Consider the following 72,089-nt stretch of genomic DNA (forward strand, 5'->3'; position numbering starts at 1 on the left):
CGAAAGCTCCTGAGGTCAGGAACATGCAGCTACAAGAAATATTGATGTACAATACAGAAACTGGTGTTACTTGCGATGCAGAAGTTGCTGGAGAATTTTAAGTGGGAAGAAGTGGAATAATATTTGGAAACTCGACTTTTTAAAGCATCATTTTGCAAGCAAATCACACATGGATGGTGTGCAAAAGCCCCGGCAAGAAAATCCTTCATTACCCGCTACAGGCCTGGTCCATATGTTTTGTGAGAGTGCGGGTGAGCAAGAGCAAAAATGATCAAACCCAGAGGAGATCAAAGTTCTCATTGACATCATTTTGCTAGCCATTAAAATTAATATTTCTATGTACAAAATTCAGTATGCACATGTTGTTGTGATTTTTACACCCACTGGTCATTACATGTTAGAGGAAACAACGCCTCTGGCCTTATTACCAGCACTATACGCGTTCAGCAGCGCACCTATTAATTCCTGGATTTCTTAATCCATTGGTGGAAAAACCTTAAAAGATGCTGGTCCCCTCATACCTAAACCTCTCCTCTTCGACATCATCCTTCTCCCTACCCTATCCTAGACTCTGGCTCATAAACTGTAGATGGTGTTGCAATCTTCATTACAATCCAACTCTAGTAACTTTCTCTCTCCAGGAAGGAAAATGCCTCTTGACCAGGTTAGAGGAAAGTAATGAGAGAGACAAGGTGTCACACCTCTTTAACTCGCTTAACTTCAAAGTAGGCTGTGTGGTAGTATAGTGGTTAACATAATGCAGTACAGTACCTGTGATTAGGATTAAATTCCTGTTGCTGTCTGTAAGGTGTTTGAATGTTCTCCCCGTTACCATGTGAGTTTCCTCTCAATGCTCTGGTTTCCTCCCATATTCCAAAGACATATGGGTTAATAAGTTGTCACCGTGCTATGTTAGTGCTGACAGCGTGGTATTTACAGGCTGCTCCAGCACATCTTTGGACTGTGTCGACTGTTGACAAAAGCACCGCATTTTATTGTATGTTTCAATATTTCAATATGCATGTGACAAATAAAACTAATATTAAAAATTAATTCTCAGTGTAGCTCTAAGCTAAATATTAATGGAGCCTTTGCTTCTAGGCAGCAGGATCTGTAGACAGCGAGTCAATTAGAACTCAAGAACTTCAGTCAAAATGAGGAAGGCACAGAGACTGCAAACCTTGGAAACTAGAGTGAAAGCCAAAGTGCTGGAAGAATTCAGTGGGTCAAACATCAAATCATAATCACACGAGATTCCACAACCTCTCTGAAAGGAGTTGGTGCTCTTACGATTCAAGACCTCGACCTGAGACATCAAGAGTTCTTTCCTGTCCAATCTGCTTCTGTCTCTTCTCTTCAATCTGCTGAGTTTCTCCAGCAATTGCTTTTGCTTTACTCCAGAGAGAAAAAAGTGTTGGTAATGGTATTGTTATTGATATTGGTTTATTGGTGTCACATATACCAAAATACCATGTAAAGCCCGTCTTGCTTACTGTTCATACAGTGCATTGAGCTAAATTAAAGTAAAACTGTAATAATGCAGAATAAAGAGAGAATGACTGGGTTGGGTGGTGTCTCTGATCATGCTGGTTCCCTAACAAGAGCAGCAAGAAATGAGTCCATAGAGAGGAGGTTGGATTCCATGATGTGCTGAGCTATGTCCACTACCCTCCACAGTTCCTTGTGGTCACATGCAGAGCAGTTCCCAGACCAAGCTGTTTGCTAGGAGGCCTGTAAGCTGGAGGAAGAAGGTCACAGATGCGTTGTTTTGCAGAGGAAACCAAGGAGGATTTTAATGGGTCTATGACTTACACAGGGAGGCCGAAGAGTGTGGTGATTGATCATTTACTTGTTTACATCTTGTTTGCGATGCAAAGGTGTATAGAATCCAGCGCCAACAGGGAACAAGCTTTGCGTAGAGACTACAGGCCATCCTTGCCAGTTCAAGATGTGGGGATCCATTCCACTACAACATGAGCAGATCCAAATGCCAGATAGCATTTGATGGTTTACTTATTTTGCAATCATCATCTGGGAGCTCAGACTTCAGCCACATTTTCCTGGGCTTGCACCACCTGAATGTGGATACCATTGCCCAAAAGGACCTGCAAGGGTGTCACAACTGTGCAGCAACAAGCTCTCCAGCAGATCTCTTCTAACCTGTGCAGGTAACATCTGGGGTTTTGGTGAATAGGAGAATGGGGTTGTCTTTGTACCTACAAAGGGTAGTGGATAAGGCCCATATCTACATGAAACTTTTGTCACACTAAAGCAGTTTCCATTATCAGGGACACCCACCACCCAGGACATGCTCTCTTCACGCTGCTGCTATCAGGAAGAAGGTACAGGAGCCTCAGGATTCAGACCACCAGGCTCAGAAACAGTTATTACCCCTCAATCATCAGGCTCCTGAACCAAAGGGTATAACTTCATTCAAATTCCCTTGCCTCATTATTATAATGTTCCCACAACCAATGGACTACTTTCAAGGACTCTTCATCTCATGTTCTTGATACTTATTTCTTATTTATTCATTGCTGCTTTTTATTTCTTTTTGTATTTGCACAGCTTGTTGTCTTTGCACACTGGTCGAACGCTTTAGTTGGTAGGGTCTTTCATTGATTCTGTTATGGTTATTATTCCATTATTGATTATTGAGTATGCCCCCAAGTAAATGAATCTCAGGATTGTATATGAGGACATTTATGTACTTTGATAATAAATTTATTTTTAATTTTACTGGCAGCACAGCCAAGTGGCTTGCTCATGGACTGGTTTCTCCCTTTTCCTCTTCAACTTCTATGCCTGCCTCTTCTCCATTTCAAGAGCTGCTTTCATTAATCTGCTGGTAAAGGACAAAACCTACAATAGGGATGTATTGTATGCAGAGAACCGCTGTGAACCTTGAGACCTAATCTGCTGAATACTATGAGGTTCCCCTACAGTCATCGAGATAGCAGGACAGTGGTTTCAGTTTGCCTTCCGACTGTTTTTAGATCCTTTGTGCGGCAACATTGCATTTCTTTTAAGTGTGTTATTTATCAGAAGCAAGGGAACTGTTGTTGGTAAACAGACTTTGTCACACATTCATGCTTCAGCTCATTGTAGTGGATTAAGCGGTGGGTGGCCAGTGGAAAGCTACAAAATGAAAGCACCTTGACTTTGCTAGAAAATGAAGCATTAACCTGCATGATGTGTTGTGGACCCACTAATATCCTCATTATTATGGTAGCGGGCATGACATACATTACAGATGCATGCTGGCCTTACTGGTATCAATTTGTAACTCGAGGCACCTGAACAGCATGAGGTACACAATCAACATTCACAGCCACAGATTTTGTTCTCGACTGTCTTGTATGCTCTGTTAAAATCGATACATTCTCAAATGAATGTTAAAACAGGTTACTTATTGCCAAAACATCTTATGCTTGATCATATGTTACCCTTGGCTTATAAACTTTTCATTTCCATGTCTAATGATCCAATAAGCCAGGAATCCAATAACAGGTAATTTAATGGCATCATTTTCTGGTGAGTGGATATACTGTAAGTCTAAGCTCAATTTTTTAGGTATAGATGTATATGCATTTCTAATTGGGAAGCTTTAAAGTACTCACCATAATGTTGACTCTCTATATAATACAACTATCAAGTAATTGATACATTGAACTGCAAATTCTTTTCACTTTACCAGAAGGAAGCTAATTCAAAATCCTTCCTGATGCTATTTTAATTGTTTTCAATCATCTGTGACTTAGTTTGAGATTAACATTTGGTATATAAAGCAATTTTGAAGAGAGTTCATCTGCACTTGCAGCAATGGTGAAGCCACTCCAAAAGCATCACATTGTAAAGTACAGTTTAAGTAAGATCATAAAAGCAATGGGTCAGGAATACAGTCACAATATGAGAAGGAAACTTGATAAGAATGTGAGTTTAATGTTACTAAGAGACACCCTCTTTGCACCTCACATTGTTTGGGGACCCCATTTCCCCTCACTAACCTTGTTAGAATTTTATTCAGGCCTTCAAAGTAATGTGGGACCAGTCAGTGGCACCTCGTGAAAGCCACAAACACCAGGAAACTATATGTTCTCTCTTCCTGTCTCTGATGTGAGAGGATGAAATGCTAGTTAGCTGTCTTTGAATGGACCACATTAGTAACCTAGATGCAACAGTGGATGGTAAAATCCATGAGTTAACAAATAATATCACACACACCCATGTAAACATTGCCTTGTCATCCAACTGTCACTGTGCTGAGTGAACGCACTTCAATGTCTTCCCTGGTATATTCTCATAATGGGTCCTAAACCAAGCCGATATGCTCAGGCAACACACACAAAATGCTGGTGGAACACAGCAGGCCAGGCAGGATCAATAGGAAGAAGCACAGTCGGCGTTTCGGGCCGAGATCCTTCATCAGGACTGACTGAAAGAAAAGATGCTCAGGTTGTCTTTATGGTGCCTTCCCACTATACACTTTAGAATATTCCATTTATTTAGAAATGGGGACATGTAAATGTGTATATATTTTTGTACACTGTATTTGAGGTAGATTTTTTCTGTTTATTTTGTAATATGATTGTACTTACTTTGTGGGGTGTATTCATCTTAATTTACCATTGTGGGGAATTAAAAATCATATATCCTGGTGCCAAAAAAGAGCGAGCGGAGCTCTTCGTTCGCAGGGAGAGAGAGATCAGGGTGCCAGCAGTTCTCACAGGACAAAATAGTGTGATGAAGGGTCTCGGCCCGAAACGTCGACAGTGCTTCTCCCTATAGATGCTGCCTGGCCTGCTGTGTTCCACCAGCATTTTGTGTGTGTTGATGGAACTAATTATTCTGTTTTCTAGTAGATATCTTCTGTAAATACTGGCTGTTTTCTTTTCACTATTTTCGCTAATTATTGTAAGTTTGATTTTTGACACACTTAACAAATTCCCTTGCACAATGGTGCTAAGTGATTCTTGTCATCATTTCTCCAGCCAAAACCCACGAATTGTAACATATGGTGGCAGTGGTGAGATGGCCAATTACAGAAAGGGTCATTTAACGTGAAGAGTGGAGAAGAGTGGAGTTGCGGTTCAAAATCAGAAAACTAACTCCCTGAGGTGAAAAATGAAGCAAACGCCTGGTGAAGAGCTCAAAGGTGGAAGAACTTCAGCCCAGAGCCAAAGAGCACCCTGATGTATGAATCTTTGCTGTTCATTGCTTCAGGATTTAGTAAAGAGCCAATGAAGTGACATCTGCTGTGAACCTGTGGTACCAGCAGGGAAATCCAGTGGATCCAAGTTCTTTCTCAGGCAGGAGTTGATGTACTTTGTCTCCAAACACTTCATCACTGTGGATGTAAGTGCTGCTGGACAATAACCATTGAGGCAGGTTACCACGTTCTTCTTAGGCACGTGTATAATTGAAGCCTGCTTGAAACAGGTGAGTCCCTCAGATTGCCAAAGTGAGAGCTTAAAGATCTCAATGAACACTCCAGCTGGTTGATCAGCTTTAGTACTCAGTACTTTAGTACTCTTTAGTACTCAGCCAGATACTCTAAGTGGGCTGGATGCATTCCACCCTCCGGAAGGATGCTCACATGTCGACCTCAGAGACTGAAATCTTAGGGTCATCAAGGAATGTAGGAGTTTATAATGGTTCCCCCAAGCTTTAATGGTCAAATTAAGCACAGAAGGCATTGAGCTAATCTGGAAGCGAAGCCCTGTTGTCACCTATGTCATTTGATTTCACTATGTAAGAAGTGATAGCATTCAAACCCTGCCACAACTATTAAGTATCCTTCGGTGATTCAAGTTTAGTTCAGAATTGTCACTTCACCTATGAGATGGCTTTCTGGAGATCATACCTGGACCTCTTGAAAATTTTGGTTGCCAGACTTGAATACGTCTGGTCTGGCCCTCAGCAGATTGTGCATCTGATGGTTTATCCAGGGCTCCTGGTTGGGGAACAGTCTAAATGATTTTGTAGAGACACTCTCATCTACGACTGACAAGCATGGTGTACTCATTATGATCCACAGAATGAGTCCTTGAACACAGCCCTGGTCTACAGACTCAACGCAATCTCATTAATCGTTCCTCTGGCTCCCGTGACCAACTCTTTGTTGGTCACCAACTCCCAATCTCTGGAGCCTTGCTTTTTAGCTTTTCCTTGTAGGCAGGTAAGAGAAGGACAGTGAAGTGATCAGATTGCTGGGCATGGAACGGTAGGCATCCTTTATCTAAATATAGCAGTGGTCTAGTGTGTTGGGACCTCTGGTGCTACAGGTTATACACTGATGGTAACTGGGCAGGGATATTTTCAAATAAGCCTGATCAAAATCCTCTGATTGAAATTATGATGGAAGGAAAATCATTGATGAAGTGACTGAAATTAGCTTCCACCCTGCAAATACCTGCAACAACATCCGGAGGAGAAGTGCTTCGGAGTGGACGTGATGGCATCGTGCACATCTCTGAGACTGGAGGTGTCGTTCTCAGAATTGAGTGGCTTTTCACAAGAAGAAGCTGCAGTTGGGATTTGTGCCCGCATAGTTCTTGGAGTCAGCTTCTTAGTTTTAAAAATGGGATGTCAGCCCATTGTGAGCAATGGCCACTTAACTAATAGTAATACTCTGCATCTTCCTGCCAGAAATCTTCTAATGAATTTTACTTTATTCAGTTTGCCAGCTTTTACCTTTTAAGGGTTACATACGTTGACATACCGTACTCTGAAAAAAGTCATAGGCACATAGAGCGCATACAGCTAAGAAATTTGCACAGTTCTGTAGTAATTTTATATATTGAACTGTACCGCTACCACACAAAAAAAAGTCATGACTTAAGTGAGGGATGATAAACCTGACTCTCAGATGAATATCCATTGTGGACTGAGAGTGGGAAGGGGACAGGGAGAGAGGAATCATGGTTGGGAAAGGGGGAAGGGGAAGGGGAGGGAGCAGGAAACACCAGAGAGACACTCTGTATTGATCAATATACCAAATGTTTGAAATCAAATTACCTTGCCTGGTGTCTCAGGTCTGGGTGTATCTGCACCTGTGTCACATCATGCCCCTGGCACTCCTATTCTACCACCTGTCCCACACCCCTCCCATGGCACTCCACCATTCCCAACATCCTTTGCTCCTGCCAGATTTACAAACTTGCTTTCTACTCTATGTTGACAAATACAGTACTGTGTAAAAACCTTAAGGAACCTAGCTATATATATCTACCTAAGACTTTTACAGAGTGCTGTATATGTACTTCGATAATAAATTTACTTTGAACTTTGAGCTTTCCCTTCTTTTCAGAGTTCCATTAGAGCTACACCAGATGATAAATATAAATGACAATATTGTTGGTGAAGTACATGCATGGTTTCCCCTTGAGATTCAAGTAAAAAATTACTCCTCCAAGACCTCAGATCAAGACATCCTCATCTCTCCTTTATCATCTGCAGTCTTGTAGCTGCTTCATCTGCCCAATGTGCCCGCTAAGGAATCCCCCCGTTATGCTGTATTTCAAGAGGGAAGCCTGCTAAAGCATCCTTGTCGGAGGCCAGCCGTGTGCAGAAGCCTCTAAGTAACAAAAGGCCTCCTTCATCAGCTGCCAGTCTCTCTGTGGGCATGATGATCAGTACGATGACAGCCCAAGTGAGAAGAAATCGAGCAGCAGATCAACCCCGAATGAACCATTCAAGTTGTACTGATATGGAGAGGAGTGATGTCACTATAGCTGATCACATATTTCAGCAGGAATAGATAAGAGAAGGCATTAGATATTTTTAAATACACTAGACGAGTGGACGTCATGGATAAGGCCACCATTTAGTGTCCATATGAAGGAGAGACAATAGACAATAGACAATAGGTACAGAAGTAGACCATTCGGCCCCTCGAGTCTGCACCGCCATTCTGAGATCATGGCTGATCATTCACTATCAATACCCAGTCCCTGCCTTGTCCCCATATCCCTTGATTCCCCTATCCATCGGATATCTATCTAGCTCCTTCTTGAAAGCATCCACCTGGAACACCTGAGAGGGGTTAGGGTTCCAGGACAGGTGCAGCAATGAAGAAATGGCAATGCATTTTGATCAAGCAATTGTGTCTCTTGGAGAGGTGATAGTGTTCCCAAGGCCTTGGGCCCTTAACCTGCTTGTTTCTAGAGACAGTAAGTTTGAGGATACAGTAGCCTGGGAAGTTTGTAGCCACTGTGAACTTGTGGCAGAAGGCGGAAATGTTTGGGTGTCAGATGAGGTGCCAGCTGCTTGGTCTGAGACTCGCTTCTTGGACCTGCTGTTATCCAACCAAATGGAGAATTCATCACTAACCTGGTCCTGTAGAAGGTGAAAAGGCTTTGGACAACAGGAGATGCTTCACCCACTACAGAATGCATGAACTCCAACCTCCTCTTGAAGCAACAGTATTTATGTAAGCAATTCTGTTTAGTTTGTGACCCTCTCCTTCCCAAGAAGTTGGTGGTGGTTGTAATGCAATGGTAGTTAAGAGTATTGGGAGCTGATGGACATTTTCTGTCCCTGAATCAAGGAACTGTTACTTGATCTGCATCAGCTCCTGCCTGGAAATACTCTATTTCTGGGCCACTTCATCTTTTGAAGAGCTGGGATTGGAACTGAGTATATGTAATCAGCAAACACCCCAGCTTCTAATCTGATGATGGAACAAAATTCATTGATGAAACAACTGAACTTAGGTGTCATCTTGTGAATTCCTGCAGCAACATCCCATCGCTGGAATGAATAATGTCCAACATTCACAGCCGAGAGCAGTCAATTTCACTTTGTCTTTGGGATTCAGCTCTTTAGTCCATAGCAGAGGTATGTTTAAACACACGGTATGATGGATATTCACTATCCAGGGCCAAGAGCCTGTTTTTGCCAAGCACAGCTTTCTAAACACAGCAGCTGGTGCTTCTGAAGATGAAAGGATTGTTTTGAGCAAGTTAAACTTCCAACCAATATTCTTTGTTCAGTTTCTTGTCATAAATGTTCTTCAGTTCTTAATGTAAATGACCAGCAATAATCATTTTGAAATTTAAAGGACAGCTTTGCAAACAAGTACAAACTATACAACACAGTAAGAAGAAGAGGCTAACTGCTGAAGAGATACAGTGTAAGACAAAAGGATATATTAATTGGGTCTGTATTAAACCAGACAACACTGGCTAAGTTATTTAGTTCAAGGAAGCTTGCAGACCAGATTGATACTATTATTTAACACATCAAATAGCTGATCTATTATTAGTTGGAAGATGTATATGCTCAAAGGCTCAGCTCCATAACATTAATTGTGGGTGTTTGGGAACTTTGTCTCCAGAAGCTTTTAGACCAACTGTATAAAAAGGTATCTACAAAAATATCATATAGAGCATGTGTGGCAACCCATGTGGCAGAAAAACGTTATAAATGTAGAGAGTAGTCAGGCTTGTAGCAATGGTCCAAGATCAACAAGAAGAATGGCAGAAAGATGGGGAGGAACAAGAATCCACTCCTCTGCCTTCGATTTCTGTGACGGATGATCTGTTTGTCTGCAATTTGTTGATAAGTCCTTTAGTTTATAGGAATTATACCTTTGTAAATCCTTTGTATTTTAAAAATGGTTTTGTAATTTGGAAATCTTTTATAAGATAGAAAACCTCTGTGAGTTTTAAAAGTATGTTAAGAATTTTGTCTGGTTTTAAATATGTACTACTATAAATAAGTGAACTGTGTTTAAACTACTCTGCTAACTGGATATATCTTCCCCTTGGTAGGAAGCTGGGGAACTGCCACTCAAATAATGGGTACTCACAACTAAATTCACTGTGGAGAATAAATCAGGAAGTGGACTAGTCTTTGAAGAGTAGGTAGCAAAAGTAAAATCTCCCTTTAATGAGAGTGCCCCTGGCTGTCTATATCAGATAGGGCTTAAGGTCTTTGTTTGAGTTTGGACTTCATGGTCAGCAAACCCAAAACCATCACAATGGCAGAGACTTAAGGTGAGGAATAGCAGGGGTATGATGAAGATTTGAACATACCACCTGAGAAGAAGGTGGAAGCAGAAACGTGCACCACATTTAAAGAGTATCTAGAGCAGCACATGGATCACCAAGGGGTAAAGGGCTATGAAAAGAGGAGGTGAAAGGCAGTTGTTTTTCTGTTTGATTCTATGACTCTATCCACCTTGTTATTCCCCTAAGGATCTTATGTGTTTCAGTATAATCTCTCCTCAGTCTTCTAATTCCAAAGAACATAGACCAACTTTTTAAGCCACTTGTGATAAGACAAGCTTCTTATCCCAGGAATTAGATGAGTGAAGCTCATTTTAACTGTGTTTTATTCTAGCATATCCTTTATTAAATAAGAGGACCACAACTGTGCACAGCCCTCCAGGTCTGGCCTCACTAGAACCTTTGTACAATCACAGCAATACTTCACTATTAGTAAACAACAGCCTTCCTGCAATAAAGACAAAATGGTGTTTACCTCCTAAACAAATGGTATGTTCATGGGTTTGTACTTACATTTCTAGGTGCTGATGAACTCAAAATCTGTGGAATATACATAATGTAGCTAATAGTACTCATTGCATTTACAGAAATTTTACTGAGGAACAACCTTAGTGACTTCACCAGGCTTTTTCAGGAAGTGCCATTGGGTGTAATAACTAAAACAGAGGTATGCTTAAGAACTAATCGAGTAATCTAGGTCTGGGCCAAAATAATTGATTGGAAATTGCGAGCACAAAGCTGAAAGGAAGATGAAATAATGAAGAAATTGTAATGGAATGAAAATAAATGATGAGAAAATAAAAAAGATGTCAGAAAAACGTGACTAAGAAAAATTGGGAACATGAATTAGACATCCATTCAATTGGCAAAAAAGGAGAAATAACGTTTTCTTTTATGGTTATGATTTTTATTATCATGACAGCAAATGGAGGTCAATGAAAATCCATATTACAAGCTGTCAAGTTATTTTATCCCCTGTGAAAAGGATTCCAATTCCCAAAGGGCATGTGGTATATATTGCAATGCATTAAGTGTGAGAGGTAAATGTTAGGCAAGTAGGAGTAATTTAATCTGGATTAACAGGACTTGTTTACCATTCATAATATTTTTATATTTAACAGATCTGTACCTAAACCTCCCCCCCCCCCTCAATTTTAAAGAATACTAATAACTGAGCAGCAACAACTATTGTTGAGTTGAACCAACAAATGTTCCAAAAGACTTTTGGAGCTCTGAACTGAACCTTTTTGTTTACTAAGAGTTATTCCAAGTCCATCTTTCTTTTCAATGTATGGTGGAATTTTAAAAATATAGGCACTCACAGAAGTTAGTATATTAAAAAATATGTCTACTCTGCCAATCTTGCAAGGAACTCTTCAAAGACATTCCTTCTGGATTTAATGAAGATTATAATAAAACAAAGCAACTGAGGAATTCTTTGTATCACTAAATAAAATTATTACCTTTAGGATTTTATTTCTTTATTCCCAGCTGCAACAATTTAAAGTGACAGTCTTTATAACTTTTTGTTTTGCCAGCTCTCAGCTAATGTATTGAATCTTTGCTTACTTGACAGATTCAGATGATATAACTCTGAAGTTAGTAGACATTAAAGCAAACATTCTAAAATATATGCTTTACTTTCTTTTTATTCTTTTCAGTTTATGACTTTGTGCATGTTATACGTGCAGTGTATTGGTGTACTGTAAAGGGCTATCACTATTAATTATGATCATTGGCTTATACAAAACTATACAAAACTTTGTTTAGTTTTGTAAAACACTGGCCCTCGTGCCTCCTGGCAGCAAAGGCCTCCTCAGATTGGTGAGTCCCAGGGTGGTAGGCCCTGCAGGGCAGGAGGCACGAGCAGTGCAAGGCCCAGAGTTGAAATCACTTGATGAGAGAGTCCTGGGTTAATACCCATAAACAGTACTTCACTACCTCTTTTGCACTACTTATTTAATTTAACTTTTAAAGATTTATATACTTTGAACTGTAATTCACAGTTTTTATTATCATGTATTGCAATGAACTGCTGCTGTATAACAACAAATTTCACGACACACGGCAGAGATATTAAACCTAATTCTGGTTCTGATTCTGAAACAGGAGGTCAAAGCTTGAAGTTCAAAATTCCAAAGTCAGCAGGTCCCTTGGATTGGCATGAACAGGACTCAGAGGTCTAATGTCTGCAAATCTGCAGGACTAGGCCAGCTGGTGGAATTCGTGGGCCTGATGTCTGTGAGTCTAAGAGTCTGGGACCAAGAGCTTAAATTAGATTCAGATTCAGATTTATTTATCACATGGATATTGAAACTTGAAGTGCATCGTTTGTATTTACTACCAACACACCCAAGCAGACATCCCACCCTGCAAAAACTCATTTCAGGGAAGTGGTGCCACCACCCTCGCCCACTGCAACCGCATATCCCCCCCCCCCAGTCAATCTCCAAGGGTGTATGTATACAGAATATTTGATTATGAAAGAACACAACAATTTATTTGATCACATATTGAAACTATTTACACACACACATACATATATATTCCTTTTTGTGTATTTTGTTGACAGTCTCAATGCTAATAGCTAAATGCTAATGCAAATAGCTTTTCTATTTCTTTTTCAAACTTTCCTTGTACTGTGACGTGGCTTGCTTGGCAGATTTGAGCATTTTGCTGGAAGTCTCAACCTCATAGCAGTCTGTGTCAATGAATTTGTTAATTTTGCAAGACATCAGATTCACAAGATTCACAATTATATTATATTATATTATTTTATATTACATTATATTATCATGGAGTCATTTTTTAAATCTATTACAACTTCAAGCAAGTCTACAGGGAGTTTGGCCTCATCACATAGGACATCAATAGAGTAGCTCCTTAGCAGCTAGCCAGCTAGTTTAAATAACGTTAGCTATGCTAATAAGTGAATGACACCTGTTAAACTCACCTCAACATGTTGATTTCTGGGATATTTTATATAATTTGCGGGCATCAGGGAGCCACTAACAATATTTGGGAGACTCCCGGAACTTCCAGGAGAGGTGGGATGTCTGCCCAAGGATGTAGTGAACGCCAGAAGCCTGGAGGTGGTCTATCTGTGTGTGTGTAATTAGGTAGATAGATGAGTGGATGAGAAGGTAGGAAAGGGATTCATTTTGCTGTTGTGGATTTGTTTTGTTCCTATTGTAGTTGTTGTTTGAGTCGCTCAGTTGAACTTTGAGGGTACACTATGTTGGCATTGCAATGTATGTCAACACGTGTGGCCGCTCTCAGCATCTCAGCACATGTTGTGTTGGTTGTTAATGCAAATGTTGCATGTCACTGTATGTACATGTAATAAACAGCTGAATCTGCATTGTAAGTCACATTTTTACAGGAAAAGGGATATTGTGCTATTCTCTTTGGAAAATAAAATGATGAATATCAGCGATAGATTGGCTACTCTTTAAAAACCCGATCAATTAAAGTTTGAGTACATTTCTGAGTTCTTTATATAACATGATTAAATAGCAAGGAATAACTTTATTAAAGTTTACAAGCATTGTTAATTCATCTGCTGGCAAGATTCCTAAAGTGCCTGGGTGCAATATTCATCAAACAGTTGCCTGAGTGGTAGAGTCAGGGAGAAATTATTAATTGAATTTTATCTGGATTTGATGGGAAACCATGACATCATATATGCCAGTGCTGTGTCTTGAGTATGGCCATTGTCTACTCTGCACACTAGTCCAAGGGCAAACCTTGCAGGAAAATCAGTAATGCAAACCGAAGCAATGAATGTGCTGTGAGTGAATGGTTTGGAGCAGAGATTCAGTTCAGAATCAGTCCAACAAAGGTCGGATGCATCTGAAGGCAGCTAGGCTGGTGTCTGCAGATAAATCCTGCTGCTGTCAGTAAAACAGAGTGAAAAAAAACCACCACCCTCTGAGATTAAAACTTTCCTAACTGCCCTGTATATTTTTAAAATGCATTTTTGCTGCTAAATATTGTGAGCTTTGGAAAGTATTCAATTCATCAGCGATCCTTGACTTATCAGAAGAGCAATTACAAATCATTGATACCCTTATTGCTTTAGATACATCATCTCATTTGGTATATCAACGATTAATTTTGCAACCAGAATAGAAATAACCAGCCCAGCAATATCACTGCTGGCCATCGTTGAACAAAGTAATTCATTAATTTTAAAGAGAAATTTAAGATTAATTACATGACTTGATTACGTTTTGACGATCTTGCTGTTAAACTAAACACAGTGTTATTGTGGTATAGTCTGATGCTACAAATCAGATTGACATAAGCCTCTCCACCATTGAGGAGCAGCCTCCAGCATAGGTGGTTCCACAGGCAGGCAGCGTCCATCATAAAGAACCTTTGTCATCACCAATAATAAGATAAAATAAAATAACTAAAATAACTGGAACAAGAGCACACGCACTCTTATGACTCAAGCTTTCTTTTTATTTTACTTGTGCACAAGGAGATCAGCCTGGTCCCTGTCACCCACACTGTTCTGAAGTCTGAACCAAAAACTGCTATTTTTTATACAGAATTGTACTATTGGTTGCCGATATAGATTTTTCTAAATTGTGTATGTTTGAACTCCTTACCTGCAAGATCAATCGCTATTCACAATGCCGGTGTTGAGGTCAATCAAAACTTCAAGCGGACAGGCAATGATATTTTGAAGTGAGTAAAGCCAATTGTGCCTTAGTTGTTGGGAATGTTTCACATCCTTCCATTATTCTCAGCTCATCATTATTCTTCGGAGCCTAGTCAGGATGGCTCTAAACAGCAACTTCTTTGTTTGCATCTTCAGAAACGGCTCTGTTTCCATCTTTAATATCTCTACCTTTCCACTTCAGGGATCTTTTGAAGTCAGAGTTACACACTGACTTCGGTTCTTTGCGGGAATGGGGCCTGCTATCGGGGATTCATGACTGGCCATTATCCAACATGCCGGGGGGGGCAGCCTAAGAGTTGCCTCTAGAGGCCTAGGATCTCGGGCCTCTGGAGACAGGCAGATCGAAGGTCAGTGTCCCAACAGACTGGTGTGTCATGGGAGTCAAAAGATCTTTGGCTGTGTGCCCAGAGACCTGAGATCTTTGGACACCGAGCTCGGAGAAAGCAACACAATGGACTTTTAACATTGTAAACCAGCGAGTTGCTTGTTATGTCTCCTCTCTCACTGTGAAATGGAGACACCTCTTTCTCCCTTATTAGGAAAGAGAGAGAACCTGTGGTATGTCAGATACCGGGTGAACGTGTAGTCTTTGGAGCATTGCAAATCTGTGTCTTTGCTGTTGCTTTTGCTGCACGCTTGAGTGCTCGGTGACAGGTGCCGATGTTTATTTTCACCAGTGGGGGTAGGGAGGATCGTTGCTTGCTGCTGCTTACATGCAGGAAGGAATGGAGCTGGGGGGCACTTAGGGGTTCTAACATTTAACTGTCATCCATTCTTTGGGGCATTCCTCTGTTTTCGTAGATGGTTGCAAAGAAAAAGCATTTCAGGGTGTATACTTTATACATTTCTCTGACATTAAATGTACCTTTGAAACCTTTGATTAGTGCAGTGTTGCAAGTTTAATGCAGGAAGGTGGTGCTGAAGTTAAACTACTTTGTACTAGCCATAAATTCTGAAGATCAGAATACCCACTAAGGGCTGAAAGGCCTACTTCTAATTATATTTTTTTCTTTATTCTAATGTTCCAAGCTTAGTCTATCTAGTCTGACATCCCTTATAGTGGCCTGTGTCCAATTTTGTCTAGTTTAGCTTTTCCTAAATAATGCTCTCATTATATTCTTGGATGCCATTTTACATTCGATGACCTGCATTTGCATGTGTTCTTGCTAAAGACCATATTTTGTTTTTATTTCTGGCTTAATACTAAGCTATCTTTCCAGTGGAACTGATATAATGGAGTAAATAAATAAATACCAGGTTTAACTGAAGCTCAGTGTTTTAGTGCAGAGATAAATCTTGCTTATTGTAGGATTTTCTTTGCATGCATCATATTAAATTCTTTCCAACCAGGACATGAAACGTTACACATCCTGGCAATTTCTGCACTCAATACAACAGCAAAATTAATGATACAGTTACTGACAAGGAAATGGTATAACAATATTTGAAGAAGTACAAATGCATGGCTTTGGTGTGAATACGTATTCATTAATTGTACAGCTCTGCTGCGAGTGATGCAACTACATTATTTCTCCTTAGCTAACCCTTCATTAGGGAACATTTGGGGGGGGGGAATTAATCTAGTTTTCTCGTTGAGCTCATCACCTAAACTCTTGATACTACAGCCTTTTAATGACATGATTAAGTATTAATTACTTCAGCCAGGCTCTTGGGCACAGAAAATCAAGTGTGGAGTCTTATACATTTAAACTTTGCAGAAAGACTCTAAGTCAAGTATCAGACGTATAGGAAGAGATCTAAAGAACAGAAAGACTGAATTAGGAAACTGAACCATGAACAGAAAAGGTAAGATTTAAAAGTAATTGCCGACACAAGAGATTCTGCAGATGCTGTAAACCCAGAGTAACTCATACAAAATGCTGGAGGAACTCAGCAGGTCAGGCAGCATCTATGGAAAGTCAATGTTTCAGGTCGAGACTCTATTTTGGATTAGAAAGGAGGAGGAAAGAAGCCAGAATAAGAAGGTGGGGAAAGGGAAGGAGTACAAACAAGAAGGTGAAACCAGGTGAGAAGGAAGGAAGGTAGGTGGGTGGGGGAGGAAGGTGGAGCTGGGAGATGATAGGTGGAAAAGGTAAAGAGCAGAAAAAGAAGGAATCTTATATGAGAGGAGAGTGCTCCCTTTGAAACTCCCATTTTCTCATTGTGTTTGATTTACATTCTTCACTCTGTGTTAGGAGATGCATTACTGTCTGCACAGCTCGTTCAGGTACTGTTTTCCTATTAGGCCCATAACCACTTGAGACTTCCAACACCATAGTGGGGTACAAAAGGTTATAAGGTGGAGCGTACAGGGCCAAGTTTAACTAATTTAACATTATATTAGCTAACCTTCTCTACGAATTCTGATATAGGTTAACATGAAAAAATGTATCATTTGTTTTAAATGTTAAATTTGGACAGTGAATATTAGTTCCTTTTTAAGGAGAAGCTTAATTAAGACATCAAATGTTCCATGAATCAACCATGTTGGGTGTTTAATATTTCAATAACAGTTGAGTAATACTTAAAATATATCATTTAATCGAGCATGCATGTTTAAATAATTCAATTCATTTTGGGTTATATGTAAAACTGCATGAACGACATACATCATCGTGCCACCATATCTTATGCGTCACCTGGACTCCTGTCTTTTCCTTGTAATTAGTTTTATGTTTTTGGAGTCACACAACATAACAGTGGCAACAAGAAAGTTTTATATTAACCCAAGATGTCTACCTATCTGTTAAAGCACAACGAGTTTAAAAAAAACACAGCAAGATGTTCAACTTACTTCAAATCGCAGCATGCATTCTTCAGAAGGGAAGGGACACTTGAGTTTTAAAAAAACAAAAAAAGGTTCATAAACAGTGAGTACTGTGATATTAAAAAAGTGATAATTAAAAAATGCAGGAACAGCTGGCTACATTGGAAAGATAAATGCATTTGATTACAGGAGGGCTAACTGGGATATGTCTACCGAGTGAATTGAGCAGTATTTTAAAACAAGTGGAACAGCCAAAGAGAAATAAGTATTAGTTCTTCTTGAGTGCATGGGGGAGGGGGGAGGGGGGGGGGAAGCACAACGTTTGCTTAGAAGTTTGACTACTCTCACCAAACCAGCAGAAATTAGCTTTGCTGATAACGTGAAAGTAATGCAGAAACATTAAGAACTAAATCCATTGTTGATTGCAGAATGCTTTAGGTTTCATAAGCAGAATGAAAAGGAAGTGGAGTCTATTTTAACCTATGTGGCTGAAATGAAGAAATTGGAGCATTGTCAGTTCTGTGATGGGCTTCATGGTGCACTGAGAGATCACTTAGTTTGTGGAATCTTACAAGCAAGCATTCAAAAATCGAGACTAACTGAAGCACAACTCACATTTAAAAGAACAATTACAGTTGTTGTATCAATGGAAACAGCAGCCAGAGGTGCAATTGTGTTGCATTTAGGAATGAAAGTGAGCATGAACAAAATTGCAACTTCTAAACTGAAACAAGCATGGCTGAACAGATTGTGCTATTGTTGTGGCAGGGGTTCATATACAACAGAATACTGCAGATTTAAGGGCAGAATGTGTAGCAAATTAGGGCACATACAAAGAACATTTTGTGCAGACAAAAATAAATGGACTGCATAGAGAAGAGAAAAAGATAGAAAGTCAAGTTGCAGTTTCAAAAAGAGCACTAATTTGCATACTGTTAATGAAAAATCTAGTAATGATCAGAATCAATTATAATCGCTATATGACATGAAATTTGTTAACTTAGCAGCAGCAGTTCAATGCAATACATAATATAGAAGAGAGAAAAATAAATAAGTAAATAAATAGATAGTAAATAATTAAGTAAATCAATTACAGTATACGTATATTGAATAGATGAGAGTGATATGGGACTGTGTTGCCTTGAGATGTACAATTAGAAAACTAACATGAAACAAGCAATATAGCAAGCACCAGAAATGAACAGCAAGTTAATAATATTGGAATGAGATTCGGGCTTGGCCACAAAATGAGTTTGAACAGCATTTCAAAGATACTGTGCTGAAGCCTGCAGATATCCAATAACTTATACTGGAGGAAAAGTACCTCCTGTGGGAACGATATTCATAACAGCGAAATTCAGAAACCCACAAGACATATTGGATTTGTATGTGGTAAAAACATGAGAGCCAACAAAGTTCAAAGTAAAATTTATTATCAGAGTACATACATGTCACCATATACAACCCAGAGATTCTTTATCTGCAGGCATACTTAGCAAGTCTAACTGTAAACTGCAATCATCAGGACCTGAAGACTGTAAATAAACTGTGCAAATGCAGATATAAATAAACAGCAATAAATAACAAGCATGAAATAGTAACATATGCTGAGATCCATTAGTCTTGCGAGACCATGGAGCTGAACCTGGAAAATCTTGCTTCAATCTCCAGGGCACAAGCCTGGGCAAGGTTGGATGGAAGACCGGCAGTTGCCCAAGCAGCAAGTCTCCCCTCTCTATGCCACCAATGTTGTCCAGGGGAAGGGCAAGGGCTGATACAGCTTGGCACCAGTGACATAGCAGGAGTTGCCAGAGCGAGGTTGAAGGCAACGTCAGACTGCAAGGCAGCGGAGGTTTGGAATCAGAGCTTTCCCTCCCTTAGATGGACTGCCTTCCCAGGCTGACGAGCTCCATCTACCCGGAGCACTGATTTAAGGCACCAGGACCCACCTTTGCCCCTTCTCCTGTCAGTAGGAACAGTTCTGCCTGGCTTAGAGGCTAAGCCACATGGAAGGCCAGGAGTTGGACTTGTTTGTCAGAGGCTATTTGAGGCACATGCCATGAGAAGCACTTTTAGGTAGAGGGAGCTTGTCCCCACTACCATTCCTCGGCTTGACAACCTTGGAACCATATAATAGAGTCCTCAAATGAGTGCAATTATTCTCTTCTGTTCAAGAGCCTGATGGTTGAGGGTAGTAACAGTTCTGAACCTGTTGCTGTGAGTCCTGAGGTACATGTCCCTTCTACCAGATAGCAGCAGCAAGAAAAGAGCACAGTCTGGGTGCTGAGGATCTTTGATGATGGATGCTGCTTTCTACAGCAACATTTCATGTAGATGTGCTCAATGGTTGGGAGGGTTTAAGCTGTGATGTACTGGGCCAAATCCAGTACCTTTTGTAGGATTTTCCTGGGGAAATAAGACCACAAGACAAAGGAGCAGAATTAGGCCATTCAGCCCACCAAGTCTGCTCCACTATTTCATCATGGCTGATCTTGGATCCCATTCAACCTCATGCACCTACCCTGTCACTGTATCCCTTGGTGCCCCAACCAATCAGGAATCTATCAACTTCCACTCTAAATATACCCACGGACTTGGCCTCAACTGCAGTCTGTGGCAGAGCATTCCACAGATTCAACACACTTTGACTAAAAAAAAAATCCTCCTTGCTTCTGTTTTGGAAGATCATCTGGAGGCTGTGTACTTTTGTTCTGGGTACCCCCACCAGAGGAAACATCCTCTCCATATCCACCTTATCTAGACCTTTCAACATTCAATAGGTTTCCATGAGATCCCCAAGCACTCTTCTAAATTCCAGTGAGTACAGGCCCAAAGCTGCCCAAAACTCCTCATATGTTAACCCCTTCATTTCCAGAATTGCCTCCAATGGCAATATATTCTTTCTGAGATAAAGGGCCAAAAACTGTTGAGAAAGCTCCAAGTGAGGCCTGACCACTGTCTTATGATGCTTCAGTATTATCTCCTTGTTTTTATATTCTATTTCCCTTGAAATAAATGCCATTTGCCTTCTTTACCACAGACTCAACCTGTGAATGAACTTCCTGGGAGCCTTGCATGAGTAGGATGCACCTCTGATGTTTGAGTTTTCTCCCCATTTAGAGGATAGTCTGCACTATTCTTCCTTTTACCAAACGCTCTATTCCATCTGCCGCTTCTTTGCTCATTTTTTCAATTTGTCGAAGTCCTGCTGCAAACACATTGCTTCCTCAGCACTACCTACCCCTCCACCTGTATTTGTATCATCCACAATCTTTGCCACAAAGCCATCAATTCCACTATCTAAATCATTGACAAACAATATGAAAAGTAGCGGTCCAATACTGTCCCCTGAGGAACAACAATAATCACTGTCAGCCAACCAGAAAAAATACCCTCTTAGTCCCACTCACTGCCTCCTGCTTGTCAGCCATTTTTCTATCTATACCAGTACTTTTCCTGCAACACCATAGGATTTTATCTTGTTAAGCAGCCTCATGTGAGGCATTGTCATGTTTTCTTCGCAACAATATTTATATGATGGGTCCAGGACAAGTCCTCTGAGATAGTGACAGCCAGAAATTTGAAGTTACATACCTTCTCCACCTCTGATCCTCTGATTATTACTGGCTTATGGACCTCTGGTATCCCTCCCCTGAGGTCTACAATCAGTTCCTTGGTCTTATTGAAACTTAATCAGAGATTGTTGCTATTACACCACTCAGCCAAGTAGTCAGTCTCCCTCCTGTATGCTGATTTGTCACCCCCTTTAATATAGCCCACAAGAATGGTGACATCAGCAACCTTGTATATGGTGTTGGAGCTGTTCATAATCATAGGCATAAAGGGAGTAGAGCATGGGGCTAAGTACACATCCCTGTAGTGTTCCTGCGCTGATGGAGATTGTGGAGATGTTTTTGCCAATCCAAACTGACTGGGGTCTACAAGTGATGAAATCCAGGATCCAATTGCACAAGGGGGTTTTGAGGCCCAGGTCTTGGAGTTTACTGATTAGTTTTGAGGGAATAATGGTGTTAAATGCTGAACTGTAATCGATAAAGAGCATCCTGATGTATGCATCTTTGCTTTCCAGATGCTGCAGATTTGTGTGAAGAGACAACAAGATAGCATCTGCTGTAGACCTGCTGCTAAGGTAGGCGAATCGCAGCAGATCCAAGTCACCATTCAGAAGCTGATATGCTTCGACACCAGTCTCTCAAAACACTTCATCACTGTGGATGTAATTACCACTGGGTAGTAATCATTTAGACAGGTTACCTCACTCTTCTTGGGCATCGGGGACATGAGTGGCTGAGACAATTACAACATGATTAGATGGCCATCATCCATTTACAAGCCTCATCTCAAACAATAGAGTCATTTGAAAGAAAATTAAGAAATGATGCCACAGCAGTGTTCAAGGATGATATTGGAAAGCTCAAACATATCAAATGTTAAATGAAAATGTCATGCCCAGGTTTTACAAAGCCCATCAGGTTCCTTATACTATCTGTGATAAAGTAGCCAGTAAGCTAGATCACATGGAGGCTGAGGGAATTCTTACCAAGGTAGAGTGGAGCCCATGGGCAATGCCAGTGGTCCTAGTAGCCAAGAAGAATGGGTTTGTCAGGATCTGTAGAGATTTGAAGGTCACCGTCAACCCATTACTATAAGTAGATCAATATCCTCTGCACAAGATGGAGGATATCTTTGCAAACCTTTCTGGAGGGAAACATCTCGGCAAAGTGGACGACAGATGGAGATGGAAGAAGAGTCCAAATAGTTTCTCACATGAACACTCACAAAGGGCTTTATCTCTACAGTAGGCTTATTTTTGGAGTAGCATCTGTGCCTGGCAAAAAGCTGTGGACCAGGTGCTGAAAGGCTGCTCAGGCACTCAGTGTTACCTGGATAACAGCATTGTTACAGGTCAGGATGAGCAGGAATATCTCCAAAATTTCAAGACAGTGTTAAAAAAAATTGGAATATTATGGTCTCAGAGCACAACACAGCAAGTGTGAATTCTTTAAACAAAGCATCACTTACTGCGTTCACACCATTGACTCACAAGAATTTCATAAGAGCGCAGCAAAAATTCAAGCAGTGGTGGATGCTCCAAGCCAAAGGATATTTCATAGATGTGGTACATTTTAGGATTTGTTAATTACTATAATAGGTTCCTGCCAAACTTGGCTACTGTGCTCCATCCTTTGAACTCATTACTACAGATCGGAAAAACATGGCAATAGACAAAGCAATGTGAGGGGGCTTTCAAAAAGGTAAAGGAAAAGATTACATTAGACACTGTACTCAGGCATTATGATCCACATAGGCCAGTGAAGCTTGCTTGTGGTATAGGTGCAGTTATGTCACATGTTATGAGTGACAGAAGTGAATGCCCCATTACCTTTGCATCACGTTCCCTTTCCACTATGGAGAAAAAACCCAACACAGGTCCACAGAGAGGTTTTAAGTCTGGTATGGTATGTAAAATGTTTCAACTGGTACCCGTATGGGAGTGAATTTACCTCCATTACTTCATTATTGATCAACAACCACTGGTGTTCACTTTCGATCCACAGAAGGAGGGTCCACTAACAATAGCAGCACAAATGCAGAAATGGACTCGGTTTCTTGGAGGGCACAATTACAAGACCAAGAGGAAAACTAATTATGAAAATGCCGTTGGAGCTTCTTGGAGAGAGGTGAAGGAAGGTGTCCGGTGCTGTCAGGGCCACTTCCTGCTGTCACAAAGTCAACTCCTACAACCACCACAGATGAGGCCCCAGAACCTGAGATTGTTTCACAGCCACAAGTCTCACCTGCCAAGCAGAGTGATCCAACCCCCCCCCAACCTCCAGTCAGGGAAGATATTATCCCACAAGACTAAGAAATCCTCCACAGCAACGAAACGAGGGCACCATGGTAATGTAGCAGCTAGTGCAAAGCTATTGCAGGTCGGGGCGTTCCAGAGTTCAGTTCCAGCACTGTTCTGTATGGAGTCTCCCTGTGGAATCATTGGGTTCTCGCCAGGTGCTCTGGCTTCCTCCTACAGCTCAAAGATGTACAGGGTTTGTTAGTTGGTCATTGTAAAAGTCTTGTGATTAAATTAGGGTTAATCGGGATTGTGGGGTTGCTAAGGTGGCATGCTCAAAGGGCTGGAAGGGCCTATTCCATGCTGTATTGGTAAATAAACTAAAATAAGTAAATAAATCGGCATGGGACAACCTAAAATTTACAGTGCTGTGGACGTTTCTGTGGTAGTTGTATTATATAGTATACCGGGTATATCAGTTGAGCTGCATTCTATATTGAGTTGGAGTTTATAGCAAATCAGGGACAAGTGTTGTGTGTTTAATATTTCAGTAATATTTGAATAATATTGTAAATATGTTGTTTGATTAAGCATTCTTGTTCATTTAAAAATTTAATTACAGGTTGTATGTAAAAGTATGTGAATGGCATACATTATCGCTCTTAAAGTAAAAACAAAACTAAGACCCGTTCTCCTGGGCTCCCGTCCTTTCCTTGCAATTAATTTTGTGTTTTTGGAGTTACGAAGCATAATAAACCTGACAAACGTATGGTACACAGCAGCTGTCACTTCCTTATGTGGGGAAGCATTGTTCACAATACTCTGATGGTTGTACCCATTGGGTGCTTGACTGGGCCCTATCAGGTTACATTTAAACACCTTGATTCTTGTGTTCAATCCTTCAGCAATGCACACCAGCAAAGCATTAGCCATTTTAATTGCTGGTTGCTAGTCACAATTTTTTGCTGTCTATTGTTCTGAGAGGATCCTGATCAGTCAACTCCACAGTTACATGCACCTAAACCCTAAAATGCTGAAATCACACAAGCTACTTTAGAAAAAATAATGTTGGTGTATAAACTGTATTTTGGATTGTAAAAGAAGTTAGCATCTATTGAGAATACCTACTATATCGCTAATATTATCAGGGTATGTGAAGTAATGCACCACTGCACAAAGCCGTGGTGACTGAAGAAATTACCTCAGACATTACTGACTAACTTACTTCCATGTTTGCTGAGAGCTCAGAGAGGAATAAAAGCTGCTGGAAACACAAATGGTGAACACATTTGTCAGTTTCTTTAGTGCTATCAAACCATAATTCACATGAACTTGACACAACAAATTGTCTCTTATCTCTTCACACAAGCATGATAGCTTATTAAATTTGGATCCAAAAAATAATCCTGAGTATAAGGCCACTCAGTAAAATTAATATGACATACTTAATTCCTGCAGGAGGCCTTTTTTCACAGCTAGGTAAGCATGTTTGTATCACCCATAGCCACTTATCACTGCAGATTCAGCAAAAGATAAAAATGCTTGAAATATATATTGTACCCTATTGCATGCTCGACTGCAAGATTAAGAAGCCTACTTCCTAAGCTAAATAATATTATATCACTTACAACCTACAAAAGAAAGAAAAATGTGAACAAAAGCAGATGCAACATTATAAATTGCTAAACAGGAATAAATTAAATATTGGAATAGCTTGCTGGCAAAATTTAATATATCATCAACCACAAGTGATCCAGCCATTTCTCGCTCTCTTTCAACAGAGAAAAAGCAAAACAACATAAAAAAACACTATTTTCTTTTAAGAATGCCTTATAATGGTTTCATAGTAAAACAAATAGCAAAGTGATATCATTCACAATAAGCTCTGTAGTAGTGATAGTCTAGCAGTGGTAATCACTAAACTAGGCAGGTGAAATGCTTTGCAGACTGAAAATGTACTCGGGAAACCAGTGCACTGTTCAAAACTGTGAAGACATAATTTTAAGCTAAAATCTCTTGAGACTGAACAACTCTAATTCTTCTTGAAATACGTTTGTAAATCAAATTAACATCCGTGTGGTTTCTTTCACAACGTACCCTTCAGAATCTAAATGTGCATTTAAAGTACCTAGTGCTTATTTGATTGAGCTTTTGAGGAGTATGCAGAAATGTTTACTCTGAGTCTGGATGGGACTCTTATTTGAACAACAATGGAATCAATTACCTCCAATATTGAGAAACTGCCCGCATTGTTGAGCAAAGCAGAAGGAATATGTATACAGGCAGTCCAGGATACAACAGGATTCTGTTCCTGAGAACTGCTTGTAACCCAGATTGTTCATAAGTAGGAACAAAGGGACAGCATCTCAGGAACAGCTGTGATGGGCGAGAGAGGTGGTTCAGGAAGAGCAGACACCAACCAGCCAGCCTCACTGATACAATGAGTGAGCAAGTGAGTCTTCTCAGTGCTCCTAGTTCTGCATTGGCTCAAGCCAGCTGCCAATTGTTCCAAATATTCATTCTTATGCATGGATTGGTCATAAATCGGGCATTAGTAATCCAGGGAGAACCTCCGCAGTTAATCCATAATGGGAGAGAAATTCTTCCTTGGTCACGATGCTGAACACACACCGTTGAATTCCACTTCTAAAATTTAACTTCTATAGCATATTTGAGTCTGCTTTGTTATATTTTGAAATCAGGACCTTCTCAGCTTTGAGTGAAGAGTGTTAATAAAATACTTCAATCTCATCAACTTAAAAATACTGCAGCAAAATATTATAACTGCTGCAACAATGGAGCAAAGTAGCAGAGACATCTCCTACTCTTCAGCAGCACATCAAATCCTGAGGAACTGAACAGGCTTCCTTATTTCCTTACAGGTGTCTGAACTTCATGATGACCAACAGAATTGAGTGCAGGATGGTAGCTGGTCGACATCACAAAGGCAGCTGACAAGGTCCCACACAGTAGGTTGCTCTGGAAGGCTAGATCATATGAGATCCAGTCTGACCTACGTAACTAGATACAAAATAAGCTTGGTGATAGGATTCAAAGCATGGTAGTGATCAGTTATTTCTAGGTTTGGAGATCTGAGGCACGCATTGTGCTATAGGGATCAGAGCTGGGCCCCTTGTTGTTTGTCATATGTATTAACAACTTGGATGAAAATATAGATGACATGATTAATGTTTACAGATAATACTTGAATTGGTAATAATAGTGCATAGTGAAGAGTCTGATTAGGGTGACAACAGGATCTAGATCAACTAGGAAAGTAGAAAAGGAATGGTGAATGGAATTTAACTCGTATGTGCTAAGGGATGCATCTTGGCCTTTAGAAGATTGAGAAGAGATTTCTTTGAAACCTAAAAAATTCTCACTGAATGCAAGGAGGATGTTTCCTCTGTCCAGGGTGTCTAGCACAAGGACGCAAACGATGACAAACAGAGATGAGCAGAAATTTCTTCACTCAGTGGATGGTGAACCCGTGCAACTGACGACCACAGAGGCTGTAGAGGCCAATCAGTGAATATGTTTATTAAGGAGACAGATAAACTTCGAGATGGTATAGGGAGAAAGCAGGAATATGGTATTGAGATATATAGTGAGCCATGATTGCATTAAAAGTGGAGCAGACCCAGATGTGAGTCTCCTACTTTTATATGTTTCTTTGTTTCTAAATTTGGTTTGTCCTGTCCACGTTGCTCTGAGTGAAAGAAACTACTAGAAATATGGAAGCTGCTAGAAATCCTGTAACGAGTATTTTCCTTTCAATTTCTCCAGAGTGATTTGCATCACTTGAATGGGTTGTCCCATCCTGCCTGATCAGTGGAAGTCAAAACTGCGAGACAGATAAGGTACCTAAGGTTTCACGCCACCTGGCTGATGGCTCGTTTCAGCAGCTGACAGGAATGCAACAATGTTTGATTTAAGAGCTGTTCCCAGGCTGCCCATGTCAAAGGGGAGCTTCGTAATTAGAGTGATAATGACCAGATGTTATGCCACTCTTAGTGCTGTTGACTGAGGGATTAATTATTGGCCAATTTGTAGAGAATAACTTCTCTTCTCTATCCCAAATGATGGAATCCTTTGGTTCAGCTCAGTGATCAGTTTAGCATCCCATCCCTGAACAAGAAAATGCTCTGACCATTCCTCACTCACTTATTCCACTGATTGGGTATATGTAAAGGAGAGGATGATAGTGTCTTGATCAGTAAGGACATGAAAGTTACAGGGAGAAGTCAGGAGAATGTGGTTGAGAGGGAAAATAAATCAACCATGGAGCAGACTAAGTGGGCTGAAAGGCCTAATTCTGTGCCTATGTCTTATGCTCTTATGGTCATTGTTAAAAAGTTTTAGACCAGCAGTTTCCTTGATATTATTTTCTCTCTTGCTTTATCTCAGTCTCTTGCTTTCACATTTAAACTACAGTTTCCCTGAAGTTACTGTTTTCTGTTCTACCTTAATTGTACAGAAGTGTTGTGATGGTTGTTTTTTTTTTCCAATCCAAAAGACAGCACCTTCAGCAATATAACACTTCAGCTGCATTGCACTGAAGAGCTAGGCCAGATTATTGTAGCAGGATTGTAAAATGGGGCCTCATGCCACAAGGGATGGGAAAGATATACACTGAGCACCACATCTAACTCTCAAGCAAGAGTCTTTACTGGGGATCACCCTCCATGCTGAAGAGAAGAGAACAGGTGCATTAAAATGAAATGGAGATATGAGGAAGTAAGGCAAAACCTAAAGATTTGGAGACTCATGGTTTGTAAGAGAAAAGGAACACAGAAGGTACAACTGTTTCACTGGGCTGTGCAAAAATCTTCGGCACTCTAGTTTTTTTATATGCTTCAGATGGTATGGGCTCCATAGAGCCCTGATTTCAACATCATCAGAGGATTACCTGGAGAGACAGAAGCAAGTAAGACAGCCAAAGTATGCAAAAGAACTGTGGCAGATCTCCAGGATGCTTTGAAAAACCTACTAGCCCATTTTCTTATAAAATTGAATGACAGTGTACCAAAGAGAATTGATGCAGTTTTAAAGGCAAAGGGTGGTCATATCAAATATTGATTTGATCTTATTTTTTACCATTTACTGATCTTTATAGTAGTCTTTTTAAAATTTTATATTTATTCTTTATTAAGCATCTTTGCTTTACAGAAATTATTTTACATGTACCAAAGAATTTTGCAGTCCTATATTGTGGCAATGTCCAAACACCTTAAAACTGAGGCTGATACTCCAATGCTACACCACTGAAGACCATTTCAGGATAAGCTGTAAAGTGAAGCCCTGTCTGGTCTTTCTGTAGCATGCAAAATATCCCATACCTTGGAGCTTGATTGTGAGTTTAAGGGCATTATCTAAAACTCCACAACTCATCTTGTTGCAGATTTTATACATTGGAAGTAGGAGCCTTTGCTTGGTTTTCCAAACTAAGTAAACATTACATGAAATTCCTTCAGACTACTGTGGGTAGCTGCTGAAATCACTCTAGTTAGCTGAATGAAATAACTAAAATAATCATGGTCAACAAGCACACAATTGTCATTTCACTTTGAGCAGTGCTCAATCAGAGAGATAGGAAACCTGAGGAGTTGTCCACACAGGTTTGCTGACTGAATAGAAAGAGCAGTGACTCGTGGCAGTTTGGGAGCTTTGAGCAGCAGCTAATAATCATTCAAGTTTCATTAACAAAAACAGATTAAAGTAAGGCAGGGGCAAACAGAGTGGCCATCTTTGGAGTGGACAGAGTTAGAGCGGAGACTTTAAGGCTTTAGCTCTTCGAGGCTTCGGTGAGGAGAGGCCTCAGGTAGAGAGGGCAAAAAAAAGCTGCAAGTAGAGTTGCCCCCACCGGGTTTGTACATTTGCTCAGTTAGAACAGTAGAGTGGAATGCTCCTCTTGCAGGTTGTGGGAAGGCAGTTAGACTCCCAGTGTCCTTATTGGCTACACCTGCAAATAGTGCATCCAGCTGCAGTTTTAAGGAGTTGGAGCTGGAAATGGATGAAATCTGAATCATTCACGAGGCTGAGGTTATGATAGGTTAGGACATATAGAGAGGCAGTTACATCCAAGGTGTGGGACACAGGAAACTGTGCAAAAGCTGGGAAGGGGAATTGGTTAAACCGCCAGTGCAGAGTATCCCTGCGTCCATCCCCCTCAACAAAAAGGTAAAACACTTTGGATACTGTTTGGGGTGATGACCTAGCAAAGGAAAGTCACAGCAGTGGGGTCCCTGACACTGAGTCTAACTTTGCCATTCAGAAGTGAAGGGGGAAGAAGAGGCGAGCTGTGAGATAGGGGTTTGTTAGTTAGGGGAACAGAAAGGAGATTCTGTGATTGAGAACGAGATTCCCAGAAGGTATGTTATCTCCCCTGTGCCAGGGCCCTGGGATGTCTCAAATTGAGTCCTCAACATTCTTAAGTGGGAGAGTGAACAGCCAGAGGTTGTGATCCTTGTAGGTACCAATGACATGGGTAGGTAGAGTGATGGGGAAATGCAAAGTGAGCTCAGGGACTTAGGTGTCAAGTTAAAGGGCAGGATTTCTGGGATTGTGATCTCAGGGTTGTTACCTATGCCTTGTGCTTGTGAGGCCAGAAATAGGAAGGTCATACAGTTTAACACATGGCTAAGGAGTTGGTGTAGGAGGGAGGGCATAAGATATTTCAATCATTGGGTTCTCTCTCAGAGAAGGTGAGAACTGCATAGAGGAGATAGTTTGCACCTGAACTAGAAGGGAACTAATATCCTAGTGGGAAGGTTTGCTTGTGCCACACAGTGGAGATTAAACCAGAGTTGCAGGGTATAGAAACCAGAGTGCCAGAACAGTCAGTGGAGAGGATGTAGAGATAGAGGTTGGTAAGACCTCAGACAAAGTCAGGAATCAAATAGTTGAGCATGGTGCAATTAGTATCCTAAATGCATATACTTCAGTGCAAGAAGTATTGTCAGAAAGGTGGATGTGCTCAGTGCATGGATCAACACCTGGAATTCTGATATTGTAGCCATTAGTGAGATGTTGATGCAGGAGGGGCAGGACTGTGAGCTCGATATTCCAGGCTTCTGTTGTTTTAGATGTGAAAGAGTAGGCAGGATTAAAGGAGGAGGGGTAGCAATACTAATTGGGAAAGGGAAGGTGACAGGTCATGTAGAGAAGTACTTTGCATCAAGTGATCACAATGCCATTAGTTTCAAAATAGGTACATGTGTAGTATGGAAGGATATGGAAGGATAACGTGGGCTATGGTCCTGGTGGAGGTTGATGGGAGTAGGCAGGTTAAATGGTTTCAGCATGGATTAGATGGGCAGAAGGACCTATTTCTGTGCTGTAGTTTTCTGTGACTGATTTGCAATGATCAGTGCCAGCATTCACCCACAAGACCACTTCAAAGTAAATGCTCCTTACTGGATGATCATCAAAGTGCCAAACAAGCATCCCAGTTTGAATTGCTTTGTTTAAGCTCAGATTCCAGTTCTCTGCTGGTGTATACTGCACAGAGGGTCTGATTTCCTGTGAGCCTCCTTCTCGAGGTGACATGGGTGTCTGAATGGATGGAGACCCAAAATAATGTAGCCATGGAAGCTGTAATGTCCAATGATTACAGAACCTATAAAAATTCTACCAATGTTTTCTCAGAAATTTCTTGACAAACCTCCTGATACGACCTACAATTTAGTGATTGAGAGATACAGTACAGTAAAAAGGCCCTTCCTGCCCAAAGAGTCCACTTGGTCCAATTGCATGCTTGTGAAACAACTAACATACTAACTGAAACATCTTTGATAGATGTGGAAGATAACCAGAGCACCTGGAGGATCAAAATTGCAAACCAGCCTCTCTTAGGATGCTTCCCATATTCAACCCACACTTTGTTAAGTGCAAAGAACTCTTTCTGACTTGTTTTCACTTTCATCAGCTTTAACCTTCCCACCACTTTCACCAATGTCAAACCTACACATTCTGGTATTAAACTTCATGGAAAGATTCTGTGTCGAGGACACGGAAAAGCAGAGCTGATGAAGATAAAAATTGATCTCATTTGTAGTCATGATCCTGATAAGATATATCTTCAAATTCATTTTTATCTTAAGGCAAGTAACCAACTGTAAAGTTAAACTTTGCTACTTTCACCTTCAATACCAGCAGAAGAACAGATCATAATCTATTGTAAGCACATTTGTATCAATAGTTTGGTGTATTTCATAAATGGCAATTAATTAAAATGCTGTCTTCTTTAATTCAATTAGCTTGGTAACTATTATCCAAAAAGATTTAAAAGGACAATAATCTTGAGAAACAAGGTTCCAATTCAACTCATGAAACATATACTGAAGTAAAAGGAAGAATTATACAGAAGAAATAATAGATTTGCTGTTCATTTTACCATTTTGTTGTGTCGAAAATAAAGAGGAAAATTGGATTGCAAATAATGAGATGACACCAATTTAGCAATTGAGGTTAGATCAGGCCAGCTATCCAGCTATTGAGAAGAGCATGCCTGATTTTTTTTGTTGCTGTGAATGGGTGAGCTAGTTATGATTTGTTGTGAATTGGGAGATGAAAAAGTACCAAGAGGTTCAATTATGGGAGACAAGGTGTTACAGGATAAAGTTTAGTTGTTATATAAGGAACAAGGTCAAAAGCAACAATATGGTTGTGAATAACTTTCATGGAGGATTAGTTTTGTAGCTTGGACCTTTAGGGTTGAGTAAGTGGAGTACCGAAGTGGAACTTGAACAATGAGGATATTTAAAAAGAAAATGCATCCCTATGGGAAATATAGATAATATCAGGATGCAGTCCACAATGCCTAGATTTTAAAATACCCCAAAATTTGAAGACAATAAATGTCATGAAAACTAAAACAGAAGTTTTCTGAAGTTTACATTGCAAGCTTAATAAAAAAGATGAACTGCAAGAATAAAGCATAAGGAATTCATACATTTGTATTTCAACAGTGGTCAAAATGGCAATCTGTTTAAATACAAGACAAAAACCCTCAGAAGGGTAAGTTGTATAGACAGTTTAAAAGTCATGGTGATTGATATTTTAAGCAGAATTATCACAAAAGGTGCTTAATTACACTTTTTCAGTAATCTATAACACCAGTTTATATAAACAAGTCATGCAATATGCAGGAAGTGATAGGGGTACCATTGTGACAATTAATTCAAAAATTGATGTCCATGTTTATAGAAGCAATCTGAATTACACACATTTTATGCATTTCTATGAAAGTTAATATTATGAAGTCAAACTCTTTGTCAGGCTAAAGGGCTTAAGGTAAGAGAGCAAAAATTTAAAAGGGACCTAAAGAGCAACATTTTCATGCAAAGGATGGTGAGTACATGGAGCGAACTGCCAAAAGTGGTTAAGACAAATACAATGATAGCAATTAAGAAGCACTTTGATAGGTCCATGGAGGGACAAGGCTTAGAGGGATATGAACCAAATGTTGGAAGTTGGGACGCACAGTGATCAGCATGAACTTGTTGGGCTGAAAGGCCCGTATTGGTGCTCTGTGACTCTATGACTCTAAAGCTCCAGTGCACAACTAAAGATGTACATTAGTGCCTGGTGATGTTAACGATATCCTCACATTGGTTCTGACAAAGGGTCTTCAAACTGAATTATTTACCATGCTTTTCTTTCTGGATGCTGACTGACTTGTTGAGTGTTTCTAGTTATTTCTGGCTTTATTTCAGATTTCTAGAATCTGCTGTTCTTTTTCCCACTTGGCTCAGATTTGCTTCTCTCTACCTCCATAAACTGTTCCCTACTGAACGAGTTCTGTAAGTTTCCTTTTTTTTGATATTTTAAGCACATGTACAAAGACCTGCAGTTCCTTGAAGTGCTGCTTTAGGAAGTAGCATCTCCTAAAGTTCCAAGATAGTACAAAACTTGCCTGTTACTCAAAACAAATTCTCTCTCTCCTCTCATCTCTTCTCCCTCTTCTTCAGGCAGAAAGTATAAAAACCCAAATGCATGCACCACCAAAATCAAGGACAGCTGCTACCCCTCTGTTATAAGACTAGCGAATAGTTCCCTTTTAGAATAAGATGGACTCTAGATCTCAGAATCTATCTCATTTGATCTTGCCCCTTATTGTTTAGCTGCACTGCACTTTCTCTAAGTTGTTACACTTTAATCTGCATTCCGTTATTACTTTACGTTGTTCTGCCTCAATGCACTATGTAATGATTTCATCTTTATAAACAATATGCAAGTCAAACTTTTCACTGTATCTCAGTACATGTGACAATAATGAACCAATTCTAATTCCAGTTCCAAATACTTCCTACCTATACTTTTGAGCATCCATGAGATCCCACTTTAATGACATATCATATTTCTGAAATTATAGGTGTTTATTTAGCTGACAGCAGAACTTTACAGACCAGGGTTCAGCTCTCACCCGAAGAACATTTAATTTCATTAGGAAAGACCAATATTCCCAGTTCCTGTCAGGATGGGAGTATGCAAATGAAAGTGACAGGAGGACAAGAAGAATGTTCCTGCCGGTCAAATATCAGATAGATTGCTTGACACACATAGTCCAGCCTCATGTGCTTAGTCGTTTTGTGTGATATTGGAGATGGGGTGGCAGCTACCCAGGTGGCTGGTGGATGGGTTAATTCACTGGTGTTGTGAATAAGTCTAATGCCCCTTGTACGAGAAACATAGAAAATAGATCTTCTACAGCTGAAAAAGAGATAGTCTATCGATGAGAAAAGGATTATGCATCATTATAACAATGTTATAACTGGTACAGAGAGTCAAATAGCTTTTGTGTGATGAAGCTGTACCCCACAACAAGATAAAGAAGACAGAGATAAAGATTAGCTTTATTTGTCACATGTACATCAAAATATCGAAACGTATAGCAAATTGCGTTGTTTGCGTCAAATCTAATTGGTGGAGATGGTGCTGGCAAGGATGGTGATGGTGTGGTATCGCCACACTTCCAACATGCCCACAGTTAATCAGTCCTAACCTTTGGAATGTGAAGAAACCAGAATGCCCAGGGGAAACCTACAGAGTCACAATTCTAGGCACTGATTGGAATTGAGTCCTGATCAGTGACCACTGGTGCAATAATAATGTTACTCTAAGGTGCCAACCTTCTACTAAAGCTGGCAGAATCAGGTTTATTATCACTGAGACATGCCATGAAATTTGTTGTTTTGTTGCAGCAAGAATTACTGCAAATTACAAAATAAATAAATAGTGCAAAAGACAAATAATGAGGTAGTGTACAAAAATACAGGAACATTCAAAAATCTGATGGTGGAGGGGAAGAAGCTGTTCTTAAGATATTGAGTGTGGGTCCTCCAGCTCCTGTACATCCTGTGCATCTGGGCAATGCGGCTGTGAAAAATGTCAGTCGTCGTCTCCCTGAAGGTGAAGTAATCACTTGACCACAGGGAAATTCATATGATCCACAACCAGCTGCAACTTTGTGGAAGGGGATACATTTCATTCCAGCCTGCACTCATGTGAGAAACTGAATAAATTCTTCTGGCTGAAAAAACACCAGCTCCACACTGAAGTCAAAGTGGATGAAATCATTTGTTTGTGAGTACACTGTCTGGATGACCTCATTGATACAGTATTGAGCAGAAAATCAAAAGACACAGCAGAGTTCTGTTGTAGCCAGTTGGAAATATCATGGGGTGAAAATGGTGATAAATGTAGTTGTTACTTCTACAGAGAGTACAGACCAGGCAAGGCAGCAAATAATGACATCATGTCACATGTAAACACAAGGAAATCTTCAGATGCTGGAATTTCAAGCAACACACACAAAATACTGGTGGAACGCAGAAGTCCAGGCAGCATCTATGGGAAGAAGTACTGTTGACGTCTCGGCCCGAAATGCTGACTGTTCTTCTCCCTATAGATGCTGCCTGGACTGCTGTGTTCCACCAGCATTTTGCGTGTGCTGCTTCATGTCATGCATGTCTGATACTGCGAAAAGTCAGATGCACTAGCATTTTTTGTGTATGGAAATGCTATAAGCAATTCTTCACGACTTCACCCTGAAACAATCAATGGCAATCTGCTCGAGGTTAAACAATTTTTGTGTGATTTTCACCTAACAGTGAACACTAAAGTTCCTCAGCTTGTGTTTTTAATTGTGAACTGTTAAATAAAAGCAGCACCTTCATTATTCATTAATAAGAATATGTAAATGAGGCAACATAATGACCAGAGTTTCTAAATGAGCATTTTTAATATTTAGGTGTTTTCACAGTCATTATAATTATATGGTGTACCATGGGATATGACCACTCCATCAGCTGTTGATTGGTCCTGACTCAGCTTCAGTTTGAAATTGGGATTAGCAACAAATTCTTACGAGACCAGTTAGAATCACACTCCATCTGAATGACCCAGTAAATTACCAAACTATTTATCACTTGTGATATCAATACACGATAGAAAAACTGGTGAAGCAGCCTTCCTGCAAATATTCCTCAAGCACCATCTCATATTCTTTTTAATCATTGCTCCAAAATAATTCTGAGGGCAGATGTTCTTTTGCTGTGAAGCCTTAGTGAATATTCATTTTCATATTGGGAAAAGTGCTGTATTCTGCCTTAGTTCTGGGGAGATGTTCATGTGATGAGTATTGCAAATGAAATGGAGAAGCACTGGGTTTATAAACTACAAAAGATGCATGAAATTTTGATGTGCTGGAGACAGCAGGCGCATCTGGTGGAGGGCAGAGGGGGCATACATTTTCACTCTAAGATTATAAAGCTAACCACATTTTACTGTTTGCCATATTATTTGCAGCTTGTGACAATGAAATATTTCTGCTCACTATTCATTTCCCAGAAAGCACTCTTCAAATACATTGTCAAAAATGTACAGTTTCAGACTACCACAAGCATTTTACATATTAATAAATTACCTTGCTGTCTTGACTCAAAATAACACTTAAAAACATTTGCTAGTGAATATATAACTGGAGGATTCATGAATGACTTCAATCTATATCAAATCAAACTCACAATAATACTGAGGACAATAAACAGCTGAATACACTTTTATATATATTTAGATCCAGCAATTAAAAAAGCCAAAGGAACTGCCCATGATTGGTTTCCATTTGACTAAGTTAGTAAATAATCTTGTTTCATGGGACCTTTAGGAAAAAGTAAGCAGAATACAAGGTATCTTGAAGTCCAAGTCCATAGTTCCATGTAACTAGCTCTATAAAATTGATAGGGTGGAAAAAGGATGTATGGCAAGCTTTATTTGAGGCACTTAGTTGGAAAAACAGGAGGTTATGTTCCAGCATTATAAAACTCTGGTTAGGTTCATCTAAAGAGCTATATTCAGTTTTAGGAAGGATGTAGTGGCTTTGGAGGGGGTGCAGAAAAAGTTTTCCAGCATGCTGTTGAGATTAGAGGGTAGGTGCTGTAATGAGAGGTTGGACAAACTATGGTTGTTTTCTTTGGAGTGGCAAAGGTTGAGGAGAGCCCTGATAGAAGTTATGAGAGGCAGTGGTAGAGTAGACAGCTGGTATCTTTTTCCCAGGGTCCAAATGTCTAATACTAGGGGGCATTCATTTAAAGTGAGGGGGGGGGGAGTTCAACAGAGACATACAGATATTTTTTTCACACAGACTAGTGCAGGGGTCAGCAACCTTTACCACTGAAAGAGCCACTTGGACCCGTTTCCCACAGAAAAGAAAACACTGGGAGCCGCAAAACCCGTTTGACATTTAAAATGAAATAACACTGCATACAACGTTTTGTTTTGCCTTTATGCTATGTATAAACAAACTATAATGTGTTGCATTTATGAAATTGATGAACTCCTGCAGAGAAAACGAAATTACATTTCTGCATGCAACAAAAACATGTTGACCTCCGAAAAAAAGACGTTGGGTTGAAGGTTACTTTTAAGTAAAATACTCAACGTCTATTTGAGTCCTTCTTGTATTTATGAAAAACGCCAAACTTAAATTTGCCGCCAGCAGCAAACCAAAAATAACGTCAGCCAGCTGTCAACCTGAAAAATAAAAGGACTATTTCACTGAACAATGAAAGCATATGAATATACGTAAAATAATAGGCAATTAAAATATTTATCATCCTTGTTCAGGTTGACTCACACCTGACAATGCAGTCGTATTCAGTAGGGATGGATCGATGCTTAGGGGAGTGACCAGGAAGGATAATGTGTTTTTTTCCTCTCTGAACTCACAGAAGCGTTTCCCAAACGATGTTTGCATTGCGATGATTGCCCAATGTAAATACTCCGAATTTATCATGTCGTGACCTTTTTTGAACTCTCTCAAATTGGGGAAGTGAGACAATGTGCCTTTCTGTAAATCTCTGGCAAGCAACGTCAACTTGCGCTCGAATGCCAAAACATCCTCCAACATGTGCAGGGCTGTACGTCCTTACCCCGTTGAAGAGCTGTGTTCAGCGTGTTCAGGTGCGCTGTTATGTCTACCATGAAGTGTAGCTTTTCCAGCCACTCTGGCTGTTCCAGCTCAGGAAAGGTGAGCCCTTTGCTGCCCAGGAAAGTTTTCACTTCTTCCAGACACGCGACAAAGCGTTTCAGCACCTCCCCTCTGGACAGCCAGCGATAAAAACACGTTGTAGCGGTTGCTACACGCAGTCAGTAAACTGCAGTCAAAGATAGCTTTATTCGAACTAAACAGCCTTGCTTTTAAGCCTCCCTCAACCCGCCCCCCATGGGCGCGGATGCTGCAAAAGACACGTACTCACAAACCCCCGTAGGCTATCTCCCTTAGCCTGAACGCTGGCTAATTGTGAGCCGGTTCGGATGTGTCAGGAAATGGGTCGCCACAAAGTCTTATTTAGATTGTACAAGATCACCATAATCTTCAAATTTAGATTTACATTTCAAAAACTAACAAACTAACATAAAATACATTTTAATTAAATACTGACCATGTAGCGGTGTGCTACACGCAGCGCTAAAATTACGACACGGAGTCGGTAACTGCAGTCGAAGGAAAAAACTTTATTCGAAATCTTCAGCCTCACTTTTAAGCCTCCCTCAACCTGCCCCCCATGGCGCAGAGGCTCCAAAGCTCTGTGCTCGCAAACCCCCGTAGGCTATCTAATTGTGAGTCGGTTCGGATGTGCCAGGAAAAGGGTCGCCACAACCAATTATTTCCCAAAGCAACAGGGAGCCGCAGCACAGACGTAAAAGAGCCACATGCGGCTCCGGAGCCGCGGGTTGCCGACCCCCGGACTAGTGGGTGCCTGGAATGCACTGCTGGGGGTGGAGATGGATTGATGGATGCAGATAGTACAGAAGTATTTAAAAGACTCTTAGATAGGTACAGGACATGAATATGTAAAAAAATAGAGGGATAAGGACCATGGGCGGCGAAAGGGATTAATTAGGCTTCCTTACCTCACATAGTTTGGCTGAAGGACCTGTTCCTTTGCTGTATTGTTCAGTGTTCTGTGATAGAATTCTTCACTAGGTTTCAAATAGAGGCTGGGCTGAGAGATTTCCTTTACTGTTGGATGTAATTCCTGTCAATCCCCAACACACTTTCAATTCACTTTTTTTTTAGATATAGCAAATATTTCCATGAACCTGATTATTTTAAAGGGAGTGTGGGAAAATGAAAGTGTTGATCTTAAAGTAAGCAGGGAAATGATGAACCAGTGAGCCAGATCATAATCACTGAAATGGCAAACAGTCAGAGAGCTGATTATCAGGGTTCGTCTACAGTTCAGTCTGCAAACTAGGTCCTAGAGCTAAACAAAACATAAGCTAAATGAAAAATCAGGTTCGTGGCAATGAATTGGCTATGATGGATTGCCATTGAAACACATGCCAGATGGGCAGTGTTAACAGTAGTTAAGGAATGAATGCAATAGGCTCCTTTCTGGTGCAAAAAAAAACATACAAGGGAGATGTCCCAACCATAACTAGCAAAGGATTTAAATTGAATTGACTTTATTTCCTACATCTTTCACATACATGAGTAAAAATCTTTACATTACATCTGTCTAAATGTGCAATATACAATTTATAGTAATTTATAATAAATAGTATGTACAACACGATAGTCAATATAACATAGAAATACAATTGTATCAACCTGAATTAACCAATCTGATGGACTGGTGGAAGAAGCTGACCCGGAGCCTGTTGGCCCTGGCTTTTATGCTGTGGGAAAGTTTCTGGATGGTAGCAGCTGGAACAGTTTGTGGTTAGGGGTCCTGTCTTTGTAAATGTCCTGAATATTGGGAAGTTCACATCTACAGAAGCGCTGGGCTGTCCACACCATTCTCTGCAGAGTCCTGCGATTGAGGGAAGTACAGTTCCCAAACCAGGCAGTGATGCAGCTAGTCAGGATGCTCTCAATTGTGCTCCTGTAGAAAGTTCTTAGGATTTGTGGGCCCATACCCAACTTCCTCAACTGTCTGAGGTTAAAGATGCACTGTTGTGCCTTTTTCTCCACTCAGCCAGTATGTATAGACCACATGAGATCCTTAGTGATGTGTATGCCAAGGAACTTATAGCTGTTTGCCCTCTCAACCCCAGATCCATTGATCTCCTCCCCCTTTCTTTCTCCCTAGGTCTCCTGTCCCATGATCCTTTCCCTTCTCCAGCTCTGTATTCATTCTCCGGTCTTCTCCTATCATTTTGCATTTCCCCCTCCCCCTTCTACTTTCAAATCTCTTACTATCTTTTCTTTCAATTAGTCCTGACGAAGGGTCTCAGCCCAAAATGTCGACTGTACTTCTCCCTATAGATGCTGCCTGGCCTGCTGCATTCCACCAGCATTTTGTGTGTGTTGCTTGAATTTCCAGCATCTGCAGATTTCCTCGTGTCTGCTTTCTATGCATTTGTATATTTGTGCACTTTTTACTCCATATCTGTACTTTAACCTCTAACATTTTTAATATAGTTCATTATAATTGTTGAATGTTGTTATTTTTTGTAGATGCAGCACCCTGACGAACACATCACAGAAAATCATAATATATGTAAATATATATATATGGCGAATAAAGTTGATCTTTAATCTCTGATCCCTGATACTGATCTCATGGAATGGATCACAAATAACTTTCAGAAATTTTAGGATGCCAAGAATGTAGGGAAAACCAGGAATTATAGAAAACTAATATTAATTTTAAAAATCATTCAGGAATTTATGGAGCCAAAAGCCAATAATTCCCCAGGACCCGATAATTTACATAATTTGGGCGATCTTGCGCCCAAGCTTCCCACTTGGCCACCCCAGCACCATGACAACCCTGAATCAACATCCTGACCAAACCAGAGCTCTCCTTATCTGTTTATACCTCTATCAGCTGTTACGAATTCCTGTAACTGGATCACTTACCAGCAAAGATAGAGAGGTCCGTTGAAGTCTGATGGTACTATTTTTTAAAGTATTTATTGATAAAGGGCACAAAAATAAGATTAATGCAAACATACAGATAATATACATCGTCAATACTAAATCTAGCGCGCAGGTATAATAATAATCAATAAGAAACTGTTCTATCGTTGTCTAGGGGATAATGTATTGTTGATGGAAAGATAACAGTCACTTTCAGTTCGCTCAAGCTGCAGTGTTGGGTTTAAAAATGATGTGGTTTAACTTGCCCCATGTCTTGTATGATGCCAATCCGTTGAGTCAGGGGAGCGGGCTTCCCCGTTGTTAGCTAAAAGCTGTTTTCCATTGGTTCCAGCCACCAGTTCCAGCAACGGAATCGAACGCACGTGGCTTCCTTCAGATGACTTCCTGCTGTTACGTGGTCACTTGTTTCTTCTGGTGCATCTGAAGGGGTTGTTCCCCAGACCCTCTTTTATACTTCCTCACGGGGTCTCAGATGTCAATCAGGTTGGGATGATGCAATCCCTCAACCAGCCCACTCCGGACATCCCCTGAGGGGCTTCAATGAATAGTACAGTACTCAATACACAACTTGGTCTTCCGGAGACAATGGCCATGTCCCGTAGCTTTACATCGCCAGGGAAACGAGGCATTTTGCACATCCCATTCTCCTTTCCTGGGCCCCTTGACCCAACCCAACGATGACCTTGCAATTATCACAAAGAAGGGGGCTACGTACGTAACACAGCTCTTTGCCATGGCGTATGTCAGTTACTGTATATTGCTAGTTGGGAAAAGACAATTACAGTGAAGTTAATTACATCCAAGTAACACTTCAAGTGCGAGACAGTTACACTGGAACGGCATTACTGATTGGAAAATACTCCAAGATTTCTTCTCCCCACTTTCACTCTCAGAATGTAGAGTTATTATTCAATTCCATGTTTCACGTGGGCTATGTTGCAATATTCTGCACCCCCTGCAGTTGCCTCCACCACACCCAAAAAGACCTCTGCAGCCTGGTCATACTCAGACCATGCGCCTGGACAAGCCTCCTCAGGAGCACAGCTGCTGGATCTGTCTTCAAACAACATTCCTCTTCTAACAGTTGAACAAGAATGCTTAGGGTGGCTGCAGGGACATTTGTCCTCAGTGTGCTTTGCCACCAAGCCCTTCTCAGAAGTGACAACGAACCTGGGTGGACAGGAGAACAAATTATGCGCTGCTACAGCTTCTTCAGCACTCAGCTCAAGTTTAATTGTCATTCAACCATACATGAATACAGCCAAATGAAAGGGCTTTACTCCAGGGCCAAGGTGCAAAACACAATACCTACAGTCATACACAGCACAAGGTGCGTATGAAACAGCAGTAACATACAGTCACACAGAAAATGTAGTCCAAGTCCCTGAATCCATGGATGTCTCAGCAATCTGCAGTTGAACACAATCCAGCTTCTCCTCTGCCACGCGAAACGGGGGTTGCAGCAGGACCAACTCCACAACAACGTCACGATACCTCCAGCACTTTGGTGGAGCACCGCCTCATGCAACTGCAAACAGGCAACACCACAGCTTGAGGCCTAGTCCTTGCTATGGCCGAGGCCATGCAGTCCCCCATCATCCCCAGCCCCATTCACCAATAAACCAATAAATCAGACTTACAGCATTCCACACCATCAATATCCAAGAGGGTCTTGCTATCACAAGAAAAGTGACTAAGATGATTTCTTGCTGTTAGACTGCACACCTCCTTCACACACTGATGCCTCTCTCGCAGGCAGCATCACGGTCCACAGTAAGTCCAGCTCCTCCAGTTTGTCCACCAATGAGTAACTTGTTAATGGGGTAGAGCTGCAGTACTTAACGTTCTTAATGCCCAGCAGAATCTTGTGATCGTAAAGAATATGCTTAAAAAAAAATGGTAGCACCTTTGGTTGATCCTGTAGAAGCCACCATGTGCAAGCACGTTGCCATCTTACCAGAAGGTACAGCAGTAGTTCCTTCCCTTTGCTCTGCCTGATCAAATGTGTGTCCTCTTGCATCTCACATGTCCAGAAGGCAGTAAGATGAACTTCAAGAGTGAGAGTGGGCCACAGAGCCATGTGTAGATAGTTCACCCTGTGGTTCCTGGCAGTGACAAAAACCTGAACATCCTCCCATTGCCCCTTCTTTCCATCATTAGGGATGCTCACCATTCAGGATGTGCAAACTTCTCTTTACCACCATCAGGAAGGAGGTCAAGGAGGAGCCTGAAGTCACACACTCAATGTTTTAGGAATAGCTTCTTCCCTAATGCCATTAGATTTCTGAATGATCCATGAACTCAAGAGCAATTATCTCACTATTCTGCTCTCTTTTGCATTACTGATTTATTTTTATGTGTACTTCTTATCGTAACCTGTAGTAGTTTCATGTATTGCACTTTAATGCTGCTGCAAAGCACCAAATCTCAAAGACATAAGTCAATGATAATAAACCTGATTCTGATTCTGGTTTTCCACATGAGGAAGTGGTAAGCCAATTCCCACTGACCCTGGTGTGTGGGTTCCAGAGGTGTGGGCTTTATGTCTCCTTGCACTGTTAACAGACAAGTGGATTAATCAGCTACTGGATAGTCATGAAGTGGCAGGGACGTGTCCTCAAGATGCAATGCAGACTCACAGAATCATAGAATTTGTATCCAGGGAGTTCCAGACTCAGGTGAATGAAATGAGCAACCCATACTATTGCTTTTCTCATGCACATCCTTTCATGTTGTAACATGGCTTTTGAAGGCAGCTCTCATGTATTGTGAGATTGAGGATATTTTCCCTTAATGACTCACCAATCAGAAATTGAATTTATACATCAAGCTATGTCATTGCTTCAAATAGTCTATCTTTGATACCTGAAGCTAATTGAAGCCACCATTACATCTGTCCAAGTATCTTATGAATTAATTCTAACTTATAGTTCAGTTAACCAGGAAAATAAAAACAGCTCGATGTCAACAAATGCTGTGGGTTAGAGCTCAAATTATATGTAAGTCATCTTTGGTCATACCCTGACAAAGATAACATTAGTAAACATAACAAGATTTTAACAAGGTGATTAACAATTATTCTGGTGAAAAAATAGACATTGATTTTGGGAGATGCATTTTGAAATGAGGATGCAACTTATTTCAAAAATCAATCTCTGCTAATAATAGATGAAAGTACAAGTAATTATCTAAATACATTAAATTAATTAGCTCATCCATCTATTCTTCCGCTGAGCAATAACTGGAAAACATGCTGGTAAAATGCTTGAAATGCAACAACAGAGGAGGGTAATTAAGGTAGCAGGAGTTTCAACAAAGCGGTTTTGTAAAATGTTTAATAATATCAATTAAAACCTGCAGTAAAATAGCTTTCCAAACAAGGTAGAAGCAACCAATATGATTGAAGTGATAAAAGAACTTCACATTCAAGGTTGGCGCTAACCACTAGAGAGTAAATATTTCAGTGTTTTGGTAGGAACTGTATTTTATTACTCTCCTTGGCTTATGTTGCTTTACTATTAAAAAACAGAGAATACAAGCAGCTAACCCAATAAAACTCTTGAGCCAGAGCGTTATCACAACTGAGAGCAACAAAACATAAAATGCTAGCCCTGCGATACCATTTAATAAAAAACAAATGGCTGCCATACCCAGAGTTGAAAGAATAAATGAAAAGTGTATTATTTTTATTACATAATCCCTTTGCAGGTCTATGAAGTGAACTTCATTATTGCCACAATTTTTCTGTGATGTCCAGTGTTGACCTCTGATATATCTGGCCATGTGGTATGAATATCTGATGAACGAATATTAGTGAAGGCATGGCACATTGACAACTGGGAATTAATTGAATAGTTAAGAGCCAAATACTACAAAGATTGCTTAAAAGAGATCTTAACACGCTGCAAAATGATCTTCTATAAGCAGCAGCAACCACCACAACTTAAGAAAGTATAGGTAAAAAACACACTCACAAAAGCCATTTCCTGCTATTATACTGCCGATGCCAAACTCAAAAAGACACAGGAACACAATCAGGCCAATCAGCTCATCGTGTCTGCTCCGTCATTCCATCATGGTTGATTTATTATCCCACTCCACTGCTCTCGCCTGCCTTCTCTCTGTAACCTTTGACGCCCTAAATCATGAAGAAACTATCATCCTCCACGTTAAGTATACTCAATGGCTTGACCTCCATAGCCATCCATGGCAATGAATTCCACAGATTTACCACCTCCTGGCTAAAGAAATTGCTCTTCATCTATGTTCTAAATGGGCATCCTTCTATTCTGAGATTATATCCTCTAGTCCTAGACTCACCCACTATAGGAAACATCGTCTCCAAATCTTCTCTGTCTAGGCCTTCCAATATTCTATGGGGTTCAATAAGATCCCTCCTCCTTCTTCTAAATTCTAGCAAGTAGAGGCGTCAAATGCTTCTCATACATTAACCCTCTCATTCCAGGAATTTTCTTGTAAACCTGCTTTGGACCCTCTCCATTATCAGCTTATCTCTTCTTCGATAAGGGCCCTGAAACTGCTCACAATGTGGTCTGACCAATGCCTTATAAAACATTATGTCCCCGTTCTTATATTCTGGTCTGATTGAAAGGAATGCGAACATTGCATTTGCCTTCCTTTCTACTGACTCAACCTGTGTTAACTTGTAGTGAATTCTGCAAAGAATGCCCAAATCCCTCTACTGCTCTGATTTTTAAATGTTCTCCCTGTTTAGAAAATAGTCTATGACTTGATTCCTTCTACTAAGGTGCATGATCATACACTTTCTTACACTAAATTTCATCTACAACTTCTTTGCCCAATCTCCCAATCTGTCTAAGTCCCTCCTAGGGCCGAGAACATGAGCAGACTTGAGGAAAAGAGCAGAGGTGGGGTGCGGGGTCATGAATGACTCCATCTCAAATCAGCGAGGAATATTGAAGCATTGAGGTCTATGTAGAGGGGGTCAGCGATCGCTCCCAACTGAAGCCACTGGGATAACAATGGACAGCAGCTGGGTTGGCCGCATTTGGACCTGGTGTGGTGGTCAGTCTTCATGGAAGGACTGATTTTGTGTGGCCATTCTCCTTTTATGCTGATGGAAATATGTTTTCAATATCCTAAGTTTTATGTGATGATTGTACTATACTGTAGTGGTGTGCTACACGCAGCACTAAAATAACGACACGGAGTCAGTAAACTGCAGTTAAAGAAAGATTTTATTTGAACTTCACAGCCTTGCTTTAAAGCCTCCCTGATCCCCCCCTCCCCGGGCACGGATGCTGTAGGGGCACGTACTCACAATCCCCCACAGGCTTTTCCCTTTGTTGGTGAAGCAGACCTGGCGCCCTTTTGGGACTGGCCTTTGTGCCGGCGCGTTATTTGTGAGCCGGTTCGAGTGCGCTAGGAAGTGGGTCGCCACAATACTTTATATTGGTCTCCTTCAGCTTTTTGGTGTTTTCTTCCTTGGTGGGTGGGTGATCTGTTATTTTGGGGTGTGAGAAGGGGTTGGGGATTTTGATGCTATTGTTGCTGTTCTTTTCTGCAAGTGAGGGGTCAGGGATTGTTATTGTTGCCATTTTTTCTGCCGAAGATGGGATGGGGATTTAATGCTATAGTCGTTGTTTCTGTGGGGAGGGGAGGGGGGATTTTGAAGTTTGTGAGTTTTGTTTCATTTTCTTTTTTTGTGCCAGTGGGGAGTGGAAATTGATGTCTTTCTTTCAACAACTCTCATGGTTTTTCTGTATTTCGTGGGTATCTGGAAAGACAAATATCAGTGGTATACTACATGCATACTTTGGCAATAAAGTAAACTGCTGGACTCCCTGTTTCCACAACATTCCTTGCCCTCCACCTACCCTGGTAATATCCGTAAACATGGCCACAAAGCCATCAATTCCATCATCCAAATCACTGACATGAAAAAGAGTCCTGATACTGACCCCTGTGGAACACCACTAATCAAAGGCAGCTAACCTGTAAATAAGACCATAAGACATAGGAGCAGAATTAGGCCATTTGGCCCATTGAGTCTGCTCTGCCATTCAAACATGGCTGATCCTTTTTTTTTCCATCTCCTCCTCAACCCCAGTTCACTGCCTTCTCCCTGTAACCTAGATGCCATGTTCAATTAAGAACCTACCAATCTCTGCCTTAAATGACCAGGCCTCCACAGCGGCATGTGACAACAAATTCCACAGATTCACCACTTTTTGGCTAAAGAAATTTCTCCACATCTCTGTTTTGAAAGGGCACCCTTCTATCCTGAGCTGTGCCCTCTTGTCCTAGACTCTCCCACCATGGGAAACATCCTTACCACATCTACTCTGTCTAGGCCTTTCAACGTATGAAAGGTTTCAATGAGATCCCCTCATCCTTCTGAATTCCAGCGAGTACAGACCCAGAGCCATCAAATGTTCCTTGTATAATAACCCTTTCATTCCTGGAATCATCCTTGTGAAATTCCTCTGGACCCTCTCCAATGCCAGCACTTCTTTTCTAAGATGAGGGGCCCAAAACTGTTCACAATACTCAAGGTGATGCCTCACCATTGCCTTATAAAGCCTCAGCATCACATCCTTGCTTCCAAAATGCCCCCTTTATTCTCACACTCTGCGTCCTGCCAGTCAGCCGATCTTCTATCCATGCTACTATCTTTTCTGTAATATCAGCTGTGTAATATCATCCTTATGTGTAGCATCTTATCAAAAGCCTTCTGAAAATCTAAGTAAAAACATACACTGACCCTCCTTTGTCTATTCTGCCTGTTGCTTCCTTAAAGAATTCTACCAGATATCCCCTTAAGGAAATCACGCTGACTTAGGTCTATTTTATCATGTGCCTCCAAGCACCCAAAATCACATCCTTACCAATCAACTCCACCAGCTTCCCTACCACTGAGGTCAGACTAACTGGCCTACAATTTCCTTTCTTCTGCCTCCCTCCATTCTTGAAAAGTGGCGTGATATTTGCAATTTTTGAGTCCTACAGAACCATTCCAGAATCTAGTGATACTTGAAAGATCATTATTAAAGCTTCCACAATGTCTTCAGATACCTCTTTCAGAACTCTGGGGTGTAGTCCATCTGGTCCAGGCAAATCATCTCTCTTCAGACCTTTCAGCTTCCCAAACACCTTGTCCTTACTTATAGCAAGACACTCACTTCTGACCCCGACACTCTCAAATCGATGGCATATTGTTAGCATCTTTCACAGTGAGGACTGACAGGAAGTACTTAATAATGTAACAGGCTGTAAGTTGTTTTCCTCTAGAGTAGACAAACACTTGCTGGCCAAGCCTGAGGTTTACAGTTGTGGGGGTTACCTTCAAGATTGATTCCGTGGGATGCTGCGTGATTGCCCTGAGCATTGAACCAGTGGGTTGTATGTTTAAATCTGTGCTGCTATGGATGCTGCTGTGGTGGAGTGGTGATGTGCCTCTGTGGGGTCACCAGTAACTAATGCGTGTGTGTTGAGTGGGGTGGATATTTGTACTGCAGATGAATTGTTCATTCGATTTTTGAGTACGATTAAAGCTATTGGAAAAGTTGAAATTGTAACATGGAGTTTTGATAAAATAGTGGTCTCAGACATTGTTTTAGTTCAGACTAGCACTGACGTAACGACGGTGGGACTACCAGAGTCTATCGGTGCCCCAGGTGAGGTGGGGCCATGGCTTGTCCATACTGTCAAGGAGGAGGAGAAGGGAGCTGAGCGGGCTGAGTCACAGGTTGAGTTTCCCGTAGCTGGGGGCAGCGGCTTCAGAGACAGAGTTCTATCATTTCTGAGGAGGCTCATGGGGGCTTGCAAGGAGAAAGCCTGGGAGAGCTTTCTGGGGACATTGTCAGTGCACCCAGTGTTTAAACAAGGGACTATGTGGTTCGCTCAGTCGAAGCCACTGGTGGTCCTGCCCGGGGAAGTAACAAAAGTGATGGGGACCCCCAGATTTCCCAGAGTGCCTGAGTGCGAGGCCCTCTTAGTGGACACTCCAGAAGACCTCAATAGGGATGCCCCTGGTACACCTGTTCCCGTGATGGTAATGTCCAGTGTCTCTGTGAGACAAGCTGGGGAGAAACTATAGGAAAAAGGGGGAAGGTTGACAGCAAAGGTAGAGGCAGTACCACTTGGCCAAGACCCCAGACTGTGAGCACTCTGCACTCATTCCTCAGGTTCTGTGGTATATGCTGCCTTCCACCACCTCCCCATTGAGGACGACACTCCGGCCCTTCTCCCATTGAGTTAGATGAGGGGGTGTGACGGTCTCAGAGTATTAGGCGATCCCCAGATAGGATGGCCTACGTAGCCCCAGGGGAACGGAGTGTGACCCCTACTGTGTTGGAGAGCTATGTCACTGCCTTTTGCACCTGGATTGGGCTTTGCGTTTTGCAGGAAGGGTTGGCGAATTATCTCAACATCACGAGGACATGACTAAATTTGTTGGGGGGGGAGAGGGTAACACACTGTAAGGTTTCACTGCTAAGGCTAATGTAATGGTTTCTTTGTAGCAGCAAGGTTTGGTTTATGACTAGAGATAACCAATGGAAGAAATCTTGCTCTTTCTTGTTAGTCTAGGAGAGAGACTTTTGCGGTCTTTTGTCGGGGAGCGATGGAGAGATTTTTACTAACCCTCTATCCAGATTAAGATTTATAATGTTCAATCGTTTAATTGCATACGGTGTACTGTCTGATATTTCGTGGTGCAGATTTGTAACCGGGCAACACATCACGCAGCATCCACACAAACGAGATTTCTCAGTTTGGCGGGGTCAGAAGTTGTTTTCCCCTGGACGGACACGTGCTGCCCAAGCCTAAGGGTTACACTAAATTCATTCACCCTTTCTTTGACCTCTATTACTACTTCTCTAGTGTCATTTTCCAATGGTCTGGTATCCCCTCTCACCTCTATTTTACTCCTTTATACTTGTAAAACTGTTGGTATCCTCCTATATTACCAGCTAGCTTACCTTAATATTTCACCTTTTCTCTCCTCATTGGGCACCACATTAGCGTGGTGGTTAGCACAACACTATTACAGCTCTGGGCATTACGGAATTTGGAGTTTAATGCTGGTCCTATTTTGCAAGGAGTCTCAGCACGTCCTCCCTATAGAATATGTAGGTGTTCTTGGGTGGTCTGGCTTCCTCCCACAGTCCAAAGCTGTACTGGGTAATTGAATTGGTCATTGTAAATTATTCCATGGTTAGGTTAGAGTTAATCTGAGGTTGTGAAGCTGCTGGGGCTGCATAGCTTGAGGGGCTGGAAGGGCCGACTGCCTGCTTTATCACTAAATAAATGAATAAATTAGGGCTTATTTAGTTGCCTTCTGTTAGTTTCTAAAAGCTTCTCAATCTTCTAACCTCCGACTAACTTTTGCTATATTATATGCCCATGCTTTGGTTTTTATGCTGTCTGTCTTCCTTTGTCATCTGAAGTTGCCTCTTCCTCCCTTTAGAATACTTCTTCATCTTTGGGATATATATATCCTACACATTTGGAATGGCCTCCAGAAACTCCAGTCATCACTGTTTTGCCATCATCCCTGCTAGTGTCCCCTTCCAATCTTGAAGCGTTTTGAGATGCTGGTGTTGAAGCATATCAGCTCCTGGCTGAATGGTGACTTGGATCCGTTCCAATTTGCCTACTGAAGCAAAAGTGTGACAGTAGGAAAATATGTATGGAACTGTAGGAAATAGCAGAGGTACTTAATGAATATTTTACTTCAGTATTCACTATGGAAAAGGATCTTGGTGATTGTAGTGATGGCTTGCAGTGGACAGAAAAGCTTGAGCATGTAGATATTAAGAAAGAGGATGTGCAGGAGCTTTCGGAAAGCATCAAGTTGGATAAGTCGCCGGGACCGGATGAGATGTACCCCAGGCTACTGTGGGAGGTGAAGGAGGAGATTGCTGAGCCTCTGGTGATGATCTTTGCATAATCAATGGGGACGGGAAAGGTTCTGGAGGATTGGAGGGTTGTGGATGTTGTTCCTTTATTCAAGAAAGGGAGTAGAGATAGCCCAGGAAATTATAGACCAGTGAGTCTTACCTCAGTGGTTGGTAAGTTGATGGAGAAGATCCTGAGAGTAAGGACTTATGAACATTTGGAGAGATATAATATAATTAGGAATAGTCAGCTTGGCTTTGTCAAGGGCAGGTCATGCCTTACCAGCCTGACTGAATTTTTTGAGGATGTGACTAAACATATTGATGAAGGTAGAGCAGTAAATGTAGTGTATATGGATTTCAACAAGGCATTTGATAAGGTACTCCATGCAAGACTTATTGAGAAAGTAAGGAGGCATGGGATCCAAGGGGACATTGCTTTGTGGATCCAGAACTGGCTTGCCCACAGAAGGCAAAGAGTGGTTGTAGACGGGCCATATTCTGCATGGAGTTTGCTCACCAGTGGTGTGCCTCAGGGATCTGTTCTGGGACCCTTACTCTTCGTGATTTTTATAAATGACCTGGATGTGGAAGTGGAGGGATGGGTTAGTAAATTTGCTGATGACACAAAGGTTGGGGGTGTTGTGGATAGTGTGGAGGGCTGTCAGAGTTTACAGCGGGACATTGATAGGATGCAAAACTGGGCTGAGAAGTGGCAGATGGAGTTCAACCAGATAAATGTGAAGTGGTTCATTTTGGTAGGTCAAATATGATAGCAGAATATAATATTAATGGTAAGACTCTTGGCAGTGTGGAGGATCAGAGGGATCTTGGGGTCCAAGTCCATTGGACGCTCAAAGCAGCTGCACAGGTTGACTCTGTGGTTAAGAAAGCATACAGTGTATTGGCCTTCATCAATCGTGGAATTGAATTTAGGAGCCGAGAGGTAATGTTGCAGCTATAGAGGACCCTGGTCAGACCCCACTTGGAGTACTGTGCTCAGTCTGGTTGCCTTACTACAGGAAGGATGTGGAAGCCATAGATAGGGTGCAGAAGAGATTTACAAGGCTGTTGCCTAGATTTGGGAGCATGCCTTACGAGAATAGGTTGAGTGAACCCGGCCTTTTCTCCTTGGACAAACTGAGGATGAGAGGTGTATAAGAGGATGAGAGGCATTGATCGTGTAGATAGTCACAGGCTTTTTCCTAGGGCTAAAATGGTTGTCACAAGAGGACACAGGTTTAATGTGCTGGGGTGTAGGTACAGAGGAGATGTCAGGGGTAAGTTTGGTGACAACGTGGAATAGGCTGCTGGCAGTGGTGGAGGCGGATACGATAGGGTCTTTTAAGAGACTTCTGGATAAGTACATGGAGCTTAGTAAAATAGAGGGCTATAGGTAAGTCTAGAAATTTCTAAGGTAGGGACATGTTCAGCACAACTTTGTGGGCCGAAGGGCTTGTATTGTGCTATAGTTTTTCTATGCTTCTATGTTTCTAGTAGATGCTATCTTGTTGGCTCTTCACACAACCCTGGAACATCTGGACAAAAAAGGTGCATGCATCAGAATTCCTATTATTGATTACAGCTTAGCATTTAACACTATCATCCCCTTAAAACTAATACGTAAACTCCAAGACCTCAGCCTCAATACCTCCTTGTGCAATTGGATCCTGGATTTCCTCACTTGTAGATCCCAGTCAGTCCAGATTGGCAAAAACATCTCCTCCACAATCTCCATCAGGACAGGAGCACTACAGAGATGTGTACTTAGCCTCCTGCTCCACGTGCTTTATGACTGTGTGGCTAAGTACAGATCCAACACCACATACAAGGTTGCTGATGACACCACTCTTGAGGGCTGCTTTAAAGGGGGTGACAAATCAGCATACAGGAGGGATACTGAATGAGTGGTGTAATAACAGCAACCTCTAATTCAATGTCAGTAAGACCAAGGAATTGATTGTAGACTTCAGGAGAGGAAACTAGAGGTCCATCAACCTGTAATCATCAGAAGATCAGAGGTGGAGAGGGTCAGTAACTTAAATTCCTGGCTGTCACTATCTCAGAGGAATTGTCCTTGACCCATCATATAAGTACAATTGTGAAGAAAGCACAAAAGCCCCTCTACTTCCTCAGGAGTCTGAGGAGGTTCGGCATGTCATTGAAAACATTGGCAAACTTCTCTAGGTGTTAAGTATGGCTGCATTACGGTCTGGTATGGGAACAGTGGAAAATTCTGCAGAAGATAGTGGAATCAGCCCAGTTCATCACAGGTAAGATCTGGTTCATTAGAAAACACCCAATCAAGAATTGCCTTTCTCCTAAAGGGCTTAACCACAAGCTCTTCTAAAAAGCCAACTTGCAGGCATTCTACAAATTCCCTTTCTTGGAATCCAGCACCATCCTAATTTTCCCAGTATACCTGCATACTCCCCATGACTATTGTAACATTGCCCTTTTCTATCTCTCACTCTGACTTATCCTACATTCTGACTACTGTTCGGAGGCCTGTATATAATTCCCATCACAGTCTTTTTACTTTTGCAGGTTCTTAACTCTACCTACAAGGATTGTTCATCCTATGATCCTATGTCACCTCTTTCTAAGGACTTGATTTCATTTTTTAGCAATAGATCCACCCCACTGCCTCTGCCTACCTGCCAATGATGCAATGTGTATCGTTGGGTGTTAAGCTTCCAACTATGATCTTCTTTCAGCCACGACTCAGTGATGCCCAATCATCATACCTGTAAATCTCTAGCTATGCTACAAGATCATATAGTTTATTTCATATACAACATGCATTCAAATATAACACCTTCAGTCCTGTACTCATCACACTTTTTTGATTTTGGCCCCCATGTTACACTTTTAGCAGCCCACTGACTCCAATTTTGCCCTATCTTCAGCCTGTCCTTGCTTGCAGTCTCATTCCACACTGACTCTACTTGTATACCAACTGTCCCATCTTCAACCCTATGGGTCATAACTTCCCAGAAGAAATTCCAGTGATCCAGAAATCTGAAACCCTGCCCCCCCCCTCCAGATCCGCAGCCACTCAACCATCTGTCAATACAGCCTATTCCTTCCCTGACTAGCATGTGGCACTGGGAGTAATCCAAACATTACTACCTTGGAGGTCCTGCTCTTCAGTGTCTTCTCTAACTCTCTAGACTCCTCGCGTAGGACTGCTTCTCTTTTTCTACCTATGTCATTGGTGCCAATGTGCATCATGACCTCTGGCCATTCACCCTCTATCTAGAGAGTATTCTGCAGCCATTCTAAGATGTCCTTGACCCCAGCACCTGAGACGTAACACAGCATCCTGGCATCGTTTTTGCAGCCACACCCTCTTCTGTCCATCCTCCGAACTATCAAATCTCTTATCGTCTGACTTTACCCTACCCCGCAGATCCTCATATCTGCTCACCGTGCCACTGGCCTAACTACTGCTGTTGTGTCCTCCAGTAGAACACTTGTTGCTGAAGGGAATGTCCACAGGGGACCTCTGCACTATCTGCTTACTCCTCTTACTTCTCCCATCTGTTATCTGAAGTCTCCACACTGGATGAAACCATCTCAGTTTCATCTATGAGGTCTTCGGACCCCCAAAGGGTCCGGAATACATCCAGCTCCAGACCCAATCATTTGACCTTGTCAGTCAGGAGCTGGAGGTGGGTGCACTTCTGCAGATGTTCTCATCAGGATGTCCATTGTGGACCCCACTATTTCACACCTCACAGGCGGAGCATTCCACTGCCTTAACTAACGTCCTGCCTACCCTTGACTGTAATGTCATAAGCTTAAGAGATGCCCTATTTGCTGAAATAATTTTCAGTTACATAAGCTAATTGCACAATACAGTAGTGGTCACACATTACACTCCACTTCCAAAGTTGATTAATATTTCTGAAGGTGAAGACAATACACACAGATTTATTGCAAGTTCAATTCAAGGTTAAACTTCTGGAACATAGAACAGTATAGCCCAGGAACAAGCCCTTAGCCCCACGATATTGTGTGAATGTAATTAGAACCTTGGAAAGACTATTGAAAAGAGGGGGTTGGTGAAGTCTTTTTATTAGGGGTTTAGTCTTAGAAGCTCCTTGAACAAAGAATTGAAAAGCTACTAAGTATTCATACCATGAACTACAAATTATATATCTGTTGACACTTTTAAAATATTGTTAATAGGTGCAGACTATGAACCAAGACAGGAGAACCCATCATTACATTCTATTAGCTAATGCTCTGAGAAGCAAGGTAATTTTAATTTACTCTCATGCGGTCTTTAATTTCAGTGCTTGCTTGGAATGCCGAGAAAGTCTGAACCGATCTCAAAAAAAAACAGACAAAAAGGGGAAAGCAGGCAAGTGACTTGCACAATTTCCTTGCTTGTCACTATTTAATGGAAGCTGCACCAGCCTCCGAGCATCACAGCAGCAGCTTAAAAAAACATCCGTTTGATGGGCAGGACTGCAGGGTATCTCAGGGTGAAATACAGAGTATAAATGACCCGCAGCTGGTACGTTCGGGGGGGGGGGGAATTCCATTCCAGTCATCAACTAAAAGCTATCAATTTTGACTGGAAAAGATGTCAATAAGGTAGTTTTCGATAAGGGGTACACAATGGTCAAGGTCACGGTGGCTGCTATAGATGCCCGTAGTTTTAGACTGCAAATGGATTGCCTCCATTTTTAACAGGCCTGGAGATCAGTGGACAGTGTATGATTCTGATTACTGCTGTTGATTCTCTTCCAGTGATAAGTTGCCTTGCTATCTCTTTTACAAGAACACCAATGCTCTTGAATGGAAAAGCACACAAAAGTAATGGATACAGTGCAGGCCATCATGGGCAAAGCCCTCCCCACCACTGAGCACATCTACGAGGAATGCTGTCACAGGAAAGCAGCATCCTTCATCAAAGACTCCATCATCCAGGCCAAACTTTCTTCTCACTGCTGTCGTCAGGATAGAGGTACAGGAGCCTCAGGATGCACATCTCCAGGTTCAGGAACAATTATTTCCCCTCAGTCATCAGGCTCTTGAACCAGTGGAAATAACTTCACTCACCCGGCACTAAAATGATTCCACAACCCATGGACTCAGAATGTACATCCTATGTCCTCAGTATTTATTGCTTATTTATTATTATTATTATTATTATTATTATCATCATCATTGCATTTTCACAGTTTGTTGTCTTGTGCACATTGATTGTTTGTCCATCTTTGTTATGTGTGTATGTGTGTTTTTCATCATTTCTGTTGTGTTTCTTTGTAGTTGCTGTGAATGCCAGCAAGAAAATGAATCGCAAAGTAATATATGGTGATATATGCGTACTTTAATAATAAATTTACTTTGAACTTTAAACTATAAATGACTATGGTGCATTTTGTAGATACTACACACTGCAGCCCCTGCACACCTGTAACAGAAGGATAGAAGGGTGGTGGATGTGGAACCAATCAAATTACCTTTTTGTTCTGAATGATTTTAAGATTGTTGAACCTTGCTGGAGTTGTACTCATCCAAGTAAGCGGAGAGGTCCACCTGAGGCCATATGATACCTAATCCCTGCCCTGCTCTTGTATCAACTATATTTATAAGGTGGAGATCCAGCCATTGGTGACCGTAGGGCATTCACTCTAAAGAGTTCAGCTATAATAGTACGATTGAATGTCAAGGACAGATTATTAAATTTTCTCAAAGTTGCACCATTCCCAGTTTGTTGAATCGAATACGGAGTTTGAGCAGTCCACTTACACAACCGCACTCCCCAGTACATTTGCAAAGTTTAGCCCAGGGCTGCTCTGAGATTAGTTGTCTGTGGATGGATCTGAAACCTATTTAGTTTCATTTTGTAACAGATTTTAACCTTTTTAATAATCCTCTGTGGAAATTTGCAGTGAGTGAGCACTTTATCAGCTTCGAACAGGGAAGTCAGGCATTCAGAATATATACATCAGTGATTCATTTCTGCGTGAACAGGATGCCATTGAGACTCTCTTAATCTCAGATTCTTTTTTAAGTACATGTAAGGAAAATGTAGGCAAGGGACTTGCTGGTGAAATGGAAGTTTTCATCTTCCTATTTAGCAATTGAGAGATGACGTAACGTTGATTCAGATGATAATAGGCAAAGAGGAATGAGATTAATTGGATAGCTCTTCCAAAACTCCAACACAGGCACAAAGGGATGAATGGCCTACTTTTTCATTGTCTGGATTTATGATTAACATGCATCGCTGGCTCTGATCCTTATACTTTACCCTATTCTGCCTAGTATTTTAGCAGGCTCAGGGGTTACCAGTTATATGGCTGTCACAACAGGAGCTGCTCTGTGTCAAACTCACCGAACCGCTTTGTCATAGAAATGAATAAAGAAATGAAAAAAAAGGTTTCTGGGGGAAGGGCATTTGACACCTTTGACAGTAGCTCTATGCTTAGAAGTTGCCTGGCCCCATGAAAAGGACACGCTTTGCATAGTTCAGCATCTGAGCTGCTGTCAAGCCTTTGCAGCACAAAGTAAATGTGAACTGTGGGCTCATTTGCAAGCCTTTCCTCTGAGATTTGTTCCAAGAAATGAAAGTTCTGAAGTTTTGAAACAATTGCTGTTTTTTAAAAAGACTTTTCAGAATCCGAATCAGGTTTAATATCACCAACATACAGTATGTTGTGAAAATAGTCTTTGCAGCAGCAGTACAATGCAGTACATAATAATAAAAAATGTGAATTACTGTAAGTATATATACATAAAATAGGTCAATTGAATAAGTAATGCAAAAATAGAAATTTTAAAAAATGAAGTAGTATTCATGAGTTCAGTGTTCATTCAAAAATCTGATAGCAGACAGGTAGAAGCTGTTCCTGAATCACTGAGTGTGTGCCTTCAGGCTCCTGTACCTCATTCCTGATCATAGCAATGAGAACAAGGCATGACCTGGGTGACGGACTCCTCAGTGTTGGATGCCACCTTTTTGAGGCATCGCTCCTTGAAGATGTCCTTGATACTAAGGAGGCTGGTGACCATTTTGAAGCTGACTAAGTTATGAAGCTGACTCTCTGCAGCTTATTTTAGTCCTGTGCATTAGTCCCCTTCCCCACCCCCCCACCAACCAGAACAGACAGCAATGCAGCCAGTTAGAATGCTCTCCATGGCAGAAATTTACGAGTGTCTTTGGTGACATACCAAATCTCCTCAGACTCCTAATGAAATATAGTTACTGTCATGCCTTCTTTATAGCTGTATTTGATATGTTGGATCCAGGATCAGAGATATTGACACCCAAGAACTTGAAATTGCTCGTTCTTTCGACTTCTGATCCCTCTATGAGGACTGTGTGTTCTCTCACTTCACCCTTTCTGAAGCCCACAATCAGTTATTTGGTCTTACTGACACTGAGTTCAGGGAATACAAGGTTGTTGCTGTGACAACACTCAACTAGCTGATATATCTCAAAGATTCATTTTATTATCAATGTATGTATGCAAAATGCAACTCTGAGATTCATCTTCTCCAGATAACCATTAAATACAGAAAATCCATGGAAGTCGTTGAAAGAAAAGACTTCAGCGCCCGCCCCCCACACACACTCACAAAAAGAAAAAGAAATAAACCTCACAAATCCCAAACCCCCCCCCCCCCCTTCACAAAAAAACTAACAGATCGCCCACCTGGAAAATGGCAGCTTAGTACATCAAACCCCGAATCCCTTCCTCCCCACACAGAAAAAGACCAACAAGACCTCCAGACCCCAAATCTCAACCCCCTCCGTCACCCAAAAAGTAACATATCATCCACCTGCCAAACAGCAACAAGAAAGAAAATGCAGAAAAATGAAGGAGACTATATATAGCACAGTCCACACCAATACTCACTCATGTCTCAGAATTTTGAAAACGTCATCAAGAAGAGTGACAACTCAAACTCAGTCCTCTCGTAGGGAGTGACCTCCAACCCACGAACTTCCGACCTCTGGCCGACATAGCCTCCCCACCGCTGACCCAACACAGCCTGCATGTGGAGCGAACGTCGTTCTGGTTTCTCGTGGAGAACAACTGCAAACACGGGCTCCTCCACGTTTGCCTTGATGTTTCAATCCTCTTTGATGTTTCAGTCTTGCTCAATGCTTTGATTGATGAGATATACAGCCTGTAATGCCCTGCACCCCACCTCTGGTTCGTTCTCCTGTCACCTCCAGAGCTCTGGATCACTCATTGAACTCCAAACTATAAGTCTCAGGCCCCAACACAATTAAGATAAAAAGAACAAGTAGAAGGCGTAAAAGAAATTAAATAATTGACTCTTAGGAAGATGTCACCTGAGGAATTGTTGTTTACTGATGCCATCTTGACCAGAAGTTCCTATATGCTCTCTCATCACCCTCGGAAATTCTGCCAACAATAGTTGTATCATCAGCAAGTTTATAGCTGGCATTTGAGCCACACAGTCGGGTGAGTAGACAGAGTAGAGCTGTGGGCTAAGCACACATCCCTGAGGTGTGCCAGCGAGGCGGAGATGTTATTTCCGATCTGTGCAGATTGTGGAATTCTAGTCAGGAAGTCAAGGATCCAGTTGCAGAGGAAGGTACAGAAGTCCTGGTGTTCTGGAGCTTCTCGATCAGAACTGTAGGAATTATCATATTAAACGCAGGGCTGTAGAGTCAATAAACAGCATCCTGACATAGGTGTGTGTGTTGTCCAGGTGATCCAAGGCCATGTGAAGAGCCACTGAGATTGCATCTGCTGTAGACCTATTGAGAGGATAGGCAAATTACAGTGGGTCCAGGATCCTGTTGACTAAGAGTTAATTCTAGCAATAACCAACCTCTCAAAGCATTACATCACCATTGATGTGAGTGTTACTGGACAATGGATGTTAAGGCAATTCACCCTGCTCCTCTTGGGCACTGGTGTAATTGTTGCCCTTTCAAAGCAGGTGGGAATTTCTGACTGTAGCAATGAAAAATTGAAAATATCTTTGAACACCTCCCTGTCGTTGGTTGGCACAGGTCTTCAGAGCCCTACAGGGACTCCATCGGGGCCTGTCGCCTTGTGAGGGTTTGTTTCTTGAAAGACAACCTGATGTCATCCTCCAAAGCAGAGACCACAGGGTCACTGGGTGCTGCAGGCATCCTCATAGCTGTGGTTTTATTCTCCCTTTCAATGCATGCATAAAAGGCACAGCATTCATCTGCAAGTGAAGCATCAGAGCCATTCATGGTGTTAGCTTTCACTTTGTAGGAAGCAATGGCCTGCAAACTCTGCCAGAGTTGATGTGCACCCAATTCTACCTCCAGTCTCATTCAGAATTCTTCCTTTGCTCTTGAGATAGCCTTCCGTTAGTCGTACCTGGTTTTCCTGTACAGACCTAGGTCATTAGACTTGATTGGCACAGATCTAGCCCTCAGCGGAGTACAAACCTCTTGGTTCATCCAGGGCTTTTGAGTATGTACAGTAAGTTCCCGTAGGCACACACACATCCACACAAATTTTAATGAAATCAGTGACAGCTGTGGTATACTCATTCAAACTCAAAGATGAATCCCTTCACTGTTGTGATTTATCTAAAGCTGTTGTCTGTTTATTATCTTTAATAATTTGTAGTAAATGCACTCTTCAGTTAGGTTATTGAAAGTATAAGAATTTTGAGATTCTTTTGCACGGTACAAACTTTTTGTTTATGTCTGAATGCCCTACAGAGAAGGCCTGGGAACACATTTAGAATGCTGTGAAATTACTTTGCGTGTGCTGTGACTGTGGCTTAGCCACTGAAGACTGAAGCAGGTAGATGTAAAATGTCTTTATTGATCACAAGTAGGTCTTCTGGAAAATCTATTTCTCCTCCACTAACATCAATAGTACAATGATCTTTTATATTCTTCAAAAACAGCGATAATAAGCAGTTAATTACATTTTAGTGATTATGATTACCTGTTTAACTTTAGCATTTTGAGTACTATAGACTGATAACTTTTCAGAATTACATATTTATAATGGGAGCACATCTCCACTAGCAGAAATCCTTCAAAAGTTCAGATAACAGTAGGGATCCAAGGGATTCTGAGAACAAAACAACAGACACAGTAAACATATCACTTTTGCTGCACTATTGTGGAATGGCTTGTTAACAGGTAGGTAGGTAGGTCGCATCCGGAATTATTTCCAGGTAGCGGATGATTTCCTTCCACGCCGCTCTGACGTATTGGGAAGTCGCGTTACAGCACTGGTTTGCCGTTGCCTTCTCACAGGTGAGTTTGTTTTAAGAGCTCACCAGCTCTTAACGGGAGCCGGCTGGATTCAAACTCAGGAACTCTCGCCCCGATGTCCAGTGCTGATGCCACTACGCCACCTGGCGTAACAACCAGAATATTAATTTACAAAACTGGCATGACCTGAACTATGTATTAAGTGACAGGGATATATGCTTAATGAAGTGTTATGCAGGAAACTGGTAATTTAATGCCTTCCCTGATCTCATCATGAGGGTTTCAATAAGGTTAATTAACATAAGTATTTATGTGTTGTCTAGTGTGCACTGTTACAGTGGTACAGATTTGGAATATCCCACACCAAATGACTGGTTTTGATGTACTTAAAGCATCAGTGGGTGTCACATTGTTAGATTAAGTACTATTGTACAAGCATCGATATGACTTTCAACAGACAATGGTGTCTGCTTTGATTGCTGTGGGAAAGTTACATGTAAACAATATTTATTTGAAGATTGATTCTCATTTGAATTAGGCAGGGGCTTCCCCTACTCTTGAACTAAGTCCAATGCCTAACAGCATCGTCAAAGTTTCTTCCTACCCTTGTAATAGCAAGAGTGAGCTCTGCATATGAACATTTTAAAGAGATCAATCACTTGCTGAGTGATTGTTGCTCACAGATAAGTATCGAGCATTGAATTCTTGCTAGTAATCTGAGTGAGATCCAGGGTTACATTGCTGCATTTTGCAGATGCTAATTGATGGTCTTGGTGCTTTGTTGAAGCAGACAAAAGACTATCCTCCAACTCTCTTCCAAGAGCCAGATACCCACATACATCTGTCCAAGAATTAATGCATACAGAGGCAGTGACAGTGGAGATCTTGAGACACAGAAGATACTGAAATCTGCAGCAAAAACTGAGCTGCTGAAAGAATTTAGCGGGGCAGCCAATGTCTGTGGAGAGACATGGTAGAGACCTTTCATCTGAACTGGATCAGTCGACTGCCCACTTCCCTCCATGGATGCTGTCTGACTTGCTGCGTTCCTCCTCCAGCTCATTATTATGATGCCAGAGGTCCATCAGCTTCTGCAGGTGCAAGGATTTGTACATAACTTCCCGAAGCTTCAAAGACCAATAATCTCCTCCTGTGCAGCAGTCCTGTGGAAGACTTTTGAAATTACTTGTGATTAGCCGAACTGATAGTAAGATTTCACTTAGCTCCTCAAAAACGTGCACACCCTTGGGTGATGGTTGGGGCCAAAAGCAAAAGCTTAAAAAAACAGAAGCTGATTCAACTGCCATCGGTTCTCCAGGTAGTACCATTTTAATGAGCTTTCTCGCGAGTTTATGGATTGTTGCACACTTATTTCCTTCAATAAGCATTCCATGAGCATCTTAAAGTTGGCAACTGACAAGAATTTTCACAAACTGTTTTGACTGGTTTGTCTTCCTTCTTTAATTGTTGCAACCTCCTGACCACTCATTGTTTTCACATATTCTTAGAAACTCCTCATTAATAAACCATCTAGTTACATCCCTTGCTTAATATTCATATGTTTCCAACTTTCTCAATTTTGTTTAACACACATTTCAAATTCATAAAAGGAGCATGAAATCAGCTGTGAAAATAATTGCATTTTGGTAAGTTGCCTGAGGCATTTGAAGTCAATAAGTGTACCACTACATGAATATTAGATGTATGTTAACAGATCTCCCTGGTTAGTTGCTGTTGGGCTGAGTCACAGGGAGAGGGGCAAAGTTTTTGAATTCTGGAAATGAGAAAGGAGTGCACCTTTCTAGAGAAATCATTTTGGAAAACTGATTCAAAATAAACAAGTTCTTGCAGCTAGTTAGTGCGAAATATGGAATTCCCCTTCCCACTGCATTTAAATGAGTGCACATACTGATAAAGCACACCAGCTCAGATTATCCTCTTGGCCCAATTACTCTTCCTTTTATTCACTTTCTCTTGTCAGGAAAGAAAAAACATTTTGTGATGTTTTTAACATAAAACCTGATAAAGTTTCTTATAATTTGCTTTCAGCTACCTCGGTGCTTTCTTTTCTGGGCTTCCAATTATGACCAAAAGTCACTGAGCTGAAAAATTAACCAAGCTTCCCTTTCCATGGATGAGAATGCTTTATTAAGAATTCCCAGCATTTTCTGTTTATAAATATATGATATAGTTTCAGCCTGACTGGTCCGAGACTGTATCCCAACAAACATCCTCCCCAAGAACTTTGCTTTTTCGCAGCTGTTAATATGAACATTGTTGACTCTTTATGCATCCAAGTAGTCAACTGCCCTCTAGTTGATTTTTCTCATCGGAGAAGACAGACTCCTGTTTGGGGGGGTGTGCCTGTTGCAGTCTATTTAGTGTTCCAGACCACTGAGGCCAACATCACAAACTATTCATCATTCTGCTCACTGCAATATGTTTTTTTAGTAATTAAGATAGATAGAAATAATACTGTTTGTTAGCACATAATATTCCAAGTGTATGGTCACAGCACACAGTTACTTGTCTTAACTCTAAGTCATCTGTGCTGTCTGTTATGCCTCTTCTGCTCCTACCTCATTTCTGTCACCACTCAATTCTCCGGCAGTATGTTCTAGATGGTTGTTGATGTGGGATAGGGCAGGAAGTGACATCAAAAGAAGCAGCCAATATCTCCAGGCTGCATTGAGCTTGAGCTACCTGTAGTATTTGCCTTTTCTTTATCTCTACCAGTGTAATCCTTTGCCCTCTGCCTTTATTCTAGAATCAAAAAATCCCTGTGGTTAAATGTGTATGATGTTTAACATTCCGCCGGCGTCATCCAGAAAAGTAGCTTTCCCATTATTGTTCGTTTTGCTGCAGTAAGGGATTTAGGGTGGCACACAGTTTGCTTTTACAATGGCTGCATTTCACTGGATTACAGAGAACACATGGATGCACATTTAATAGATTGCTTACTGTTCTGTTTAATCATAGATAAGCTTATTTCAGCCCGAAAGAAGACTGTTACTTACCCAATTAGTTCATTATAACACACAATCCTCTTTGCACCAATCTTTGAAGAATAACTATGACTCCCAAACAAGCCGAGGAATTAGTGAGCCTGAGGTATAATTTGACCCAATTGTTATGTAAGAACATAAGAAGACAGACTAGGAGTAGGTCAATCAACTCCAGGGCTTACTGCACTATTCAATAAGAATCAAATTTCTCCTCAACACCGTTTTCCCACTCTCTCCCCCATTCCCTTACATCTATTGTGGTTTCTTTATTTGTTAATTCCTGCCCCAAATCTGTTCAATGACTCCATTGCTACATTATGAGGGAGACAATTCCGAGGATTTACAACCTTCTGAGAAGAGAAATATCTCCTCACTTCCATTTTAAATGCGTGATCTCTTATTCTGAAACTATATCCCTTAATCTCAGTTGAAGAAACATCATCTCAGCATCTACCTGTCAATTTCCTTAGAATTTTAATATGTTTCAATAAGATCATATTCCACTCTTCTGTGCTTCAATAAAAATAAGTCCAACTGCTCAGAATTTCTTTATTCATCAATTCTCCATTCCAGGAATCAGCCTAGTGAATCTGCATTACATTGCCTCTAACACAAGCACCTCCTTCCACAAATACAGAAGCAGAAGCAACTTGCATTACACCAGCTACTGCTTTACCAACATACTGTACAGTTTAATAAAATCTTTCCTATTTTATAATCCACAAACCCACATTCCATTCATCTTCCCAATTACGTACATGTTGTATCGGCCTGCTAGTTTTATGTTTTTCATATGCATGAACTCCCCCCCCCATCCTTCTGTACCACAGCATTTTGTAGTTTCACTCCACTTAAATGGCATTTTGCTTTCTTCCAATGTTGATAACCTCATAATTTCCCACATTATCTTCCATCTGCCAACTTCTTTTCCACTCACATAATCTACCTACAACCTTTTGCAAGTTCACAACTTACTAAGCCTCATGTTCAAAATCAGAATCAGGTTTATTATCACCGGCATGTGACATGAAATCTGTTAACTTTGCAGCAGGAGTTCAATGCAACACATAATCTAGCAGAGAGAGAAAAAATAATAAAATAAAATTAATAAACAAGTAAATCAATTACAGTATACGAAAATTGAATAGATGAAAAGTGAGTTAGTTTCCAAAGATTCAATGTCCATTTAGGAATTGGATGGCAGAGGGGAAGAAGCTGTTCCTGAATCATTGGAGTGTTTGCCTTATGCACCTCCTACCTGATGGTAACAGTGAGAAAAGGGCATGCCCTGGGTGCTGGAGGTCCTTAATAATGGACGCTGCCTTTCTGAGACATCGCTCCCTGAAGATGTCCTGGGTACTTTGTAGGCTTCTACCCAACATCGAGCTGACTAGATTTACAACCTTCTGCAGCTTCTTTCGGTCCTGTGCAGTAGCCCCACCCCCATACCAGACAGTGATGCAGTCTGTCAGAATGCTCTCCACAGTACAACGATAGAAGCTTTTGAGTGTATTTGTTGACATGCCAAATCTCTTCAAACTCCTAATAAAGTATAGCCACTATTTTGCCTTTGTAATAGCTACACTGGTATTGTTAGGACCAGATTAGATCCTCAGAGATCTTTCCACACTCTCTCCACTTCTGATCCCTCTATCAGGATTGGTATGTGTTCCTTTGTCTTACCCTTCCTGAAGACCACAATCAGCTCTTTTGTCTTACTGATGTTGAATGCCGGATTGTTGCTGCGGCACCACTCCACTAGTTGGCATATCTCACTCCTGTACGCCCTCTCGTTGCCGCCTGAGACTCTACCAACAACAGTTGTATCATCATCAAATTTATGGATGATATTTGAACTATGCCTAGCCACACAGTCGTTTGTAAAAAGAGAGTAGAGCATTGGGCTAAACACACGCTCCTGAGGTGCGCCAGTGTTGATCATCTGTGAGAAGACTATGTTGTCACCAATCTGCACAGATTGTGGTCTTCCAGTTAGGAAGTCAAGGATCCAATTGCAGAGGGATGTACAGAGGCCCAGGTTCTGCAACTTCTCAATCAAGATTGTGAGAATGATGGTATTAAATGCTGAGCTATAGTCGATGAGCAACATCCTGACGTCCGTGTTTGTGTTGTCCAGGTGGTCTAAAGCCGTGTGGAGAGCCATTGAGATTACGTCTGCCATTGACCTATTGTGGCGATAGGCAAATTGCAATGGGTCCAGGTCCTTGCTGAGGCAGGAGTTCAGTCTAGTCATAACCAACCTCTCAAAGCATTTCATTACTGTCGATGTGAGTGCTACTGGGCAACAGTCATAAAGGCAGCCCACATTATTCTTCTTAGGCACTGGTATAATGGTTGTGTTTTTGAAGCAAGTGAGAGCTTCCGCCCGTAGCAATGAGAGGTTGAAAAAGTCCTTGAATACTCCTGCTAGTTGGTTGGCACAGGTTTTCAGAGCCTTACCAGGTACTCCATTGGGACCTTCCGCCTTGCGAGGGTTCTCTCTCTTTAAAGACAGACTAACTTCGGCCTCTGAGATGGATATCACAGGATCATTAGATGCAGCTGGGATCATCACAGCTGTAATTGTGTTCTCACTTTTGAAGTGTGCATAGACGGCATTGAGTTCATCTGGTAGTGAAGCATCGCTGCCATTCGTGCTATTGGGTTTAACACAGACTGGTAGGCACATGGGCCATGCTCCCGGGGTGGTAGGCGCATCGGAACATTTAAGAGATTCTTGGATAGGTGCGTGGATGAAAGTAACGTCTTGCAGACCCTGCTAGAGTTTCCATGCATCTGATGTCGCCCCCAATCTCATTCAAAATTGTCTCTTCACCCTTGAAATAGCCCTCCGCAAATCATACCTGGTTTTCTGGTACAGGCCTGGATTGCCAGACTCGAATGTCACAGATCTAGCCTGCAGCAGACGACATACCTCCAGGTTCATCCACGGCTTTTGCTTTGGGAATGTACAGTAAGTCTTTGTATCACACACTCATCCACACAGTTTTTAATGAAGGCGGTAACAACTGCAGCATACTCATCCAGGTTCAAAGATGAATCCCTGAATTCAGTCCATTCCACCAATTCAAAGCAGCCCTGTAGGCACTTCTGTGCTTCCTTTGTCCATACCTTCTTGGTCCTCACTACTGGTGCTGCAGTCTTCAGTCTCTGCCTATACTTGGGGAGTAGAAGTACAGCCAGGTGATCAGACTTCCTGGAGTGAGAGCGTGGAATAGCACAGTAAGCATTCTTGATGGTGGTGTAGCAATGGTCCAGTGTGTTGTTTCCTCTACTATTGCAAGTGATCTGTTGATGGTAATTGCTTAGTGATTTTTTTCCGACTGGCTTGGTTAAGATCTCCCAAAACGATGATGAATGCGGTGTTTCGTGCATGTTGATTCCCTTGCTCAGATCATTTAAAGCCTGCGTGACATTGGCCTGAGGTGGATTGCAAACTGCTACCAAAATGACCCCAGAGAACTCCCGTGGTAGGTAAAAGGTTCAGCACTTTACTGCTAGATATTCCAGGTCTGGTGAGCAGAATTGAGACAACACTGATATGTTTGTGCACCAAGAAGAGCTGATCATGAGGCGTACTCCTCCACCTCTGCTTTTGATCTATCCTGACGGTGTACAGTAAACCCGTCAATCTGAATCGCTGCATCCGGTATGTTAGTGCATCATTAGAAAATCTGCACATAAGTCTGTATGCAACAAGGTCAGTTCCTCTGTCCAAGTAATCAATATGGACTCAGCACTGATTCCTGTGACACCTCACTAGTTACTGAATAAAATGACACATTTATCACTACTCTCTATTTTCTGTTATCCTATATCCTTTGCATTCTTATGCAGTATCATTTTATGTATCACTTTACTAAATGCCTTCTGGAAATCAAATATGTTACATCTTTTTTTACCCTTTATCCACTTGCTTGTCACATTCTCCAAAAACACTTAACAAATTTGTCAAACAGCTTTTCACTTTTATAAAACCATCCTGACTCTGCTTGACTGTCTTATGATTTTCTAAATATCCTGCTATTACATCCTTAATATTGCATTGTAGCATTTTGATAGGGCTGAGATCTTTAAGTTCCTGGGAGTGAACATCATCAATAGCCTGTCTGGTCCAACCTCATAGACTTGTTAGGGCACATTCTGAAGTTAAGGTGTATAGCAAATATTAATTTTGCCAGTCTTCAGACATGAATATGAATTGTAAATTGAATTTAAATTCAGTCCTCAACAATAGTTTTCCTAGAGCTGTGGACTGGAGTCAATCGCAAACCAGCCGATGCTGATTAACTTTCATTTTGGGTGTCCGGAGTGTGGGTGCGAAAAAGGAGGTGTGTGAAAACTATATGTATTTCAAAGGAACCATTTCCCAGGGAAGCTGTTACCTTTGACCTTTAGCATATAAAAATGTCTTGTAATATTGGGCTGGGAGGCCTCTTCCTCTGAGAGTATCTCAATATGATGCCTGCTGCTTGTTTTTGTTGAATAAAACACTTCTACATCCATTAGCCTCAGTGTCTCTCCGGTGCCTTTGTTCATGTTACAACAGACCCATCGCCAAGAAAGCTCACCAATGCCTCCACTTTCTCAGGTGACTAAAGAAATTTGTTCTGTCCCTATTGATCCTTAACATTACACATCCAGGCTGTATTACAACTTTGTATGTCAACTGCTCTGCCCATAACCGCAAAAAATAGAAGAGACTTGTGGCCAGAGCTCAGCACAATATGGAAACTACCCTCCCTTCCTTGGACTCTGTTTGTACTTCACCAGACAGCTGGTTATCTTTAGGTACTAACATATCGTTGTGGAAAAATGAACCCTGAAATGTTTTTTTTTATTTAATTTAGCCCCACACAACATAATCTTGCCCGAATGGTGCAAACATTTGACCATGATTTCTTTTCAGGTCTCAAATTCTATGTGAAATTTTGTAAGGCTTATGAAAGAACAGAATGTATAATTAAGCTCTGTTGTCCTTTACTGCCAAAGGTTTGATTTGACTCAGCATAATTTGGCAGCAGACTACACAGTATTCTAGTCTGAATGTATACTTCATTATGTGCCTCTCTGAGCATGAGAGACAGTCTTTTTGCCAGGGCCAGTGCCTCAGTTTTTCAGCTTAGCAGCCATCAGATTTCACAAACTATTATTTAACTCATGAATAATCTTATCTGTGCTCCCTTCTTGCAAATTTTCAATCAAAATATACTTACCTCAGAACATAAAGTCATGGTGAATTAGTCGGTAGCTGGCATCTTCACATAATTAGGGTGGTTTTCATTGATAATACGTTTTTTCTTAGATTGGTGAATTACAGAGTCTTGCTTTTGTAGTAATCAGGCAGCTGCAGCTACATTTGTTGTCAAGTAGGTCAAATTCCTGGTTTATTTACTGCTTGTTAGGACTAACGCTCTGAATTGTTTTATCGGTGTTTCTGACTCCCAGCTGGGTCTGCTTTAACATTCTGACAAAAGAAATTTAATAATTATCTGATAGAATTTTAACCTAAGTCTTACCAAGCAGTTGTTCTACTTAATTAGTCCCTTTTTGCTTCGGCCTCCTTACAAGCACAACGTTCCATATGTGTTCTCATTTTCTCTCTCCTTTCAAATTTAAAGGTAATCTTTGCACTCCAGCTGTGGAAAACAATAAATTAAATCACTCATGCACACAACAAATTTAAAAAACACTGTGTTGACTAATGGATGACTGAAGATTTAAGTCTGTCATCAGTAATTTCTTACATGTATTTTGTAAAGGCACCATACAATTTTATGAGATAGCTCCTTCAGGAGAATATAGTTTATATGTGGGTGTAACTCTACGGCATCTTTCTTGCCTTGGAGTTGATATTTGCTGGTGAGCTGTCCTCAAATTCTTGGCTAATATTAATCATCAATGAACATTTCTGAGGACAGATGCTCTGGTCAATATTTCATTGCGGGTTTTAAGAAGATGTAATGTGGAGATTAGCTACAGTGATCTCCATAATGACTAGACTTCAAAGGGACTTTATTGGCTATAAAGAGCTTTTAGGCCCCGAGATCACAGAAGATGTTATATAAATAAATGTTCTTTCTTTTCAATGTTAAACAGAGGCAGATGGAACCATTTAGTGGATGTTAGGACCATTGATAAATTGGTGCAAAAGCAAAACTTTGCAGATGCTGGGGATCTGAAATAAGTGGACTTAGAAAATCAGGCAGCATCTGTGGAGAGAGAAACAGAATTGACACTTCAAGTCAAAGATCATTGGTAAAAGTTTTGTGACTTAAAACAATGCACTGAATAGTGCCGCCTGTAGGGTAATGATTCTGTCAGTCATCATCGACCAGCAACTCAGACCTGTGCTTGCCAGCAATTAATCATGCAGGTTTACCTAATTCTGCAGGTCAGAGCCCAGATCATCTCAGTATTCATCCACCTGCTGAGTTGACTCTCAAAGTATAGGGATTGTGTGCATATTTCATCTAATCTTCAACCTTAATCCAGGGCAGATAGGAGAGGGAAGAGTGACTGCATTCATTGCTATGGGATTAGCAGCCCCTTAGAAAAAGAAAGACGTTGTTAAATGCTTTAATTTCTACCTTATTTAAATGTTTTAATTAATTGTTATTGTTTGATTAGCAGATTCAAATTCCAAGGTGTCAACATCTTTGAAGATCAATCCTGGGCCCAACATATTGATTCACTTACAAAGAAAGCACAACGATAGTTATATTTCATTAGGAATTTGAGAAGACTTAATATATCTACAGATGTACTGTGAAGAGCATTCTGATTGCATCACTGTCTGGTATGGAGGGGTCACTGCACAAGATCAGAAAAAGATGCAGGAAGTTGCAAACTCAACCAGCTCCGTCATGGGCACTCGCCTCCTCAGCATCAAGGACATCTTCAAAAGCGAATACCTCAAAAAGGCAGCAGCCAACAATAAGGATCTCCATCGCTCAGAGCATGTCCTTTTCTCATTGCCACCTTCAAGGAAGAGGTACAGGAGCCTGATGTTTTAGAAACAGCTTCTTACTCTTCACCATCAGGTTACTAATGGATAATAAACCTATGTAAGCTACCTCTATTTTTTTCTTTCTTTTTTTTTGCACTACTTATTTACTTTGTTTTACTATATATTTTTAATGTAATTGATAGGTTTTTATTATATATTGCAATGTACTGCTGCCACAAAACAACAATTTCATGATATTAAACCTGATTCTGATAAACTTTTAATGAAATGTCCTTTTTTCCAATTTTAATGAATATTTAATTTTCAACTGCTTCTAATCATTTAAAATCAATTCAACGACTGTTTACAGCCAATGAGCTATCAAAGGTTATCAGGCTGTTCCAGAATGGGGCTTTAGGGTATGCTTCCTGACACTTAAGAGTCCAGTCCACCTTGTGGGACTGCAGTTGGGTGGAATTGGAATTGGCTGATCGTTGTCCCAACCAAGATACAAGGCAAAGCTTGTCATGCATACTGTTTACACGGATCAGATCAATACACAGTGCATTGAGGAAGAACAAGGTTAAACAATAACAGTGTAGACTGACTGCTTATTCAGCTTCCCTCATCCAGAAGAGCAGATATGTCCAGACAGGTTAATGGGTCGTGTGCCCTATCAATGGTTCGGTCCAGAATGATCCAGACCACTATGTCTGGTTTTCTCTCCACAAGGTGAATACCTGACCTGCTGAGTACTTACAGCATTTTCACCTCTAATTGCTGGACCATTTGGTGGTGCCCTGTTGTTCACAAGATTCAAAAGAAAATATCAAGAGTTCTCTGCATCAGAGACCTTTCTAAATCTGCTATAACTGTCCCCCATAATCTAATCTGTTTTATCATAGGGAAGAAGGTCAATGGAGAGAAGAGTAATTGTAACTTCAAAGGGAAGGCAATCCAAACAGCATCCATTAGCTATTACTCTTGGGATAAGGTCCATCTGCTAACTTCTTATTCATGTATCTCCAAGCTTTCAAAATAAAGAATCATAGAAAACTGATGACATGAAAGGCCTATTGTGAATCGGCTGGTTAAAAAAAAAGAGCTACCCAGATTAATCCCACTTTACTGCAATAGGCCAGTATTGAATTGAATTGAATGATCTTTATTGTCATTATACATAGGTACAATTAAACTCTGTTTGGCTTCCTCTCAGGCAATCAAACAAAACGGTAGATAAAAACAAGACAGTAATAGGAAAACAGTATTAAATAGATAAGTAGCAGAAAATAAGTTGCAGCAGCACCAGAATATCACAGTAATGCACAAAGTGCCGTTAGTGCAAGTTTTTG

At 41.1% G+C, this 72,089-nt stretch overlaps 1 long non-coding RNA gene across 1 annotated transcript; it reads left to right on the top strand.

Moving 5' to 3' along the window:
* The first annotated feature begins 17,533 nt into the window (after positions 1 to 17,533).
* Positions 17,534 to 23,371, top strand: LOC132392237 (uncharacterized). Its single transcript, XR_009511455.1, has 3 exons — positions 17,534 to 17,570; positions 21,558 to 21,617; positions 23,047 to 23,371. It is a non-coding gene; the product is annotated as an uncharacterized LOC132392237 (long non-coding RNA).
* The last annotated feature ends 48,718 nt before the right edge of the window (positions 23,372 to 72,089 follow it).

Source organism: Hypanus sabinus, chromosome 4, assembly GCF_030144855.1.
Source record: "Hypanus sabinus isolate sHypSab1 chromosome 4, sHypSab1.hap1, whole genome shotgun sequence".
Lineage (NCBI taxonomy): Eukaryota > Metazoa > Chordata > Chondrichthyes > Myliobatiformes > Dasyatidae > Hypanus > Hypanus sabinus.